This window comes from Hemicordylus capensis, chromosome 2, assembly GCF_027244095.1.
Source record: "Hemicordylus capensis ecotype Gifberg chromosome 2, rHemCap1.1.pri, whole genome shotgun sequence".
Classification (NCBI taxonomy): Eukaryota; Metazoa; Chordata; class Lepidosauria; order Squamata; family Cordylidae; genus Hemicordylus; species Hemicordylus capensis.
In genome coordinates this window covers 89715092-89774252 of record NC_069658.1, presented here as the reverse complement: position 1 = coordinate 89774252, position 59161 = coordinate 89715092, and the positions used below count along the sequence as shown (strand labels likewise).

At 43.7% G+C, this 59161-nt stretch overlaps 1 long non-coding RNA gene across 1 annotated transcript; it reads left to right on the top strand.

The window, feature by feature from the left end:
* Positions 1-28326: 28326 nt before the first annotated feature.
* Positions 28327-57301, top strand: LOC128347369 (uncharacterized). The gene is made up of 2 exons (XR_008317532.1): positions 28327-28393; positions 56970-57301. It is a non-coding gene; the product is annotated as an uncharacterized LOC128347369 (long non-coding RNA).
* The last annotated feature ends 1860 nt before the right edge of the window (positions 57302-59161 follow it).

Here is a 59161-nt window from a genome sequence, read left to right as displayed (position 1 = left end):
ACCTTTGAGCATTTTGAATGACATATTCTTGATGGATTTGATGACTGACGGTGGAATGAAATACAATACTTAGGTACTTATAATGGAGGGTTAGGGTGGATGTTGGCCACTAAAAATAACAATAATAAGTAGGTGTAGAACTGCAGTGTTAATGTTATATATCTAGGATTCTGGGCACTAACTTCAAGCTTCCCAAGAGGTAGAATTTTTTAATTATTGAATGGAGACTAAAGAGAACACTTTTAAAAGTGCCATGTCAGCTACTGTATGTTGAGTTAATTGGGAAAGAACTTTTTCATCATGGACATAAACCAATTGGGAAGAGTTACTCTGCTAAATTTATACATATCAGGATGTTGCAACATCCTTATATATATAAAACAAAAGAGCAGGACCAGTAAAAGTGGTGGTGACCTGATCTACATTTCCTGTATAGAAAATGCCCATTTTCAGAATGAGTGAGAAATAAGAGTCTTCCAGGTTAAAGACCACTTTAATGCAGGAGGTTGATTGTGTGAGCTTTCTTCTGCTAAGTAATTCAGAATTAATGGTACGCAATGACCTGTGCTCCTTTCTTTATTCAGATAAGTTAAAAGAACATGGATAGAGGTGCATTTGAGCTCATTAGCCTATCGGTCCTCATTACATTAAGCTATCTTTTCAGAATGTAGATTGGGGAAGGAGCAATGTTTAAGCTCCTGATGGGCTGCATGCTGTATTCATTTATGTTAGGTTGTGTTTGGAACTGTTCATGTGATACACAAATGTAACTGCTTTTACTCTCCTTTTCCCCCAGTCTCTGACACTTTTTATAACTGATTAGGATATAGCTGGAAGCTCATGGCTTTGCCAATACTTGCGTCTCTTTTAAATATTCTCTATTTATTTTAAGTTATACATTAATTTTTTAAATGCAACCACGTAATGGATGGAGAGGGAAGTTAACAGAGGTGAGGAGGACTTGATTATTCCAGTGAATGCTCTAGTTTCTAATCTCATAGGTAAAAGGAATTATGATATTTCTATGATAGGAAGAGCATAAGTGATCTGATAGGACAGTGGCCTTATTTAGTTTGCATGATAAGAGCTTCCTGAAGCGTAACACTAGAAGAAATCAAGACTGAAAGCTTATTCTTTTGTCATGTCTCAAAATGCAAAGAGTTTCCTTTATGCAGTAAGAATGTTATTACTATATGGTTGTCTAGTACACTCTATTTATGAGATTCAAGGTGGGTAACAAGCTTTCCATAGCTGATTTGTCCTTATAACAATGCATGAGGTAAGTCATTATTATTCAACAGATTGAAATTCAAGATTGATAGATGATAGCTCACCCCAAAGCTCCTCAATGATCCCACAGCTGATGAACAAGACTTACATTACATCTCCACATTCACATATGTATGTATTGTGCTGCACAAGAATGGTCATTTCAGTGTATTTTTTCATTGCACTATGCACAATCAAGGAGTCAAACTCTCCCTATTTTCTCCTGATTCATATACTGGGATTAAGTTTGCCAACCTTTTAATTTCAGATTCCGGTACCAAGGAGAGGCGAAGGGATGGGACATTCCAGCAGCAGCAAAATTAGTAGGAAAAGATTTCCTTTTAATCTTGTGGCTAAAGCTGGAATGTGGTCCCCACTTCTCCAAGTGGAGTGGTGAGATGGTCCAGAGATGGTGCCATTTTGCTCTTTAACTGCTCACACTACCTGCCTCTCCTCAACAGGGTCTGTGGGAGGCAGGTACAGAGGAAGACACCCATGAACTCTGAAGTCTCTCTTTTGTAGCATGTGAAATGGTGAACCACTGAGCTCTACAGCCTAGCTGTGACATCGTCCTGTACATCAAGTGAAAGTGCTGCTGGCTACTTATACTCAATTGATTCTGGCTTTGCAAGATAACTGTGGCAGCCAGATAAATATTCTGACTTCTGCTCATGCAAATCAGGCAATTGGTCCATGCTTAACTGGAAATTCTAAACAGGAAGCAAAAAATACACTGGTGCAGCCATTCCATCTTACAAAATCCATCATCTTCATACACATGAACTTTTTAAAAGGCTAATGCCTGCCATTCACTGTTCAATCCACTGGATCATTGTAGCTTTCATGATAACATCTTTATTATTTTGGCTGTAGCTTCTGATCCCTGAGAAACCAAAAAACATTTAAAGTGAGAATGATTAACATTAATATATGCCCCCCTCTCTCTCTCTCTCTCTCTCTCTCTCTCTCTCACACACACACACACACACACACACACACACACACACACACACTTCAGCAAGCTGAAGACAAATTAATGATTTAATTATTGAAGAACTTTGGAATGTAATGAGACATCTGGGAGCTCCAGTTCAACATTGCTCAATGCATTAGACACAGAAAACTGGTCAGCTATTCAGGAGGGCCTGTTCCAGAAATTTGAGCCTACATTCCCTCTATGAAGCAAAGAGAAACATCAAATTTCATGTAGATGGTTCTATTCATTTCATAGAATGGCTATAGGCTCAAACCTCTTTAGATGAAATTGGACTGTCGTTTATATGTTACAATAAATATATTAGTCTTTAAGATGCCACAGAATTCTTTGTTATTTTCTCTGAATAGGGCTCCTGAAGAGTTTCTCACACCTTATTCTGTTCTCTTGTCCAGCATTTATAAACACAAACCTACCAGTTGGTAACACAACAACTTGGCAGGCTCTTCAGATTTGTTTTCATCCAGTTCAACATAAATTCTAAGCACATGGCATACCTTTGAAAGCATATCCAGAATGACAAGGATTTAATTTGTTCTTTTTAGTTTTTCCTTTGTTTACTGATTTCTTTTTACTGTTGAATTGTTTTTATTTGTTGTTGTATGCATTGAAATGCAGCAACAAATGGTTTTAATAAATACACAATACATAATTTCTGATGACTCCTAAGCAATAGAGAACATCCTGTATTTTGACTCAGTGTAGGCTGAGGTCTGCCAGACATGAACGATGCTACAATGAGCTGTTCAGAAAGACCTCCCAGTGCACGATCCACCTGGTATATCCACTTACTAGCTGTAGAAGGCCTTCTCTGGGCCAGTCAGAACATAATGTGGTCATAAGGAATTATAAGGCTATCAATTATATTTCCCTCTTGGACTTCCTCTAATAAAACCTTGCATTCTGTCCTATCCTATTTCCTACTCAATTGGGAATAATTTAGGGCTGGTTTGGATTATTGTAACCCAACTGGCCACCATCTATGTAATGAATACAGTGAATATGAATATGACAAATATTTATATGCCACTTTTCAACAAAAGTTCCCAAAGCGGTTGAGAGAGAGAGAGAAAGAGAGAGAGAGAAGATGGTCCCCTGTCCCCAAAGGGCTCACAATCTAAAAAAAAAAAAAAAAAAAAGGTAGACACCAGCAACAGCCACTGGAGGTATGCAGTGCACTCCACTGCTAAATAAAGAAAATCAGCACTTTTAAAAGGTGCCTCTTTGCTCAGTTAGCAGGGGATAACCCGTCTGAGTCAACACAGGAGGAGCAAATGTGTGCTTGTCTCCTCATCCATCTGATGTTTCACTTTCTCTCCTACACAGTCTTGTGTGGGGTGGCATATCCAAATGTTTCCCCAGATTGGTGAGAATAGAGAGATGGGAGATAATTATGTAGGGGTCGGATGCTGAGTGTCTGTGGGAGAGGACTCACGGCGAATTGCACATTGGGTCATTCAAGCCACCACCATCAAAACTGGCTCACAGACCAATTCTTTCCTTCACTATCATGTAGTTAATTATCACATGGAAGTACATTCTCTGAAGAAACACATCATGTGATAGATATTAAAGCCATTACTTTCCAGTAATGCACTTTGCACTTTGGCAGCATGCTGGAATTTATTTATTTATTTATTTATTCATTCATTCATTCAATTTCTAGACTGCCCTTCCAAAAATGGCTCTGGGCGGTTTACACAGTGCTAGGAAGTGAATGGACAATGGAGTCCATCGTATGTTGGGTCATTTCAGAGACCTTAATTCCACATGGAGTTTGCTGCCCAGTGACTGCAAAACTCACTGTGCGGTAGGAAATGGGGGGTCATATCATATTACCCCCTTTCTATTCTCAGCAATCTGGGAAACTAAATTAATGCACACCGAATAATTGCAGTCATAACTATGCTCGGAAGAGGGATGAGGACTTAAGTACACAAAATACAAAGTATATGCTCCTCAGCAAATATGATGCTGCAAACTCCTATAGCAGCAGGCAGGCAATACAGATTACAAGTGGATTATTTCTTCTGCTTAAAAGCACCACTCAATAGCCAGATAGCCAAAAGCTAATTTTGGAATAATTTTAAAAGGCTATATTCTCATTTTCAGGGTGTGATACTTTATGCTCAGATAGCATCCCAGTTCTATCCTACTACAATTTGGCAATACGTTCTTCCCAGATGGCAGAATGTCAGTAAGTTGGCAATCAACACTGTAAGCTAATGTGTTGTTAAGTCAAGAGGAAATGAATGAAAAAGCAATGAAGTGCTCTTCTTCATTCCCACTTCCTTTAGAATGCATGGTGTCATACCAGGAGAATTTTTTCCAAATGGCATTGGCAGTCTTGGCAATTGCTTAAAATGTTATACAATATTCATATTGTATCAATTTGTGAAGGAAATCATTTGTTGTTATCTTCTATTTTGTTGTTGTTATTCTTGGCCTGAAGTGACCAGTGTGAAAGTTATTGTACAATTATTGTTTTAACAGGCTATCATCTCCCTCTCTGCTTTAAATATTTTATTGGTTTGCAATTACAACACAGACAATACATGTCTAGGAACCTTGCAGATTTTTAAAAAATTGATATTATGGTATTTGACAGCTTGTTCCCAGGTCTCCACTGAGATTATAAAGGTACATGTCTTCCCCCACCCCAATCCCTTTTAAATTTGTATTCCTCCTCCTCCTCCTCACAGTGCTATGGGGTATTCAAAGCATATGACAGCCTAGTAATCATTACAACAATCTTCTAATAGTGCATGGACCAGATTTTGCTATTCATTTTGAGCTCAAAACAAATAGCAAAATCCTCTAATCAATTCATCGAAACAGTGGCCATTGCTGGCTTTCTGAAAGGGAAATCCATTGCATCTGTGTTGGACTTCCTTGGCAATGTTCCACTCACATATAAGCTGAACTGGATCATGTTAAGGTCACTGTTCCCCAATGGTACTTCATCTCTCACCAGTTCCTGGGCACCACTCAGGGTTAGGTCCATGGTCACCTTCTCTCTGGTTGGTTCGATGACCAACTGTTCCAAGGCACAGATGTTTAGTATGTCTAGAAATGTGGCCTATCTGTCAATACCAGCACATGAATTTGCCCAGTCTATGTGAGGGCAAGTTACTTTACTGGTAGACTGCACAGAATGTAGCATCATGATGATAATGATGATGGCGACAATGATTATTGATGGTAGGGTTGCCAGGTCCAGATGGTGAAAAAATTGATATCCATTACCAAAAAAGTAGAAACAGAGGATGCTTTTCACACACAAAATGTCTCCCAAAAGTCTCCACCTTGCATAAAATTTGAATATACTTATTGGTATTATACATATATGCGTTTTTTGATAAAAAGTGGATAATTTGAGAATAAATACAGCTCATCATTGTGAAGCCAATGACCAGGTGGGTTGTATGTCTGCTCCGTCTACTGTCTAGGTACTGAATTCTCAAGCCCCCTGCTTCTTAAACTGTAAATTCATCTTCGGGTTAGGTTTTGTCATGGGTTCGTCCATCCAAGGCTTGGCCCAAGGTCACCATCGAAGAAGCTGGTAGCTCAGGGAGCTTCCTGTGTCTTAAACAAAGCACAAGAGAAACAAATCACTAGCAAGTGTCAAGCTCACCCTGTCTACCCCGTACCTAGGTCGCTCACCAGATTCCAAGAGTCCTGAGCCCAAGGTCCACGACATCACCAAGGGAGGTCTTAAGGCAAGGTGAAGCAGCCTGATGTCTGGCTCAGGAATCAGTTCTCAAGTAGCATGTGTCAGGGTCTCCAAGATCCAAGCAGCCAAAAGCAACAAGCCCAAGTGATGCATTGCTTTCCAGCAGCTTGGATGTTGTCTGGTGGCTAATTTATAGTGCTTGGCTAATGGCTCTCCTCCCCCAGCCAGCTGTTGGAGATTTCAGCATTTATCTTGTCTGTTAAAAAGACTCTGACTTTGCCTCAATGGCTGCAGCTGTTGCCAGCATTTGGCACGCCTTTGCTCTTGAGGAGTAAATGGTTGTTCTTTTTCCAGCTCAGGATCTGATTTTTCACCCCCCATTACTTCTGCTTCCGACGGCCCTGCTGGAGCTGAAGCTTCATCTTGGCCTGTCTCAGCTGTCTCCTGCAGCCCAACTGTTGAGCTCTCCCCTTTGGGTGCCTCCTCCTCTGCTGGAGGGTTGCCAACTTTCCCTTCCTCTTCGCTGTCTGTGGGTGAGGGCATGACAGGTTTACCACACACACAGTCCTCTGCTCTGCTCCCCCATGGCTCCCCCAGCCTGCTTTCCCCAGCCAGGCCAGCAACTTCACCTCTTAGCTCAAGGCAGGGTTGCCAGTTGACTGCTGAGCCAGCCTCTTTGCATGGTGGCACAGTGGTGCATGCACAATCTCCCACTCGCTTGCTGTTCTCTACAGCTACAATCATTTATATACTGCTTGTCAACACAAGGCTTCACAGTGGCTTTCAGAGAAAAATAAAGAAGAAGAAGCTTCCCTGACCCTGTGTCTTAACATGTGACCCTGACCCTGTGTCTGTCCCTAAAGGGCTCACAATCTAAAAAGAAATGCAAGGTAACACCAGCATTAGCCACTGGAGGGATGCTGCGCGGGGTTGGATAGGGCCAGTTGCTCTACCCATGAGAATAAAAGAGATTCACCACTTTAAAAAGTGCCTTTTTACTCAGTTAGCAGGGGTAATTACTGAGTAAAGTTAGTTAGCTAACTGTTAACTTCTCACCACCACCACCACATGAAAGAAGGGAGCTGCACCTGCTGGGCCCACCTATCTGTGCTCCTGCATCACATGGCTCTGCAACCTGCCACTGAAGCAGAACCTCCACTCTGGCTTCCCCATTGGATGGACGGTCAATAGGAAGGGGGAGGAGACAGAGGAATGAAAAGCTTCCTCATGAGAGCAAAGTGTTCTGATCAAACTAAATGTTCCAGCTGCTCCCCAGAACTCCGGACACCACAACAAATGCAAAAAAGAAAAGAAAAAGTAAAAGTCATTTGTTCCCCCAAATAGTCCCATGCTCTATTTTGGTCCCCCAAATTGTTGCATGTCATCACTACCATCATCTAGCTGGCAACCCTAGATGATGATGATGATGATGATGATGATGATGATGATGATGATGATGATACTCTGTAGTGCAGAAGCAACTAGAGTGATATAAAGCAAGTACTTGTTTACTACACATGCCTGCTTCATCTCCACTATTCTGTGACCCTGACACTCTCTCCGAAAGCCACCAGGGATGATGCAGAGTGAGCCTCCCCAGGCAGCTTCTTAACCTCACTTCCACTGTCAACGATGTCCTATCTGAACTCATCATCACTCAAATGGTGGGTGAAACAAAACTTCTGAGGAAGGTCTTAATATGCAGGAAAAGACACATGGGACAAGCCATCCCTTGTTAAAGGCCGAAAAAAGCACTTGGGCCTGGAAACTAATCAGAAGCCTGTGAAATTGTGAAGATGTCATAGTACAGGACTATTAGGATGTCCTATGCTTACCCGGCTTGGGGAGAGTTGGCTCCTGCCTTCCTTCACATGATTCAAGCCACTCTTGGGCTTGCCAGCCCAGCGCTGTGGGCCCACACGACTGGCATGTGATTGCTCAGAGAGCGCCCAGGGAGTGGGAAGAAAGCAGGCTGTGGCTTCCTGCATCTCTCAATGCACCCGAGCAGACAAACCAGGTACCTAGGTAGAAGGGCATGCTCATACCTTTCTACCTAGGTAATTGCCTGGGGGAAACCTCGAGCTACCTAGCAAGGTAGCGCTGAGATTGGGCCTGATCTTGGCTCTCCACATGAGCAACCCTACCTGGGTAGGGCTGTGCAAGCCTGGGTAAGGCTGTTTGTGAACAGCCTCTATACGTTTGATGTTGTCTTCTCTGGGTAACACCCTGGCAAACTAGTTTCAATTTCCAACAATTTGGTCCATATGTTGGGCTGCCAGTCTCCTGCAGTTGGTGTTGCCTGTCCCTTGCAGCCTTTTGGTAAATGGAGATGCCACAGGATAGCAACACTCGGACTAAGTATCATGGGTGTAGGCTTTAGACAGTCTCTTCCATACATGGTGCCCATGTGATAGAGTTTTGAGTGGCTTCCATATGCTATCATCATTGAACAAACCCCTAAAATGGTAATGGACAAATTTTTGCTTCTAGACATCACCACCACCCACACTTATCCCTTGGGGCTTAAAAAGTAAAGTGTGCCATCGAGTCGGTGTTGACTCCTGGCAACCACAGAACCCTGTGGGTTTACCACTGCCATCTCCCGTTCAGTAGGAGATGATGCCTTTCAGCCTCTCCTATATCGCTGCTGCCCGATATAGGTGTTTCCCATAGTCTGGGAAACATACCAGCGGGGATTCGAACCGGCAACCTCTGGCTTGCTAGTCAAGTCATTTCCCCACTGTGCCATTAGGTGGCTCTTGGGGCTTAGGTTGATCATATATCTACAAATTGCTTGTAACTGGGCCTATGTTAGTAATAGTGATAATGGCTGACATGACGTGCAGACTAATGGAGCTGTAACACTTCATGGTAGGACTACAGTGAAGTGGGAAGGCAGCCCTGATGCTTTTCAGTACCAGCAGCTGTGCAAGCAGTGCTACAGCATCCATCTTCATCCACAACAATTGGGTTAAATATGGTAATGCTTGGCAAGTGTTTGGGCAGTTGCTGGTCTAAAAGCATTGGGAATGCCTTAAAAGTGTTTGGGCTGCCTTCCAGCTCCCCTGCAGCCCCACCACAGAGCATTACAGCTCAGTTAGCCTGCACAACATGTCAACCAATGTATATTATGTTGTTTTGATGGAAGAATCAGTCCTAGATTATGTAGCTAGGTGGTTCTTGAGGATGATTTCACTATACATGCATCCTTCTAAAATGCTCTTTATTCATCAGTTGGTTTAGCAAAGAGCATTTAAGGAAACTGTTACTACAAGATGACACTAATAAATGCTAAGCTGCAGTCTGAATAAAGTGGAAACCTGGAGAGAAATTAGGCTAAACACACAACCTGCTGAGCAAATGAGGCTTTAAACCATTTTAAAGCTTCCTTTGTAGCTCAGTGGTTCTGGGAAACCTCAGATAATCCTATACAAAGGTGACTTAGATAGCCTTAGGGTCTGCAAAATAACATTTTGCACACTTCAAGATCCACACTGATTTTATAGGGTTTAGACTGATGTGAACTAGACTGATCTGAAGACTGGATGTGAACTCCATTTGGGAAAAACTAGTAAAAGGGATAATTTTTTATTAGTATCTAGTCTGAAAAAAGACAGCTTTTTTTTTAAACTGTAAAAGGTATTTGGAGCATTTCACATGTTACAGAAAAAAATTAATTAATGTCTGTAAATTGCTTGTAGTTGTGGTGTTTCCTATAAAATGTGATAGGCAAATCCATCTGTTTAAACACATTGATTTAAGCACATCTGGTGGGCCACTGTGGGAAACAGGATGCTGGACTAGAAGGACCTTGGGCCTCATTGAGCAAGGCTGTGCTTGCCTTTTTACATGTGTGTATTTGGGCACCAGATTGTGACAGTTAAAAACATGAATTATGGATCCCACATGTTTTTCTCGCTTATTTATTTGTTTGAAACTAATGTATCCTGCCTCTCAATAGATTGAAGTGGTTTACCTCTCTCTCTCTCTCTCTCTCTCTCTCTCTCTCATATATATATATTCATACACACTGTGACATATGTTATGTTATGTGTGAATTGGCTTTGGCCAGTATTAAAGCATACTAGAAATGGGCAAACTACTGAATTTAACCTCTGATCCAGTCTAATGGGCACTACCCCTCCCCCAAAAGTATGCCTGCTTTTTCTTTCTCTTTTTGACATTGTATTGAGACTGAAACTGAAACCAGAGCCTGAAAAGTTGAGAAGCAAAACTTCTAACCAAAATAATAAAAATAATAAAAATAAAACAATCAGACCCCTCCCCCGCCCCCCCCAAACAGGTGATAGAATAGCTGCCTTGAAAGTGTTGCTGGAAAACCAAAAGTTCATAGCAGAAAACATGGATACCTAACACCTCTGGGTGTTAGCATGTGATTAAATGGGCAGGCTGGGAATGCAGCATCATGACATTGGATCCCTCGGCATGAATTGTTCCCTTTGCTAAGCAGGTGCACCCTGGTTTGCATTTGAATGGGAGACTATATGCCCCTTAGGAACATAGGAACATAGGAAACTGCCATATACTGAGTCAGACCATTGGTCTATCTAGCTCAGTATTGTCTTCACAGACTGGCAACGGCTTCTCCAAGGTTGCAGGCAGGAATCTCTCTCAGCCCTATCTTGGAGAAGCCAGGGAGGGAACTTGAAACCTTCTGCTCTTCCCAGAGCGGCTTCATCCCTGAGGGGAATATCTTGCGGTGCTCACACATCAAGTCTCTCATTCATATGCAACTAGGGCAGACCCTGCTTAGCTATGGGGACAAGTCATATTTGCTACCACAAGACCAGCTCTCCTCTCCTAGATCCATCCCCTTAGGAGATGGGGCTTTCTATGTCCCTAACCTGAAGACAAAAGCAAGCTGTTAAAAGTGAGGTTTCTGCTTCTAAACCTGCTCCCCAACAAGAGACACAGCTTTGAGGAGTGGGGTTGTAGCTCAGTGGGCAAACACTGACTTTGCATGCAAAAGGTCCCACTTCGAGCCTTGACATCTCCAGGTAGAGATGCTATGCAGAGTCCAGCTCTGAAGAGCTGCTCAGTGAAAACAGTCCTGTGCTAGATGGACCAATGGTCTGACTCTGATTCAGTAGAGGGCAGCATATTATGCCCAGCATCCCATATAGGTTCTTGCACAAACAGCAGTGCAATAAAGCAATAAAATACAAAATGAGCAACTGTTCTCAACTGTTCTATTCAGGTGGCATAATTAAGGAACCTGTATAACCTTTTTTGCCTCTTCAGTGCCTCATTTCATTCCTATCAATTATTTACTTCCATTTATATTTTTTGCTTACATCAGTGTAACTCTACAGAGAGGGAAGGTATCTCAGGCTGCTCTCTTTATTCTATTGTCCCCCAATTAATTTCCTTGAGAACCTTGAGCACTTAACGTTTGCTTGGCCTTACTTCACACCAATAATGTGGTACCCAGAATGCAGGCAGGGTTTGGGCCTTCCGCCATTCACCTGGTGCCAACATGACTGATTCTTCCTCTTGTTTGTTTGGTCTCCATTTACTTTGGGACTAGTTACTGGGCAACCATAAACAAATGCAAACACTTCTCTTTTCTTTGTTGTTGAGAGAGATGGGGGGGGGGCAAAAGAGTGCAAAAAGGAGGACATGTCTATGGCAAATGACTGTTCAGTGAACTTTGGATAATACCAAAGGTACATTGCAGACAGAGACTCTGTATAAAACTATGGAGGTTTTTCTTTTTAACCAGGAAATCCACATGTTGGCACCAGGCAAACGACAGAAGGCCCAAACACTGCTTGCATGCTGGGTTTTGGTTTTTTTAAATTGCAGTGGATAGGTGTCACTTAATAAAGAAAGATCATTTGTCTCAAATGAAATTTTCAGTCAAAACATTGGCTGGCATACTGCACAACAGTATGGCTGCATTTGTATGTAACATGGAACTGTGGGTCCGATGGACCTGCGGTTCTGCTTTCCTCTCACTGTCCTGTTTGCATTCACATGAAATGAACAGGTGGCTCTCTGCAGCCCTGGGGACAGCAGAGAGGAGGGGGAACTGGCTGCATGGGCTTCCTTCTTGACTGAAGGACTGCCCCAGCAGCTGATCTCAGCCGGAAGGCGTGGGGAGTTTCTTCCCTCAAATCCGGTTGCAGCAGAGTGGGACTGTGGTGCAGTGTCACCAATAACCAATAACACTGTCACCACCAAACCATGTGTAGGGGCAGCGGAACCCACTACAAACTGAAGGTTGAAACTGGAGTCTTGGAAAAGGAACCTTGGGTCTTTTGGGGGTCCAAACTGCAGTTGCACACATTCGGATGATCAAAAACCTGAGGCCTCTTTAATTTACATGTTGAACAAGTTGCACAAATTCAAACTTTGTGCAATTTATTTATTTAAAACATTTGTACGCTGCCCCTCCCTTACAGTACTGCTTGGGATGGCTCACAAAGACAATCAAACAATACAACTTTAATACAATTCAGTTAAAAACTAGACCCAGTTAAAATAAGGTTTACAAATTACAAATGTAATGGAACAAAGAATTAAAAAAAAAAAAAACCCTCTCTAAAAAGATGGGCTTTCAATAGTTTCTTTAAAACCCCAAAATGTACTCTTGTGTAACACAATCTGTGCAAATTTTGCATTTGTGTAATGTCAGCCATTTATGCCAGAAATGTTTGTACAGAAGCACATGTTTGGTTTTATTCAGATAAATAGTTCCAGAGGCTTAAATAAAAACTACAAAGATGCTTTAAAACATAGCACATGACAATACTGTATCACCCAATCTGGCATTCACACTTGTAATTTTTAGGACTGAGATGCATAGATACCAAAAACCTTTCACATCGCATGGAACTGCTCATTTCTCCATATTTAATACAGCCTAAAAGATTGGGCTGCATTTTTAATGTTCTGCATCACTTATGGGTTAACACAGGAAACGAAAATACTACAAATCTGGAGGGCCATGCTAAACCCCAGTAGTAATGAAGTAAAATACTGCATTTTCCTATCAGCCATGACTGGTTCTTTACATGGCTTCCTCTTTGCAATTCTAATCTCACTTTTAATCTTTTGAGGTTTCTGTCACCTTGAGAAAGGAGTGAATAAACATTTGTCTTTTTCGCATGATCACTTGCAATGCACTGAAGAATCATTAGTCACTTAGGGTGATATTTATGAGGACTTTCCCTGCTTGTTCTAGGAATATTTATGTAGCTGCTGTGAATTCAGTGAAATACTTACCAGGAAATATTGCAATGGTCAAAACTATACTCATTATGATACTGGGGGAAGGGGTGTTCCCCCCCACTGAACTCTTAGCCTATCAGCAGAATTCATTACATAGTTCTTGGCATTGGAATACATTGATTATGCATGGTGCAATGCCGAGGGTTCTCGATGCTCTAGTGCTCTGAAATGGCTTTCCTGAAAGAATCATTACATAGGAGATTGTATAGGTCAGGGATGGCCAACTTGAGGCCAGCACTGGTGGTTGTTGATAGTCCAACAACAGCAGGAGAGCCTCAGGTTAGCCACTCATGGGACAAGTATGGAGGGAAAAAGTGAAACAAGACCCCTGGTGCAAGGAAGCTTGGCAAGCAAATGTTATGAATGAATTTAGAACCCATGAAAACAAACCTTTTTACAAGCATTCTTCAATACCCTGCATAATTGTCAAACCCATTCCAAACTGAGCCAAGAGAAGGTCACCCATGACTAAAGGAGTTCCAGTATGTTTGAGTTCTAAGAACTTATAATGTGGTGCCAAGACAACTTATCCCAGTGACAGAAGCATGAAACAGAAAGTGCCAGAAAATGTATTTGTAGGAAGAGATAGCTAGTAGCGATGTGCACTGAACTGGTTTTGCCAGTTCGGCTTGAATCCAGTATGTATTTGAGCTGGCCCGGCCGGGTCTGGGCTCGGCTGAACTGGGTCTGGTCCGGTTCAGCTATTGAGCTGGGTCAGGCTGACTCGCGGACAGGCTCGGGGGATATACTTATAAAAGGGAATCCAGTGAGGATTCCCTTTACAAGTAAAAGGCATTACCTACATGGGGCAAGAGAAAAGATTTATTTATTTGATTGATTGATTGATTGATTGATTGATATACCGCCCCTCCAAAAATGGCTCAGGGTGGTTTACAACAAATAAAAACAATTAAAATCAATTAACAGTTAAAATCAAAACTAAATCAATTAAAAATTAAAATCATTTAAACATAAAAAACATTAACATTAACATCATTTAAAACCAGCATTAAAAATTTAAACCATAAATCTAATTAAAAGCCTGGGTGAATAAATGTGTCTTCAGTGCCTTTTTAAAAAGCTGCCAGAGATGGGGAGGCTCTTATTTCAACAGGGAGTGCATTCCAAAGTCCAAATTCCAAAGTGTAAAATTAAGGCATGAGGATGGTGATCATGGAGGTGGTGGAGACATCGAGGTCATGGCAGATGCTCCTCCAGCTCCCTCTGGCTCCCAAAAGGCAGCCAGTGCTGACTACAGCCTGATTTGGGCCTCTGTGCATGTGCGGAGATCATTAGAGTGACTGCCGTGCATGTGCAGAGGCTATTTGCATAATGCAAATGGCCTCAGAAGCTTGAACCAGGCTGCAGCCATCTCGGACTCTCATTTTGGAGACCAATGGTGGGGGGTGTTGGAGGAGCCCCCGGTGCTGCCTATGATGTCTCCATTACTGCTGCAACCACTGCCACTGCCTGTACCGCATCCGGTGCCTTAATTTTAAAGGTAAATACTACATTTTCTGTCAGACCGCCCCCACCCCCCGCCATTTACTGTAGGGAATGCCCTTTACTGGTAAAGGGGAATCCTTGCTGGATTCCCCTTTACAAGCATATCCCCTACCAGCTCGCACATCCCTAATAGCTAGTGTAGGAATCAATGCTACAGTCACTGCCTTGGTTTGCACCATCCACTGATATTGCTAGTTTTAAAGCAGCAATCAATAAAGGGATCAATATACTCCATGTGTGGCTTGCAAGTTTCAGATGTAATAAGTGTTTCATTTCCACATTATATAGGTAGCCTAGTTTCCACCAGGAACATAAACCCATGTGGGCTCCAAAGCGTATGGTCATCCTTATGTGAAGGGGTTTCTCCACTTAGTTTGGGTGATTTTAATCATTTTAACACAATCTCCCACAACCTCTCTGCCTCCACCATATTTGGAAGTGTCTGAAATCTATGCCTGTACTGATTCTACTTTGGGACTACCAGTGGCTCCTTCTCAGTCTAAAGATCAACAAGATTTTTTACAGAAGCTCCTATGGGAGACCAGAAGAAAATGGAAGAATGGTTGCTATAGTGGCAAAACAACCTGATCTAAAAGCATTTTCATGGCAATACCGTGTATACATGTGAGGCTCTTCAGCAGCTACCATGGGTACTTACAGTATTGTAGGAGCACTGGGGGAAAATACCCTCATGTGATATTCCTGTGATATTTCTGCCGGTTAGTCACAGTGCCTCACTGGAATGGTATGGTTGCTGTATTGTTATTGCTATTATTGTATACATATTCATTACTGTTTTTCAGTCCCAAAAGATCTCAAAGTGGTTTACATAGCAAAGGAATAAGAAAATGATTCCCTGTCTCAAAGGGGCTCAGAGTCTAAAAAGAGATGCAAAGGCAACACCAACAACAGCCACTAGAGAGAAGCTATGCTGGGCAGAATAGGGACAGTTACTCTCCCCCTGCTAAATTGTTTTAAAGTGTTTTTAATTGGTCTTAAATGGCTCTGAACTATTTTAAATTTGATTTTATATGGTTTTAACCTGTTTGTTTTAAATTGTGTTTGTTTTTGCATTTTACTTGTTGTGCACCACCCAGAGCCTTTGGATGGGGTGGTATAGAAATGTAATAAATAAATGAATAAATAAATTTAATTATTTAGCACATTTTATACCGCCCTAACCCAAGGTCTCGGGGGGGTTCACAATAAATACTAAAAAACAGTTTAAAACAAATAATAAACAAATAAATGAATAAGCAAGTAAGTAAGTATAAGAGAGACATCACTTTTCAAAGGTAGCTCTTTGCTCAATTAACAGGAGTCATGTTGTAAGAATAGTAGGAACCAAAGTGCATAAATGGGTGCATGGAGGGAAACAGTTCTGGGGAACACCAGCAGACAACTGAAAACTAGGGTCACAACATTTTGAGTTCAGTTGTTATGGGGAGAGCTGTAAGTATTGGGTAAAGTTTGTGTGTGTTCCACATTTCAGTCTCCTGTAGAATCATGTTATGTTTGCAGCAGCAAGTATGATGTGTTGTCAGAAGAGAACTTGAAAAGTGAAGCAATAAGGTAGGGAAATGGACCAGCTAAAGCCTCTAGAAATGTTGGTGTTTAATGCAAGTGTGGATAACAGGAGATGTGGATATCAGGAGAAGGTAGCAACAAGGATTCATGGGTGATGTACTGCAAATGGAACAGATATGAAACTGAAACAGGAATTACTCATTTTTTAAAATGAAATTTGTTACAACAGAATAATATCACAACCACAACAAAATCTAAGGAATGAAATACTGAGGCTGTTCTCACATGCACCCTAACCCAGGCTAGGGAAGTGCAGCCTGGGTTAGGCTGCATGCAAGAACTGCCAAGATTGGGCCTGATCCCGGTGAGGCAGTGCCACCTAGACCCACTTTGAAACCCAGCTGCTAGCCGGGGTTAAGGGCTCGAGTGAGCCCTTAATCTGGGCTCTGGGATCATGTGTTCGCTGGGGCTACGTTCAGCCCCAGTGGATTCAGAGATGGGTGCCTAGAGCTTCTATCTCCTGGGCAAATCTCCCAATGCATTGTACATGTCATGTGGTGCATGGTGTGATATCCAGAGCCTGAAGAGCTCCATGCTGCGCCACACAGCATGGATGATCTGGGAGCACAAACTACACTCCCAGCAACAGGCAAGCACTTGTCTGGGGAGCGGGTGATTTAAAGCAGCCTTCCCACCCACCCACCACCCAGTCATGAGAACGGCCTCACTGAATTCCATACATAAGATGCATCTGTGAATTAACCTATGCAAAAATAAATGCTTGAGAAGCAATTTATTGGCTAGGCATGTTTGCTCAAACTGACGACTTGAGACAGTCATGTACCGGATATCAAATCTTCAGAAATAACAAGTTCTCCTAGTAAGAACTAATCTGTCTACTTTCACTGTCCCTACAACTGGTCTAAATTTGGTTCAAATTGGTTAGGTGGTTCACAGTAGGCTTGTGCCCGAAACGTTTCGGTGCTGGGGCAGGATTCGGTGCTTTGGCACTGGTGGGGGTACTACTTTAAGGGCGGGGGAAGGTGTACTAAACCCCCCGCTGCGTTTCCCCTGCCGGCGCTCTCCAAATTTCAAGCCCCTTGGGGCGGCAGCGTTCCTCCCTGCCGCCCCGTTCCCCCCGTCGGCTGGAAGTCGCCGGAAGTCGCGAGCGCGCGTGCACCCGCGTGCACGATGGGCGCACGCGCGCTCGCGACTTCCAGCCACTTCCGGCCGACAGGGAGAACGGGGCGGCAGGGAGGAACGCTGCCGCCCCGAGGGGCTTGAAATTTGGAGAGCGCTGGCAGGGGAAACGCAGCGGGGGGGGGGGTGAGTACACCCTCCCCCGCCCTTAAAGTAGTACCCCTGCCGGTGCCGAAGCCTATTCGGGCATATCCCTAGTTCACAGGTTAGACCACTTGCACCTCAAATTTTATGTGGCCGCCATCTTGAACTGGGGTGCATGACATCATCACTAACTACACCACTGAGGTGTCCCTATGTGCCCCTAGAGCTGTAGCAAATTTGGTTCAAATTGGTTAGGCGGTTCACAGGTTAGCCCACCTCTACCTCAAATGTTTACGCATCTGCCATATTGAATTGGTGTGGATGACATCATCACAAACTATGCTGGTGAGGTTTCACTATGTGTCCCTACAACTCTACCTGATTTGGTTAATATTGGTTCAGGCATTGTGAAGTTGATAGGGCGGGGACACACACACGGACACCCCAAATGTCAGGTGATCTCATAAGCCTACTGGAAAGTAGGCTAAAAACCAAGAAGAACCATCTGGCCCATCAAAATGGAAGATGGGAATTTGCAAAACTGACAAAGCAACAAATGACTTCAATGTTATATTTGGTCCAGACTGAGACTGACGATGTGGCTGACTACAGTAGGAACAGAAAGATCTGCAGAGCACTAAAAGTATTGAGTCGATGAGAAAGGAAACAATGGAGAATGCAGATGTACCTCTATCAGAAACAAACAAGATAGAGCAAATGAAGCTTCTTATATCATAAAGTTCCAGTTTGCCTTCAGAGATCATTTGAGACCCTGAGATCCCCATAGTTGCATCAAGAGACAGCATGATAAGAAAACCTATTAAGGCTTAACATATACAGGATGTGGACTATGGGGAATTCTGTTATTTGTATCAGTATACCACATATATCCTATTACATTTAAACACATGTAGCATGTGCACTGGCCTGTCCCATGTAGTGTTAGCATGACAGCAACATAACCTTACCCGCCTGGGTCATTGACTGTTACTGTGTTAGAGTAACTCATGAGCCAATGCACAGAGTACATATGATGCACATACAAGGGGAAGTAAGAGCTTTATCCATGGCAGGACTATTGAACATTAGTTATGGTCCTTATACTGTTAAAATCCAGCCTAATATTTTCTTTTTTAAAAGGAGGAGGTGTGATTTAGTGATAGTTGTTGGTTTGGGGGGCCCTGGATCTCTGAAGGCTTCCAAGAGTTTCTGCCTGCCCAACAAGGTCATCAAGGAGTAAAGCGGACTTAGCTCCACTTTGAGAGAGGCTAAATTGTTGTGAATGTGGAACAGGGCCTTCTCTGTTGTTGCCTCTAGACTCTGGAATGCTCTTGCAGTGAGGGTCCACACCTTGACATCTGTAGCTGCTTTTAAAAAACCACCAAATACCTTTTTATTTGTTCAGGCTTCTACCCCTTAGGGGCTGCCAGGTTGCTTAGCTCCTCTGCTAGTCTGTCTCTTTTCTATGGGTTTTTTTTAGTGTTTTATGTTTTTTATTGTTTTAATTGACTTTAGTGTTTTAATGTACTATCTATCTATCTATCTATCTATCTATCTAATTTGTACACCGCCCCAAACTTTCGTCTCTGGGTAGTTAAAAATAGCATAAAACAGGTTAAATACATATACAAAAAACTTAAAACAATTTAACAATTTAAAAATAAACCAGAGATTAAAACCTAAAAAATTTAGGAAGCTGAGAAAGCTTGGATGAAAAGGTGGGTTTTCAGGTGTTTTTTGAAAACTGCCAGAGATGGGGAGGATCGTATCTCAGCAGGAAGCACATTCCTCAATCTTGGGGCAGTGACCAAGAAGGCCCGTCTCTGTGTAGCCACCAAACGGGTTGGTGGTAACTGGAGACGGATCTCCTCAGATGACCTCAGTGGGTGGTGGGGCTTGTAGTGAAGAAGACGCTCTCTTAAATACCCAGGGCCTAAGCCGATTAGGGCTTTGTAAGTTATAACTAGCACTTTGCATTTTGCCCATAAACCTATTGGCAGTTTTAATGTATTTTAATGTATTTTAATTTTTGTAAACTGCCTTGGGATGGCTCATGAAGGGCGGTATAAAAACTGAATAAACAACAACAACAACAAAATATTTATATACTGCTTTTCAACAAAAAATGTTTCCAAAGCAGTTTACATAGATAAATAATAAATAAATAAATAAATAAGTAAGTAAGATGGATCCCTGTTTCCAAAGGCCTCACAGTCTAAAAAGAAATATAAGATAGACACCAGAAATGGTCACTGTAGGTACTGTGCTGGGGGTGGATAGGGCCAGATACTTCCCCCCTGCTAAATAAAAAGAATCACCACATTTAAAAGGTGCCTCTTTGCCCAGTTAGCAGGGGTCATGAATGAATGAATGAATGAATATGTAGGCAGACCTGGTAGATGAGGGGGGGGGGGGAGAGAGAGAGAGAGAGAGAGAGAGAGAGAGAGAATATATCTTATCCAAAGCTTTCCATGCATGGGTGCAGAGAGTGAATTTCTGGGCAATACCAACAACAGCATAGTGAAACTAGCGACTAGTTTTTACAAACTAGTTTGAGGGAGTGAAAGAGTGGTGAAGACTATTATCAGGAGATCAAATATTTGATGGCAACAGGTACAGCAACCAGCCTCAGAATTGACAATGAAGGCACTGAAGTGGTGGATAGCTTCTGCCTTTTAGGATTGACCATCAACAGAAAAGGATCCAGCAGTCAAGAAATATGCTGTAGACTAGTACTTGGTAGGGTTGCAATGAAGGCCTTGGAAAGGATATTTAGATACCATGATATGTCTACACCTACAAAGATTAGAATCGTCCGGACAATGGTTTTCCCCATGACACTCTATGGATGCAAAAGCTGGACTTTGAAGAAGCAAGATAGAAAAAGCATTGACGCTTTTGAACTTTGGTGCTGGAGAAGACTTTTGAGGATACTATGGACAGCCAGGAAAACAAACAAATGGATCATAGAACAAATCAATGCAAAATTTTCACTCGGGGCACAAATGACCAGGCTCAAACTATCACACTTTGGACACATTATGCGAAAACCCAGCTCCCTTGAGAAGTCCATAATGCTGGGGAAAGTTGAAGGAAAGAGAATAGGATGACCAGCAGCAGGGTGGATGGACTCTATTACAACAGCAATGAATGCACCACTGAGAGACCTTAAAGGCCAGGTTGAAGACAGATCATCCTGGAGAGAATCTACAGGTATCTATGTGGTCACTAAGAGTCGACACCGACTTGACAGCACTTAATCAATCAATCAATCAATCACTCAGTCAATCAAGGATTTTGCACTACACAATCCATACTGTAAGGAACTGAGACAAATAATAGTGGCTGCCATGATGTGCAGTCTAATGGAGTCATAGGGCTCCATGCAGAGTTGCATCAAAGCTGTAAGAGAAGGTCGGATGTTTCTAAAACCAGGCATCTGCAGAAGCAGCGTTATTGCGTTTATCCCCTATAAATAAAGAGATAAATAAGGTAATGCTGCTTCTGCCACCACTGGGTGTCAAAAGCACCTGGCACTGTCTTCACTGCAGCCCTGCACAAAGCCTTATGGCTCTTTTAGACTGTGCATCATAGCACCCATGGTCAACAATGTATCTACCTTCTTAATAATGCTACATGCTGCTGCTGTTGTAGAATGAACACATCTATCTACAACTCTTCTCAGATCAAGAGATGCCCACAACTGTGGTTCAGTTGCCATGCCAATCAAGAACTTTTACCTGCTGAAGAAGGTATGAGAATGTTCTTTCAGAAGCGACATTCAACATAGGAATACTCACATCAGTCATACATCATTTTTGTAGCTCATGGATGGCAAGCGGTGTGTGTTTAATAAAAAGCAAGCAGCTGCAGCAAACTGTCAGCCATGGGCTTCTGCTCTTCTTCATTGTATTTAATTGCTTCTCACAAGAGTTTCACCTCAGTCTCCAGACTGTCACATTCATGATGTTCTGCAAGTGATTTTAATTTTAAAAAGCTAAGGAGGTTCTCACACCTTGGGTTAAGGCAATTGACACCAGCGAGACAGATTCCTTTTCACAACATCTTCTTTAAAGTTCTCCAGTTATTCTATCAAATTCTAGCAAAAAATCCAAACAAACAAAAAACCAAGGAAAAAGTTGTCTTAAAGAGACTGTTCTTCACTTGACTTTTCTTGAGTTAAAATGTGTTCCTGAAGTTTCAGAGGCAGATTTTCATACATGATTGTGAACTTCTTGCTGAACTTCAGGATTCAACCCATTCCCTAAAACTATTGGCGGCATATTTCAACAAAAGCCTCTTCTGAATCTTTCAGCTTCAGAAATGCATTGGTTCATCTGGACAAGCATGCTTGAGACAAGCCACACACAACTTGCTTGCAAACAGGACAACTCTTGTTGGATTTTGGAGTATTTGCTGTTGTTCTTTCCTAAAAAGCAGTGAAATTGTCAACAATCATTTGCTTGAGACCCTCACTTGACACAGTCCTCGATATTTAAATCTCTTATATACAACACTGTTATTGGATTCAGCCTAGTAGTACAGTCTGGGCTGGCCAGGCTAGTTTCCTCTTCAAAATGATGTGGTAGAAGAGGTCAGTGCAAGTGCAAATTTCTAGAGGGAGATCATTGCAAAAAACCCCAACCCATTTCTGCTGCACTTCCCAATCCCAGCACACGGATGGACTAACTCCACCATGCTCCTGGTCAGACAGAGGCTGCTATGGGGTTGATCTGGCCTGGCTGGAGGATCAATGCCTTTTGCTTGCTGCTGAAATGAAGAACAGGAGCGTGTGAATGAAGGTTTTTCTTTTAAATCATCTTCACCCGTTCTAAAATTTTAATCCAGTCTATAGGACCTTAATATATTACACATGAACATGGGAAGCTGCCTTATACTGAGTCAGACCACTGGTCTGTCTAGTTCAGTATTGTCTACACAGACTGGCATTGGCTTTTCCAAGGTGACAGGCAAGAGTCTCTCTCGGCCCTATCTGGAGATGCCAGGGAGGGAACTTGGAACCTTCTGCATGCAAGCATGCAGGTGCTCTCCCCAGAGTGGCTCATCCCCTAAGAGATGCTCAAATGTAGTCTCCCATTCAAATGCAAACCAGGGCAGATCCTGCTTAGCAAAGGGGACAATCCATGCTTGCTACCACAAGACCAGCTCTTGTCCTATTATGACCCTTTCACAGGAGAGTTAAAGCAGTAATGGGGAATCCTTGTGAGGGTTGCAAGCACCATTTCCCCTTGCTGCTCCCTGTTGGTGTCATCTATCATTGAAAACTAGGATAGCGGTCATTTTGAGCATTGCGTGTCATGAAATATTTCCATGCGTCATTGTCCCATGGCATAATTTTATAAATGCTACTTGGAGCTGAGCCATAGAATAAACAGCAAAAATGAATTACTGATGGAAAAGCTCCGCCAGTCTCAAATTGGATTAACTCCTATTAAGCTAAACTTCCCCCACCAATACTTTGGTCATTATGTGAGCCAGTCTGAATCAATTTGGACCCCATCTAGTACCTAAATGGAAGTTCTTCAGGGATCAATCACCCTCCCATCTCCCGCAGTCCCATTATACTGCAGATGTCAACAGTCCTTGAAAAAACTACATTTTCTAGGTCTGCTTTGAACAGGGCATGTTTCATAGCAGCACACCATGTGGTGGGGAAGAAGGGAAAGATATTTTTTTCCTTTGTTTCTCCTTCTTGCCACTGCTGCCTAAGTAGCAATAACCAGGTAGGTGCATGTGAATGAAGAGGGTGGTGATTTGAAGGTACAATGTCAAGTGAGTAGGGGCCTGAATATGAGAGGAGAAGAAGTTGAATTCTTTTCCAATTAAAATTCAAACTGGAGAAGTCAGCAGGCATAAATTATAATGTTCACCTCACTTTTGGGATGAGCACTACAAGCTCCTGAGATTCATGTCTGGAATCTTTCAGTGGGGGGAAGTGGCTGTAGGGGTGGGGATGGAATTCATGTCTGAGGAAGAGTGGGGAAGAAAGGGTTAAGTTTGTTTCCACTGACATGTCCGCTGTTTCTCCAAGCTGCCTCCTGCCAAGCTGGGATGGTTCTACTAGTACTATTAGTACTACTAAAAACCTCTGTTTGTGTTTGTTATATACAACACATTTGTGTGGCTAACATTATGCCCTGTTGTTGCTTATGAATGGAGAATTGGAGATGTTATATGGTGGCATTTTCTACCTGGTAACTGAAAAGTAATGCTCCAGATGTCACCTTACTGATACACATATATTTATTTTTAAAAAAACCTATGGAGTAACTAAATTGCTTTTTTGCTAATTTATAGTTCAACATAAAGTTGTATGTGGATGCTAGAAAAGGCAGTCACTGGAGCTTGGTGAGAAGAGCTCCAGGGCTTTCTGTGAGGAAGGAGGGTTTTCTGTACCTCTCTGCAGACGATCTTCGATGAATCCCTGAGCAGGTGGATCACCCGACCAGACGACTGGAGGCTTGCCCAGCAGCTCCCGGGGTTGGGGTGCTGGGACATGCCTCCACATGTTGCCCTCCCCCCCCCCCCACAGCCCCAATAATGCACCACATGAATGTGCAGTGCATTACTGGGATTTCCCTCCCCCCCAGAGTGTGCCCGCTGTGGCTGCAACCAGCCATGGTGGACACACAATCAGGGCTGCCTCAAGGGGTTGTGACACCCTTGGCCAATTTTGCTCTGGCGCCCCTCCCCCATTTTAAATATAGATTTTCTTTTTTTGTTAAAAAACCTAAACTATTATGTCTATTGTTTACTTCATGCAGTACACTTTACTAAAATAACTTTAATATTTAAAAAACTTAAATTCACAAACAACATTCTAGAATATTGAAAAGCGGTATATAAATATTAATCGTATACACACACGCACAGAGCTCTCTCTCGACACACAGACACACACATGTAATCTCTGTAGTGCTAAAATAAAGATTTGCCACTTGAAGCACAGACTTCTTCCAGTGAGAAGCGTAACTGCTCTTCTAAGAGTTATACGAACACTTTGCATTAAATATTTTGTAGTGAGGAAGAAAACTGGAGTTTCTGAACATGTTATAACAAATGTTTTTTCCATTTGTAAACATAAAGAAAACAACAATATTTAAATTACCATATTATATTACAAATTAATTTCTGATTTTGATCCTTAAGAAGAATCCTAAGTGGGGGAAGGGATAGTTTGCTGCCCCACCCACCCACCATCCCCGGTTGTTGCAAACTAACCTGACATGAGCACTGTAATAACATATCCTCTCCCCTAATATAAAATTGAAAAGAAAAAAAAAGTTTTTTAAAAAAACATTTAAGACTGTTGGGGAGGAAACCAATTATCTTCTAGACCCATTTCAAACTGGCTTTAGAGAGGGCTATAGGACTGAGACGGCCTTGGCCTGATGGATGACTTTTACCAAGAAATTGACAGAGGGAGTGTGACTTTGTTGGTTATTTTGGATCTCTTGGTGGCTTTCAAAACCATTGACCATGGTACCCTTTTGGATTGCCTGGGGGAGCTGGAGATAGGAGGCACTGCTTTGTAGTGGTTCCACTCCTATCTCTCAGGCAGATTCCAGATGGTGGAGCTTGGTGATGGTTGCTCTTTAAAATGGGAGCTATTATGTGGAGTCCCTCAGGGCTCCATTCTGTCACCAATGCTTTTTAACTCTACATGAAACCTCTAGGTGAGGTCATCAGGAGATGTGGTGCAGGGTGTTATCAGTATGCTGATGACACCCAAATCTATTTCTCCTTATCATCATCAATCATCATCAATCATCAAATGGCATTCACTCCTTAAACGCCTGTCTACAGTCAATAATGGGCTGGACAAGGGACAACAAATTGAAGCTGAATCCAAGCAAGGCAGAGGTGCTCATTGTGGGAGTTCAGAATTTGAGAGATGAGCTAGAAATTCCTGTGCTGGATGGGGTTACACTCCCCCAGAAGGAACAGGTACTCAGCCTGGGTGTGCTCTTGGATCCAGCCCTCTCCCTGGTATCCCAGGTGGAGGCTATGGCCAGGAGCACTTTCTATCAACTTTGGTTGATTTGACAGCTGCACCCATTCCTTAAAGAGATCTCAAAACAATGAGCTCATTGCAATGAGCTCTACATGGGGCTGCCTTTGTACATATTTATTTAGTTTATTTATTTAGTTAGTTAGATTTATATGTCGCCCTACTCCCATAGGACTCAGTTTGGAAACTTCAGTTAGTCCAAAATGCAGTAACCAGATTGGTCTGTGGGGTAACCCAGAGAGACCATATTATGCCTGTTCTCAAGCAGTTGCATTGGCTGCCAGTATGTTTCCAAGCAAAATACAAAGTGCTGGTTATTACTTTTAAAGCCCTGAACAGGTTAGGTCCAGGTTACTTTAGAGAGCACCTTCTTTTGTATGACCTCCATGTAGCCACCGGGATTGATCCCAATTCTTGTGGTTCACACAAGTGTGCAAAACCAGGCTAGGCTCCCTTAGCCCAGTTTTGCACACTCATGAGAATAGCCTCATTATATAGCATATTGTATGTCAGATAAGAATAGGGTTTGTGGTCAAGATTTAATCTATGTGATTTGTTCACATCTGGGTGGCTTGTTAAAAGAATCATGAATAGCTGGCAAATTGAATAATCTACCATCACTAACCTATGTAGTGCATGATGTGGTCTTCTCTATAAGATACTTCAAATTAACTTCTGCTTTTAATTAATAGTCCAAATAATAGTTGGTCTGGAATATCTGAATTTACTTATAACCATTGTATCAACTTTCCCTTTTCTCTCAATAGACCCTTGAGTTATCAACAAGTTGTTCTTTAAGAACTAATCTGCCTACTTTCCTTTCACTATCCCTACAACTGGACTAAATTTGGCCCAGTTTGGTTAGGCAGTTCACAAGTTAGCCCACTTGCTCAATGTTCATGCGTCCACCATCTTGATCACAAACCACACTGTTGAGCTGTCTCTGTGTTTCACTCACTACAACTATGCCAAATTTGGTTCAAATTGATTAGCTGGTCCACCAGTGAGCCCTTTTGCACCTCATTCATGCATTTGCCATCTTGGATCAGGGATGGATGACATCATTACAAACTACTCCATTGAGGTGTCCCTATGCACTGCAACTATACCAAAATTGGTTCAAATCAGTTAGACAGTCCACAAGTTAACCCACCTGTGCCTCAAACATGTATGCTTCCGCCATCTTGGATCAGGATGCATGACATCATCACAAACCGTAGCATTGAGATGTCCCTATTTGTCCCTACAGCTGAACCAAATTTGGCTCAAATTGGTTAGATGGTCCACAGGTTAGCCCTCTTGTGCCTCAAACATTTATGTGCCCACCATCTTGAATCAGGGTGGGATGACATCAACACATACTATATTGTTGAGGTGTCCCTATGTGTCTGCACCACTATACCGGATTTGGTTCATATTGGTCCAGGCACTGCGAAGTTGATTGAAGCGGGGGGGGGGGGGCACACACATGCACGGACAGAAACATGGAATGCCAGGCAATCTCATAAGCCTACTAGAAAGTAGGCTGGAAATGTCTGATTTGGTGGAACTGGCAGCTTCCATTGTTCTGTTGCACTATTCTTACCACTCAGTTTACCTAGCTTTTACTAGACATGTGATGTGACTGAGATATTATGACGGTGAGATACCAATGGCTGGGTGCCAGGGAAGTTTCCAAATTATGTAATTTCTACTTGCATAAATGATATCACTGCATGGTGCAATCCAAGAGTAATAATGTCACAGCATAATGCAATCATATAGTAATCGGTTTATAGATGAACTTTGTACTGATTTTGCAGGGAAGCTCATGTGACCCAAGAAGGCAATATGCCAACATATTCATTGCTCTGGTTCTGTAGGAAATATTTTTCTCCTTCATGCTTGTTTAATTAAATTCCTTCAAGAGAAAGGACTGCATTTTAATTGTAGTAGAATGATAGCATCTCTGAGAGCCCTCCAATGATGTAAGACCACCAGCTGCTTACAGATCAGTCCATGGTTTGTAGATCATTCAGTGCCAAAAGGAGAGAGCAGAGGCACAGTAGAAAAGGGATTTTCTCTCTCTTTCTCTCATTCATTACTGGTTGTTGCATGACCTAAAGGAACATTCATGTGGGCAATAAACAATGCAACAAGTTAACAGTCAGGGCCAAAGAAAGAATGGGGGGGGGGAAACACCCCAACACACTTCCCTGTGTATATGGAATTCCCCCACAATGTGCATGCAAAGGAATGCCACTCAGAGGAGAGAACAAAGACACTTCTCTGTGCATGAAGTTCCATGTGTGCATAGGAGCTGCTGAGTTGCAGTATGAAGTTTTCCATGAACCCAGATCATCCTGGGGCTCTTGTGAATAAACTGTTCTTCCATGTGCATCAACTATCCCTATTCAGCAGGGAGAGGTTCTGGCATCTGATTCTGAGAAATCACTAACTGACATCCTAACTAAAGCTATATGCATGCAAGCAAAAGAAACATACATGCAGTGGCTGCATACCCACCTCTGAAGCATAGGGGCTTGTGTGCTGAAGCATGGGGGCAGCAGCGGCTGGTGGCATTGGAGCAGGAGGGGCAGGGGAGAATCTGGTCACTGAGGCAGAAGCCTACCCAGGAAGAAGGGGAAAATGTATTTAAAATATATTCCCCAAAGCAACCAGGAAGTGCATTTTTTAAAACTCCTTATTTTAGTTCTTCCTAGGGGAAGTGCCAGGAGAAGCCCCCTAGGAATCAGATTGGCTGGAGCCGTTTGAGTAGCAGCTGTCCCAGCCAGTAAGACCAAAAGAGGAAGTTGCAGGCAGGGGAGAAGGGGCTGGAAGAAGCTCCCTGCTCTGAAGGTTTCCTTGGCTAATGGTAAGTCTGATCTTTTATTAGCTTGTTTATTTTTGTTGGTAGGGGGGGGGGCACTGCCCCTCCTGACCAGCCCCCACTGGTGCAGGGGAATAATTTTTGCTGGTCTCCTCTTTTTCCGGAAGTGCTTTTTGCAACCTGCAATTATGTCCTTGAGGGTTACTCAGCCAGGGGAAGGGGAGATTCATGGAAATTGCCCACCGCCCGTGTGACCCCTGTGCTTTTGAAGCAGGAGCTGTAGCCACTGCTTGTATATACAGAGCTTTAGTCAGGATGTCAGCCCTGTTAAACATTAAAACAATTTAAAATGTAAAACAATGTTAAATTCTAGACCAAGCCTAGTTGGGGGAGAAGGGGCATTCATTCGTTGTCCCCACTGCAGATTGGAACTCTCAATCTGGCCCCCATGCCTATTTGCCAAAGGAGAGAAGTTACCATCAATGGCAGCTCCCCCCCCCACCCCGAGGACAAATAGGAACTGTCAGCTGCCTTGATCCAGATTTGTCCACAGCAGGGACAAAGGTCTAAAGCTGCTCACTCTCCATGCCATGGTCCTGATCTGGATCAGCCCCTCCACTACCACAGCTATTTACATGCAGAACGAATGAACAAACAGACAAGCAAGGCCGAATGACGTGATGAACATAGCGAGGCCATGCACACGAGCAGCCATCCCCAGGCTTGCACAGCCCTACCTGGGTTGCTTGTGTGGAGTGCTGGGATGGCTCCTGATCGCAGCGCTCTTCGCTGGGGTATCCCCAAGTGTACTACCCAGGCTTATCCTGAGGTAGAAGGGTGTGATTTAGGACAGGTTATCAGAATTCGGTGTATTGGTTTTAAATAGGAGTAACCTTGATTTTTATTTTTATTTTTTTGAATTTTTAAAAAATTACTTCAAAGAAGTCCTATAAGTGGCTTGTTTCATGAAAACGACAAAACGTTCTGGAACTGAAGTCCTCCCCTGACCTCTGGATCATCATTCCATACCCATGTGAATGATTCTGCCCTTTGCCTTCATAAAAAAAAGTGCAACATACCCCCCCACCTACACACACACACCTTGTCCAACGCTTTACATTCCCAAACAGGTGGCTTGTTTCATGAAAATTACAAAAAATTCTGGAACTGAAGGGCCCCCCCCCCCACTCTTTGGACCACATTCCACCTCCATGTGGAGGAATCTTCCCATTGCATTCATAAAAAGGGGTAAACATCACCCCCTTTTCACCCCCCCTTTATACTTCCAGAATGGTTTGGCCTAGAGTTCTGAATAGATCTTATTGATCTTATTGATCTTACGTATTGATCTTGAGGCAGATTGGTCAATCTCTTGATTTTTAATGATGTTCTGAATTTTTTAAAATCACAAAAATATAAGTGGCTTGTTTCATGGTAGAAAATTACAAAAACTTCTGGAACTGAAGTATCCTGGACCCTCATCCCATCATCTCCATGTGAAGGAGTATGGCTTTTGCCTTCATAAAAAAAGTGCAACATGCCCCCCTTCTGCCCAACCCTTTACATTTCCAGAATGGCTGGGCTTAGAGTTCTGAAATTGGGCACACATGTAGGACTGTGTGTGATTTTATTTCAATGAAATCAGTCAATCCTGTGATTTTTAATGATTCCCCCCCCCCCATTGCAGTAAACCTGCAAGAAAGAGTTATCTCTATTAATAGTGTGAGTGGAACTGCTACATCTGAATAAACAAACTTTTTTTAAAAACAACAACACAAATGCACTATGCTCAAGTTGGTTTGTGAACCAAAAAGTCTGCTTGGGAACTGTGAAACAAATGACATGTGTTGTGGTTTTAATTCATTTTCCTGTATGTCCAAGTGGGTTTTGTCTTTGAACTATGGAGCAAGGGACACATGTTGTGTTCCAGTTGATTTAAAAAGCTGTGTGAATCCATTGGGGCTTGCGTGGTCTTTTTGTTTTTGGCAAATTCATTCTGGCCCAGATCTGTGGGTTTGTGGTGAAATGTATATATGAAAAAATGATGCTTATTTTCCAGCCAGGGTGTGTGGAGCATAAGCTCATTAGCTCCAGGATCCAAAATAATCTGAATGCACCTCTGCTGGCAGTGGCTTCTCCAGGGTTACAGGCAGGAGTCTCTCTCAGCTCTATCTGGAGATGCCAGGGAGGCCCCATCCCCTAAGGCATGGCTGCACAACTTCGGCCCTCTTGCAGATGTTAGACTACAACTCCCATCATCCTTGACTAGTGACCACTGTGGTTGGGTATGATGGGAGTTGTAGTCTGCAAACACCTGGAGGGCTGTAGTTGTGCAGCCCTGTCCTAAGGGGAATATCTTACAGTGCTCACATGTAGTCTCCCATTCAAATACAAACAAGGACTGACCCTGTTTAGTAAAGGTTAGTTTCATACCTTCTACCACAAGACCAGCTCTCCTCCCTTGCAGGAGGAGAACAGGTGATACCAGCTCATGTTGGATTTGGGTGTCACTCTCACTGTGCTATGATACTGATGGTTCCAGAACAACTGACAGCAAACAGCAGCAAATTGAGTTGCAAACATGCAGAAAACATGGGGAAGCACCATTTCAGATCCCTCTACTTCTGCCCAGGCAATTTGTACCTGGATGTACCTGTGAAATGCCAGTGTTTTTGCTATTAGTCAAAACATAGGAATGTGATATCCTTTTTGGATGCATAGCACTGGGTTTGTCCAGTTATCAGTGATGAAAACATCCAAACATGAACAATCATTTTATGTGCCTTTAAAAAAACTCAACCCAAATGTTAATGCATTAAAGTCCATGAAAGAAGAAACCTGGGTTTTGTTTTGTTTTGTTCTTACATCAAGTGGCATCAGACTTTAGTTTGATGTAACATCATGAAAAGCAGTGCTGCTGATACAGGCTGATGCAATAAGATGCACACTCCAGAAACAGGATTGAAGGGAAACTCATGTTTATGACAAAAGTGAAACTCCTGTTTTTATTTCATGTTTTTTAAGCCTACTTTCCAGTAAGCTTATGAGATCACCCAGCATTCCAATAAGCTTATGAAATCACCCAGCATGAAATCACTCATGCCATTGAGGTGTCCTCATGCCATTGAGGTGTCCGTGTGTGTGTCCTCCCCATCAACTTCGCAACGCCTGGACCAATATGAACCAAATCGGGTACAGTTGTAGGGACACATAGGAACACCTCAACGGCATAGTTTGTGATGATGTCACCCACCCTGATTCAAGATGGCGGAACCATAAACTTTTGAGGCGCAAGTGAGCTAACTTGTGAACTGCTTGACAGGTTTGAACCAAATTTGCTACAGCTGTAGGTACACATAGGGACACCTCAATAGTGAAGTTTGTAACAATGTCATCCACCCCAATTCAAGATGGCGGCCACGTGAACATCTGAGGTGCAAGCAAGCTAATTTGTGGACTGTCCAACCAATTTAAACCAAATTAGGTACAGTTGCAGTGAGTGACACACAGGGACACCTCAATGGCTTAGTTTGTGATGATGTCATCCACTCCAATCCAAGATGGTGGATGTGTAAATTTTTGAGGCTCAAGTGAGCTAACTTGTGAATTGCTTGACTGACGTGAACCAAATTTGCTACAGATGTAGGGACACATTGGGATGCCCAAATGGTGTGGTGTGTGATGATGTCATCCAGTCCAGTTAATGATGGCAGCCATGTGAACATCTGAGGCACAAACGGGCAAATTTGTGGACTGTCTAACCAATTTAAACCAAATTAGGGATAGTTGCAGTGACACATATGGACACTTCAACGGTGTAGTTTGTGTTGATGTCATCCACCCTGAACCAAGGTAGTTGACGCATAAACGTTTGAGGCACAAGTGGGCTAACTTGTGAACCACCTAACCAATTTGAACCAAATTTGCCACAGCTGTAGGTACACATAGGGATGCACAAATGGCATGGTGTGTGATGATGTCATCCACTGCAATTCAAGATGGCGGACATGTAAACATTTGAGGTGCAAATGAGCTAACTTGTGAACTGCTTGACCGATTTGAACCAAATTTGCTACAGCTGTAGGTACACATAGGAACATCTCAATGGCAAAGTTTGTGACGATGTCATCCACCCCAGTTCAAGATGGGGGACACATACACTTTGGAGGTGCAAGTGCACTAACTTGTGGATAGTCTAACTGATTTGAACCAAATTTGCAACAGTTGAATGGACACATAGGGATGTCCCAATGGTGTAGTTTGTGATGATGTCACCTACCCCACTCCAAGATAGTGGATGCATAAATGTTTGAGGCACAAGTGCACTAACTTGAGGACTGTCTAACTGATTAGAACCAAATTTGGAACAGCTGTAGTGTGTGACACCTCAGTGGTGCTGTTTGTAATGATGACATCCACCCCGATCCAAGATGGAGGACACATGAACATTTGAGGCACAAGAGATCTAACTTGTGTTCCTCGATTTGCCAGTTGTAGAAACAGTGAAAGGAAAGTAGGCTGATTAGTTCTTACTAGAACAATTTGGTTTTTTTCTGCCCTGCTACTAGAAAGTGGAAAACTATGCAAATATTCAAAAAGTTTTAGCTCAGGCATTTGAAACTGGTGAAGTGAATGTTAGTAGCTGAAACTCCAGGAAGGAAATTCCATTGACAGTAATGAGAAGTTGCTGCCTTGCCTTTCAGTCTTATCATGGGAGTGGTTTGATTGCAGTTGCCACCAGCCCATCTGGTAGCTACTCAGGGATGGGCCTTCTTTGTGCTGCCCTGAGACTCTGGAATGTGTTCCCTGTTGAAATAAGAGCCTCCCAATCTCTGACAACTTTTTAAAAGTCTCTAAGGACATTTTTTCAACCAAGCTTTTTTAACTGGACTGTGGTTTTAAATGGTTTTAAAGTGGTTTAAGATAGTTTAAAGGTTTTTATTTTTTAATCTGTTTATGTTGTTTTAAACCACCCAGAGACAGAGGTTTTGGGTAGCCTACACATTTGAAAAACAAACAAATAAAATAAATACACAACCAAAAGGTTATACAAGTTGACTAAATAAAACCACTGGCTGCTTCTGATTCTGAAAGCATTGTTCCTAGATGGCTTGCTGTTTCAATCTTCACATGACTACCAGTGTCACATGCATATACTCAGCAGTGTTGACCTTCTGATGTTACTGTTCACATTTGCTAAATTTGCTCTTAGGGAGATTGTCAACTGCCTTTTTTTGACCCTTTTATTTACATTGGCTGACATCCAGCCCAAATTACTCAAGAGTAAAGGTAAAATGTGGCATCAAGTTGGTGTTGTCGACTCCTGGTGACCACAGAGCCCTGTGGTTGTCTTTGGTAGAATACAAGAGGGGTTTACCATTGCCATTTCCCACGCAGAATGAGATGATGTCTTTCAGTATCTTCCTATATTGCTGCTGCCCGATATAGGTGTTTCCCATAGTCTGGGAAACATAACAGGGGGGATTCAAACTGGCAACCTCTGGCTTGCTAGTCAAGTCATTTCCCCACTGCGCCATTAGTAGTTCCACTGAAATTAATGGGACAAGTCAGCCATCCTAATTTCAGTGGTGCTACTCATAAGTAACTTAGGTTAGATGCAGTAACTTAGATGCAGCCACTGTTAAGAAAAGCAGTACTATTTTTTTTTTTTAAAAGCTCTTCATTTTACAGACTGCATAAAACATAGGCCACATCCAGACATAACAGCAAACAAGTTAAACGTAGCCGAGGACTCAGTGCATAACTCCAGTTGCAACCCTAACATTCCCCAAAGTGCGGCCCACCAAACTCCAGTTGCAGGAGAGGGGAGCCCTTCCTTTCTGCTTAGCCTCCGAGGCAGATCCCAGTAAGCCAGACTGTGGGCAAAGCATCACCACATCAGCGGGGTGGCTGCGATTGGCCACGATCTCAAAAGGGGCGTGCTCCGTCCACCCTTGTATGCAAAGGGCATTTAAACTCACTTCAATGCCCTGCCCTGCCAGTGCTTCTTGTGTCAGCAATGACACCCCCCCCAAGTAGCCCCATACCCCAATAGTCCCACACAAACATGTGTTCTTGAGGGCTTTTGAGTCCAAGGTGTGTGTGTTGGTTTTCCACTTTAATTAAGGGAGGGGAACACAGAAACTTCCTAGTAGGGGATATGTAGATGAGAGAGGGCAAAGGATGCTGCTGGGGGATGCAGCAGGCTGTGTCCCTCCATAACCTTGGATGATGTCATGAGGGGTGACCCTAGCAAAGCAGTCCATGCAGACCCAACTGAAATCTACTGTCTGGCAGCTTGCTGCAGAGTGGGCTAGCCCTCTCATAAAAGGGCCAGTGTACTGGAGAAGGCTGTGCCCATCCAAGGGTGGTGTCCCAGGCATGGACTGGGAGTTCACTAGTTGAGCCAGCCCACCCACCCACCAACGTACTCAAGGCAGCCGTACTCGTGTGGGGAACCCAGCTCTCAATGGTAAAAAATAGAAAAGATTCTCTGCAACCTTCACATCCCCTGCAACCCCCCTGAAACCTTGCACACACCCAGAGGACATCTAGAGGCTCCATGTGCCATGGCCCAGAGACATGTGCGGAAGGTCGGGGGGAGAAACGGGGATGGATCTTTAAAACCATTCAGAAGCCAAGGTCCCGGTCTGGCATTGTGCTGTATGCAGATCTGCAGGTGCTGGGAATCATGGGAGAGGAAAGCCCCTATTCCCCAGCTACACTGGGACAGCAGGGTGGCCATTCTGGGGCACTGGCAAGGGTGCACATGCCAACATGGGCAGACAGGCTGGCAGGGGGCACATTTCTGCAGCAGTTTGGACCCAGACTCCAAGACGAGGAAAGCAGTCTCAAGGGGTTGCCCAGCCCACGGCTTCCCTCCACACAGCAACCTTGCTCTATTTAGAGTCCCCATGGCCTGACACTCTTGTGAGGGAGGTGTCCATGGGAGAAGGGGATGTTTTGCCATCAGGCATCATGTCTGAATTTGCTCAGCAATTCTCTCCCCTCTCCTCTGATGGTCCATCTCATGAATTGTGTGGGGGTGTCCCCATGGCCTCGCCCTCTCATGCCTGGACAGTGTGCTCCGGGTTGGGTGGCTGTATCTTCGAAGAAGGATTTAGGTTTACCCATAGTGCCCACGATGACCAGCCTTGATCATGAGTAAGCCTAGGGAGCAAGAACACCCAATGGAGAAGGGGCTGGGCCCCCTTTTCCCAACATTTGTGTGAGAGGAATAGAACCTGGCTGCTCAGGAATCCCTTCTGGGGCTGCCTTTTAAACAGAGTCCCCCCCGCCTCAACAAACTTAACCATTTATGTGGACGGGGGAGACAGCGGGTTCAGGCACAGACCTTTAAACCCATTCAAAGTTCCTGGATCTGGTTCGGCATAGTGCCGCATGCAGATCTGCGGGTGCAGGGATTCATGGGAGAAGAGAGCCCCAATTTCCAGCTGCCCCAGGATGGCAGCATTGTTCTGAGAGTAGATTATCTGGTAGCAAATGAGAGTGGATGGTTGAATCCACTCTCATTTGCTAGCAGAGAATCTACTCTCAGACCACCTCAGAAACAACAAAACCCAGTGCCCCATGGGCTTGTGGGTTTGGGGGTAGTTGGCACCCTATGTGTACTACACCACCACTCACTCTGGGCCATGCTGGTGCCCCCCCCAAGTGGAGTTATGGGGCTGCTGAAATCCCCATTATTCCCTATGGAGGGAAATCTTAAAGACGCACAGACTTCAGAAGTTCTTTAAAAAATCACCCCTTTCACCACTTTCTTTGAAATCTGGGTAGTAGCAGGCACCCATTGGGGCACTACCATCTGACCCACTCTTCTGCCCCTGAAACCTGCTTTCTGCCCCAAATCTGCCCCCAAAACATGACAACTACAAAAATTATTTAAAAATCACCCCTTTGCCCAATTCCTTTGAAATCTGGGTGGTAGCTTCCTTGCAGCCATTGGGCACTACCACCCATCACAACCCACTCTGGGCCACCCTGGTGCCATCCTCCTGGGGAGTTATAACTAAGGCTGCTGAAATCCCCATTATTCCCTGTAGGGAAAAGCTTAAAGACACATAAACTTCAAAAATCATTTTAAAACCACCCCTTTGCCCAATTCCTTTAAAATATGAGTGGTAGCTTCCTTGCACCCATTGGGCACTACTACCCACCACAACCCACTCTGGGCCACCCTGGTGCCCCCCCACATGGGGCTGTAAGGCTGCTGAAATCCCCATTATTCCCTATGGCATAAAGCTCAAAGATGCACCAAATCAAAAAATTCTTTAAAAATCACCCCTTTGCACAATTTCTTTGAAATTTGGGTGGTAGCTTCCACTTGTTGGGCACTACCACCCACCCCACTCTTTTGGCCCTGGGACCCTTTTTTGAACCAAATCCATTTGGATTTGGAAAATTCAGGTTCAAATTGAATCTGGGGTGATGGGGGGGGGTGTCAGATTCCAACCCAAAACAAATCAGGGGTGTTTCAATTCAGGTACAAATCGAAACAAAAAATTAATTCGTGCACACCCCTATATTGCACTCAGTTTTTGAGCTGCCACAATTGTGCAAATTACTCCTCTCCCACATGAAGGCGCAGTAATTACAAACAGCACTTTTATGTGATCCAGGCACCAGGTGGATGCTACTTCATCCATTGGCTTGGCATATATAAAATGGATGTGTGGACGCTGTAAGTGCATATATACTTCCCTAATCTGGTGTGTGGGACACCTTTCCTTAATCACATGAGTTGTGATTCATCTGAACCAAATTTCTACACAGTCTGCAAATACTAGTTTTTATGAGCTTTTTATCAACCTTTTATCAGCTTCCGCTGATACTCCAACTGCGATCTTACCTGGACAGAGATAGCTTGGCCACAGTTACTCATGCTCTGGTAACCTTTCACTTAGATTACTGCAATGCATTGTACATGGGGCTGCCTTTGAAAATGGTCCAGAAACTGCAGCTGGTACAAAATAGGACTGCAAGATTATTAATGGGGACTGGACATTTTGAGCATATTATAGCAATAGCAATAGCAATAGCACTTACATTTATATACCGCTCTATAGCTGGAAGCTCTCTAAGCGGTTTACAATGATTTAGCATATTGCCCCCCAACATTCATATTATGCCAGTGCTTCATCAGTTGCTCTGGCTCCCAGTCCATTTCCAGGCCCAATTCAAAGTGCTGGTTTTAACCTTTAAAGCCCTAAATGAATTGGGACTAGGTTACCTGAGAGAACGCTTTGCCCCATATCTCCCAACTCAAATCTTAAGATCTTCTTTGGAGGCCCTCCTCCGAGTGCCCCTGCCAAATCAAGTGAGAAGTGTGGCTACTAGGGAGAGGGCCTTTTTAGTGGTTGTACCCCATTTGTGGAATAGCCTTCCTAGAGAAGGGAATACAATGCTGACTTTTCTAAAAATAGAGGCGTCAGTGCTGGACAAGCTGGGGAGCCATTGTTCAGCAATTAGGCAAAGGTGGCACTCTCAGTATGGCCAGAGGCACTATGATTTCTTCCCTATATCTCAGAGCTCAGCCCTAGCATGGCTGAGTGTTACATGGAAAACAGGTTCCAGGAGGAAGCCCTGGCATGGAGCCCTGTATAGCTCACCATTTGCCCCATGGCTGTGACTGACTACATGAGTGGCAACATGAAGCATTTATTCTCCAGTTTGGGCATGGAATTGCATGATTATTATCTCTCTGGCTTGAAATCCTAACTAGAATAATATCATCACTTTGGATTTGACTCATCCATGCATTCAAAGAAGAGGCAAAATGGGAGAGAGTGGGGCCAAATCTACATGGGTAAAGGAAGGGAATATGAGACACAAGATCAAGATCAAGATCAAGGGGAGCTATACAAGAGACTTGTTCCTCTTCTACTCTGTGCTGCATTATTTTTGTTTTGGCTTTGAGCCAGATTCCCCCCCCCCCACCGTGACAACCTTACCTTAGCCCCAAGACTGTGTGTCCAAGATTTACAAAGCCCAGAACATCTTTAAGGGAGGAGATCTGGTCTTGTGGTAGCAAGCACGAGTTGTCCCCTTTGCTAAGCAGCACCCACCCTGGTTTCCCTTTGAATGGGAGACTACGAGGCTCTCCACATGAGCAGTGTGGAGAGCTGGAAAGGGCACATGAGCACTCCGGCCTCCCTGGGTGGCAATATCAGCAGCCCACATGATCACTGGCTCCGTCATGGAGCTGGTTGGGATGGTGGGGATCGGGGGCTGCCCAGCCCCTTAAGTCCCAAGTGCATGGGGCATTCTGGGGAGAGTCCCGTGCCAGGAGGCTTGTTGGAGCCACCACAGCATGGCACCGTGCCATGGCAACTCACAATCAGGGAAACGGGATTAGCGGAGCAGTCACTCTGCTGACCTCATTTAAAGGTGGGGGGTTTAGTGAGGTTTGCTGCGGCTCCCATTGCAGCACATGACCACTGGAAAGAGGGCTGGGGCTCCCTTAGCCTGCTTTCCAGTGGTTGTGAGAATAGGCTCTGCATACATGAGCACTGTAAGATATTCCCCTTAGGAGATGGGCTCACTCTGGGAAGAACATCTGCATGCTTGCATGTAGAAGGTTCCAAGTTCCCTCCCTGGCATCTCCAAGATAGGATTGAGAGAGATTCCTGTCTGTAACCTTGGAGAAGCTGCTGCCAGTCTGTGTAGACAATACTGAACTAGATAGACCAATGGTCTGACACGGTATAAATTAGCTTGCTATGATCTTAAAATATTCTTGTAGTTAGTATTGCCAATAATGAATCACAAGTCCACTTCAGGCTAGCCAAAGTTCAGACTCTATATTTAGCCTGTTTTCTGTGGGAACTGCCAGCAATTCCAGGATTGCATAAAGTAAAAAATAAGCAGATTACTATCCCTGCATAATACATTCAATAACTTGACTATATTGAATATGGCTGCCAAAACACACTTGCTGACTCAGTTATTCTGACAGACCACTACAGCATGCATTTCTGAAGAGCAGGCAGAATTACACACATACACACACACACTCTCTCTCTCTCTCTAATTAGCTCCTCTACATTTTCAAAGAAGGGAAATGCAGTCCTTGAACTGTATTTGGGACTTAACTGGGAACACTGACTAATTTGCTAATTGGAAGGAAAGTGTTCTGGGCAAGGCAGGAACTCTCAAACTTGGGTCCCCAGATGTTTCTGGACTACAACTCGTACACCCCCCCACCCACCCCACAATGTTTCAGCCATTGCGATCGGGGATAATGGGAGCTAGGGAGGCTATAATTTCGGCTTTAGCTCCTGAATGGCAGGTTTCTTTTTCTTTCGGTTCATAAGTGGTGCAATACCTTCCCCTTCCCTGTGGGAGTTGCAGTAAAATGTAGTGTACCACAGTGACTGTTTGCTCCACTCCAGATGGCTAGCCTTCAGTCCTGGGCGCTTTCCAGATTAGACCCTGCATCAGGGTCATGTTGAATCTCGGATGTGTGCTTTCACACTTCCTGTATTGTGACACTGCAGTCCCTGTGTAGACAGCAGGGTGCCATTCACATTTTCGATGCCTTGTCTTGAATTTAATCGCTGGAGATATAGAACTAGGATGTCGTATATCTGCCGTAAAGAAGTTGCTGGTTTTTTGGGTTGATAGTTGCTGCGAGACTGCTCCCCCTGCTGTTTACGTTTTCAATGCAACTTGCCTGAATGGAGGCATTTTGCTGCTGTTGAGCAGCTAGACTGGAAAGCACCCTGAAAAACCAAAAGTCACATAAGCATTTAGCCAGCTGTAGTAATAGTAAGAGTTATTATTATTGAGTGTTGAGCTATTGAACACGGGCCCTGTAAGAGGTATCCAGGTTGGTCTCTGGGTCATCTCGGAGAGACCATCTGATGGAGCTATACTGGCTACCAATAGGTTTCCGGACAAAATACAAAGTGCCAGTTATAACTTATAAAGCCCTAAGGGGCTTAGGCCCTGGGTATCTAAGAGAGCGGCTTCTTCACTATGAGCCCCACCGCCCATTGAGGTCATCTGAGGAGGTCCGTCTCCAGTTACCACTAACTCGTTTGGTGGCTACACAGAGACGAACCTTCTCAGTCACTGCCCCAAGATTGTGGAATGAGCTCCCTGATGAGGTACGATCCTCCCCATCTCTGGCAATTTTCAAAAACACCTGAAAACCCATCTTTTCGCCCAAGCTTTCTCAGCTTCCTAAATTTTTTGGGTTTTAATCTGTGGTTTATTTTTAAATTGTTAAATTTTTAAGTTTTTTGTATATGTTTTTAACTGGTTTTATGCTATTGTTAACCGCCCAGAGACGAAAGTTTGGGTGTGTGTGTGTACAAATTTGATAAACAAACAAATAAATAATTCTGATGGAAGGGGTGATGTACAACTGCTCTGAAGCATTTTAAAGTTGTTCTTCAGATGCCCTGCCATGCTACACCGTTGGCATTGCCTTCCACATTCTGCAGCAACCCTGGCAGGTCCTTAATGCCCATGTTCCAGTGTCTGCAATATCAGCCGCTGTACCTAAGCCACAGGACATGTACATGAAAACCCTCTTCCTTGTGTGTGTGTGTGTGTGTGTGTGGTGGGGGGGGATCTGTGATGGGGGTTTAATTATGGTCGTGTATTTCTCTTTCTTAAATTAGCACCTGGCATCTCTGCAGATGTTAAAAGCACTACTTGCTTCTCCTTCACTTCTATTTTACTTCAGTAATGCACCAGAGAATGATGTTGTGTCACTTCACAGTCCCTTTGCTGACTTTACCAATCTGCTCATTTGCTCTTGGAACTTACACATGCCTTCAAATGCTCTCCCCCGTTTTCATCCCCAAAGAAAACATTAGCAGATATTGGGAGAGGAGATTTGATCCAGCCCTACCCTACCATACCCCAATTTTATTTAAAGCATAGGATCACACCCAAATGGAGTAAGCTTAGACTTTGGTCTCTATAAAGTAAAGGTAAAATTGTGCGCTTGAGTTGGTGTTGACTCCTGGTGACCACAGAGCCCTGTGGTTGTCTTTGGTAGATTATAGGAGGGGTTTACCATTGCCTTTCTCCTGCGCAGTGTGAAATGATGCCTTTCAGCACCTTCCTATATCGCTGCTGCCCAATATAGGTACCAGTGGGGGTTCGAACCGGCAACCTCTGGCTTGCTAATCAAGTCATTTTCCTGCTACCAATTTCCCTGGGATATTAGATGGAAAGTTTACACTGGCTTCCAGACTGCGCAGCAAGCTGCCGATCCAAGTGAGAGTTGCCTTTGTTGTTTCCAAGTCAGGCTGTAACCCACTTGCGTTGTTTCCAATGGTGGGTCTGCTCCATGGTTATTATATTAAGCAGTGCGTCTTTGCCCTTGCGATGCTCCTCCTATTGGGAATGATAGGAAGAGCAATGCAAGGGTGATTCTTAATAGTCATGACTGCTCTTAGTGGCCACCTTAAGTGGCACAGCAGGGAAATGCTTGACTAACAAGCAGAAGGTTGCTGGTTCGAATTCCAGCTGCTACTATATCAGGCAGCTGTGATATAGGAAGATGCTGAAAGGCATCATCTCATACTGTGCAGGAGGAGGCAATGGTAAACCCCTCCTATATTCTACCAAAGGAAATCACAGGGATCTGTGGGAGCCAGGAGTTGAAATCGACTTGACGGCACACTTTATCTTTACTTCTTAGTAGTTATGGGGCAGCCCACTGTTGTAAGTAGCACAAGTGGGCTGCAGCGTAATTCAGAAGCAGCAAGCACAGCTCTTGCTTGGATCTGCACCTTGCTGCTCAGTATGTGGGCCACTATATTTTGCTGACAGTTATAGCATTCCAGGCAGTCCTAAAAATACTATCCTAGTATGTTTTGGTGGAATGCCATTTTAATTTTTTTTTAAAAAAAAATCCACTTGAATACAAATTTCCTACATGATGATGAAAGGCAGCAGATTAATTGCACAACCTGGGATACATGACCTCATGCTCTTCATGTGGCTCATGTGAAGAGCAGGAGTACATTCCACCTCATGTGCTGTTGTGCAAAGATCATATGCCTGTTCCGTTCTGCAAAGAGAGTGAAGTCCAGCACATGATTTCTACTGTGTAATAACTATTTCCTCTGTTTGCCACACAATAAAAACAATGACCCAATTTCCTGGACATGTGGGCAAATGCTTGCTTAGGCTGACACTTTACTACTGCAAACACCTGAGCTTTTTCACCCTTAGCTGCATCAGATTGGCAAGAGACAGCAAGAGACATATGGGTATATTTTACATATAAGGTTTTTTTTTCTTTGGTGGCAAACTGGAAGATGAACAGTCAGTCCAGCCCAAGACGTTTTGGTACCTGAAGTGGAATTCCAGTGGAATTCTCAGCATTGATGGGCAGCCCAAGCCCATCGTGTGCATATACTCAGTGTCTGAATAGGGCTTGTGTTTTAAAATCTACAGCAGCTTTAAAATTACATCATGGATTGTCTTATAATGTTAAGTAACTATCACAATAGAAAAACAGCAAAGACTTTTGCAAAATCTTACATGTTTTCTTGGAGAGGGGCTACATAACCACACAACTACTATTAAGGATAATAACTATTACAAAAATAGGCCGCTTCCTTCCTTCATTTCTGGCCGCCTTCCTTCCTGGCTGCCTTCCTGCCTTCCAGCTCCCTCCCTCCCTTTCATCTCCCCCTAAATCAAAGCCCTTCCCAGCCCCCTCTTCCTTTCTTCCATATTAAAGTACCATCCTGAGCATATTTACTCTCAAAAAGTTAAGTGAGTTAAAGAGGGCTGATTAACAAGTAAATATGCATGAGAGATAGTGAGGGAGATTGAGAGAGGGGGAAAGAGTCTGAAAGAAAGAGCAAAGACTGAAAATTTGAGTGGGTAATTTCCAGAGAGAAAGAAAGCAACACTAGGATTGTCTATTTGTGTGTGGATATGAAAGGAGAGGTGCACCTAGGTAATTCTGGGGCCTGGACCTAAAGGCCTTTGGAAGCCCCCCATGCTGCAAGCATCATTTTCTAACACGTAGGTTCTTGCGGGCACAAACTGCACCACCCAGGACAGACTAAAGGGGATTTGGGGACCCCCCCAGGGGGTGTGGAGGCCCTGGGCTTGGGCCCCAAAGTCCAGGGGTAAGAGCGCCTCTGTATGGAAGAGATGCATGTGTACGTGTGTGAGATTTGGCACGCTTGAGGAAATGATCTGCCTTGCATGGGGTTTGTGTTCTCTACTGAACTGTGTGCTTGCTTTGTGCTAGGTTATGAATAATAAGGCACCACACACTGCACATCCTCCCATTTCAAATCCTGGCAAGGGTTATTTTGAACCATTGATAACATATTGTGTGACAATAATGTTTTTCAAGTAGTATCTGTTTTGCCAAACAACCTCTTGGATTTTAAACTGGTTTGGGGCAAGCTCTTGCTGGATAAAACCAATATTGCAGGTGAAGCAGAGCCTTCAGCAATGTGTGGAGGACACAACTCACTGTGGTCCTTGGTATGGAATGGGGATGTTACAAGCATGCCCCCCCTTCATCTGTGAAATGTTGGGGGATTTAGTAATCCAAACAAATCTGGTAATCATGGTAGTAAGGTTGTTATCATTAACATTATCATGTGAATCTTGGATTTAGGAGGTTTGCAGCATATAGTTGCCTCTAATAACATTTTTTTTTTAAAAAAAAAACTTTAAACAGTTTTCCATTCATCTTAAAAAAGAAAAGAAAAAAGAAAACATTACAAATTTTCCAATAGAAATATTTCTCCAAATCCAAAAATAATTCCCACCTGCATTTCCTGGACCATTATGGCTGGGCTCCCCGCAACCCCATAGCTGCTGGCCTCTTTCCAGTCCCATCCCCCTCACCTATTTTTTAAAGACGTTTACACCTTTGTGACATCACAGATCCTGCCTCAGAATTAGCATCTGACCTGGCAAGCCTACACTTGAGGAAGCTTCCTCTCTCTGCCTCCATTGAGTCTTTCTTCCCCTGTCTAATGTCTGTCACTCTGAGTGCTGAGATTGAAATGTAGTTTTACCAGTTGATATGGGTCGGTAGCATTGGAAAAACTACATTTCCCAGCATTCCTTGCATCCATAGAAGCATGCCAGACATCTCAGTTAGCAGACAACCCCTGCTAAATGAGCAAAGAGGCACCTTTTAAAAGTGGTGATTCTCTTTATTGAGCAGGGGGAGAGCAATTGGCCTTATCCTGCCCCAGCACAGTATCCCTCTAGTGGCTGTTACTGGTGTTTATCTTATGTTTGTTTGTTTTTAGATTGTGAGCCCTTTGGGGAAAGGGAGCCTGCCATTTCATTCATCCATCCATCCATCCATATGTAAAGCGCTTTGGGAACATTTTGTTGAAAAGCGGTATATAAACATTGGTCGTATTCGTATTTGTATCAGAGGGAAGAAAGATCTCCATCCTTCCTCTGTTGTTGCAGCAGCAAAATGGATAAGGAGGTGGAAGGGAGCTTGGTGGTAGCTGGTGAGTGGAAGGCAGGGAGGATAGGAGGCAGGGGCAAAGGGAGGGCTTAAGCTTAGATTTTAATACAATCCAGAGAAGAACTTTCAAGGTAATAATGCTTGGTGCGTACTGAGCATTACAAGCTTATCAGGATTCATACTTTGAGCTGTCTGTGCTCAGATGATTTTCAGGTCATCACTGGGGAAAATATCCCATTGCTTTTTTTTTTTTTTTTAAGGCTGACATTCTGCACAGTGCAGTGCAGGCGGTTCTGAATCACCTGTGCTTCTGCTGGCATCTAAAGCAGTGTTGCGCAAAAGTGCTGTTTCTTGAATACTTTAAAAGGCACAATCACAAATGCACGATGATAGTTCAATTATTTCCAACTGCAGTATTGCCATGTAAGTGTCATTGCGCAATTTTAAGTATCAGCAGAAGAGCACAATTACACAACAATGTAGTCATTGCCAAAGATGCTTACATAGGAAGCTGCCTTATACTGAGTCAGAGCAGTGGTCTTTCTAGCTCAGTATTGTGTACATTGACTAGCAGCAGTTTTCCGAGATTTTAGGCTGGAATCTCTCTTCCAGTCCTACCTGAAGATGCCAGGGAGTTAACCCAGGACCTTCTGCATGCAAGCAGAGACTCTACCACTGAGTTATGGCCCCATCTTCTGAGGGAATATCTTACAGCAGGCAGTGGTCACAGGTAGTCACCCATCCAAATGCAAACCAGGGCAAACCCTGCATAGCAAAAGGGACAATCCATGCCCATGTTACACTGTGCAGAATATCAGCCCATGCATACAATCCCGGAGTTCACTAGCCAGTTTTTCCACTAGGCCCTTGAAGATGCTACTGGAACAAATAAGACAAGATCATTGTGCAAGATCATTATAACTCAGCAGATATACCATTTTTGAGCTTACAACAGTTATTGACCTTGCAGCAGTTTGGCTCTTCAGTTGCTTTTCAAATGGCTGAACTAACACACACATTACAACACTGGAGCTGCTATGTTGGATAGGCCACATAATGCTATGTCTATTTTTGGAACCTGCGGAGAAGAAATCATATACATTGATAGCTGGGTCCAAAGTTTAGCTTTGTGTACTGTTAAAACTGGAGCAAACCGAAGCATGGAGAGTGGGAAGGAGCCACTTGACAGTATATTTAGCAGTGATGTGTGGTTGCAGCTCCAGGTTGTTGCCACAACACAGTTCTGTTGATAAACAGCAGGCCTGAGTCTGAACAACAGCCAAAGTGGCAGTCCAGTGCTTGCATAGATTTGGAATTGCTTCATTACACAGATATGATTCTTAATGGTATCCAAAGTAAAATATATTTCAAACCACGCAACACGGGCTGCTTAAGAGGGTTCTCATGGATTTGAAGCAGTTATTCATCACAGCTGGTTGACGGGTGTCCTTATGCAACCCTCCTGCTCTGCCAGGATCATTCATCTCTAGACCCTACAGTCTGATTTCTGTCAGATGTTGTACCAGACTTTCATGTACACACCCATATTGTAAACAGCAATACGCTTTGAATATTAGAGTCAGATTACAGATGCATGCACCCATCAATGAAGCAGGCAGAGGTCTTTTTCAAAACCGTCTCTTTCTTCTGTTTTATTGAAGTACAAAGGTTTAACAAGACCCGTAACACATACTGTACAAAAGCAAGTCACAACAATCAAAAGCTAATAATAGTAAAGATAAATAAATCTAGTATATTTGTCTACTGCACTACAGGTGTGTGCAGAACCAGTTTGAATCGAACCCAATTTGATTTGAATTGGCCCAGTTCGTACTCCAGTTTGAGCTCCAACTGGACCAGCCCAGGAGGAGGCCGGTCTGAGTTTGAACTGAACTGGGCCCGGTTTGGATTGAACTGGATTGTCCCAGTTCGGGTGGCTGTTCTTGTAAAGGGGAATCTGGTGAGTAAAAGGGATGAAAGGGCAGGCGGAGGTGGGCAAGAGGACACTTGGCCGGTGGTGGTGTGGTGGCAGTGGCTCTTCAGCAGTGGTAGCTCCTCTAGGCCCCACTGGTACTCCCCCCAGCAGCAGTGCGGGCTGCTGGCAGCCTAGTTCCAGCCTGCACACATGTGTGAAGGCCATCTGTGTGTCCTCCACCCATGCACAGAGGCCATTTGTGTCACCATGCAAATTTAGAGGACCTGGGAGGAACACTGGCAGGGCCTAGAGGAGCCACCACTGCAGAGCCACCGCGTCGTGCTGCTGCAGCACCGCAGCATTGGCGGTGGCAAGGGACGCTTTTGCTTGGTCCCTCACCCACCCTTTCAGCCTCTTTAGGGTTAGGCATCCCCTTTGCTTGTAAAGGGGAATCGTCACCGGATTCCTCTTTGCCACCATAGTCACCCAAACTGGGTTGAACCGTACTTAATAGGTTCGACTGCATGAACAGAACCACTGGCTGGTTCTAATGAACTGGTTCACAGACCAGTGGTTCAGTTCCAATTTGGCTAAAACTTGACCGAATCACCGAGAACAGTTCTATGCACACCCCTACTGCCCCACACTCAGTCTCTGGGTGGTTATAATAAACATAACACAAATTAAAACAAGAATTAAGACATTGAAGAAAAGTTTAATCACAATCCAAATTCTACAATCTAGTTAAAAATTTAAGTGAATAAATGAGTCTTGATGATCTTTTTAAAAAGCTATCAGATATTCGGAGGTTCTTATTTTAACAGGCAGCACATCCCAAAGCCTTGGGATGGCCACAGAGAAGGCGACTCTGAGTAGCCACCAGATGAGCTGATGGCAACTGGAGACAGACCTCTCAACTAAATGAATGAATATATTTGCAGTGTATCCATTGTGTACAAAACATATAGATCGTTATTACATACATAGACATTTGCAGTCTTTCTATCACCACCTGTGTTCAGTGTTATTTTTCTAATGGAAATGCAGAGTATACATCTTCTAAAAACAAAACAAGATATTAATTTTCAAAGGGTCGATGCATTTAAAGAATATACATGCACATCAGCTTCATCGAGACTATTACATATCCCCAATTCCACTTCAAGCAGTGAGAAGTTCTAGGAATATAGCACTGCTTAGATTCTAGCTTCCTTCAGAGAAGAGATCATTGGAGGCTTATTTGCAAATATACAGGTTGAGTATTAGATGGAACTGAAATAATAGAGCATTCCTAGAAGCAGCATCAGGTTACATCAGTTCCCCAGAGAGTAGAGTAAACATTGTGTCCTAATGTACTTCAGCTACTTGTCCAGCCTCTGTGTTCCAACCTCCTGAAAACTCAGTGTCTCTGGGCTTCAAATGTAATGCAGCAAGCAAGGTTGCCATGAACCGTTGGTTCCCCAAGCATGCATGTGAGCCTGACTTCTTGTGTTGGAAAGGTGATGTTGACATTGGGCGGGTCCCTAAAACCAGTTCTAGCACCTGCGCTCAGTCCTGAAATTTGTGATCTAAAAGATTAATGCATCTGAGCATATGCAAAGTACACTTTTTAATACCATTATGAAATGGACTGTATTCCTCAAAAGCTTGTGCTACAGTGCACTTATTAGCCTTTAAGGTGCCACAAGACTCTAGAAACAGAAAGGTCTGGATAATCTTGCAAATACCTGCAAAGAAAATTCACAACCAAATTGGAAAGTAAATCAGGGCTGGAAATGTTGAAATGAGTTTGGGATAAGCCTGAATCTTTGGGCTTTTCAATTACTTGGAACCCAAATCTTGACTCTTGTAGAGTTGGTCTTATGCATGCAGAAATCCATGAAGAGTTTCTGGTGGACCTTGTGCTCTGTGGCTTTAATTAAAGAAAGCAGTACAAAGGAACTGATTGAGGTTGGTGGTTCTCTTCCTTGCATTTGTTTCAAAAGTAAATGACAGCAAAAGCCAACATTTCTCATTGACTTCACTTGGAGGCCTGACGTATTTATGCATCTCTTGTGCTCTGTGGCTTTAATTAAAGAAAGCAGTACAAAGGAACTGATTGAGGTTGGTGGTTCTCTTCCTTGCATTTGTTTCAAAAGTAAATGACAGCAAAAGCCAACATTTCTCATTGACTTCACTTGGAGGCCTGACGTATTTATGCATCTCTTTGCAGGGGTGGATTTCTGTTCAGTTTAATTAAAGCTTTTTGCTGAAATGTGCCTGTGATGCTTTAAATTATGGATATATTCTTTTAAAAAAATTAATGAGTTTCAGAAACAAAATTTCAGAGCGGGTGTTCTCGTAGTTGGGAAGTGAGTGCATTTGGGACATTGCTCTCTGACAATCTTCACAGTATAGGGGCTAGCTATTTCTTGCTCTCAAAAGGTCTACAACACAGGACCTATTCTGACAACAAATGCAGGGTAAGTGAACACTGGGAAGCCTTCTTTTCTAAGGTTCCTGATCACATAAAGAGAGTGATATGTGCCTACATTTGTGCACATGTAGATCCCTGCAGAGGAACATGTGCAGATTGGGGCCAGGGCTTGCACCTCAGTCCCATACCCCCAACCTGTTCATGTTCACTCCCCCTGGACATATCAGGAGAACGCAGCTAATGTTCTTGTTCATTGAATCATGCTACTCACTAAGTTCCTTTAATTTCCTCGTTATTACCGGGCTGAATGAGTTAAATAAAAATAAATGTGTACGGTTTTAGTCAACATCTGAATTCCTTTAAAAGAAGCTTAAATATTAACTAGGGATGTGCACAGACCGTTGTTTGTGGTTTGGTTTGAATTTGGACCAAATTCGAACCCAACTGCTGTTCCTTGAATCAGTTCAGTTGAACCAGCCATCCGGTCTGTTTGATCAAACTGGCTTGACCTGGTTCAACACAGTTCGACAGTCCGAGGGGCTGTACTTGTAAAGGGAAGTCCAGTGAGGATTCCCCTTTACAAGCAAAGGAGAATCCTGCCTTTAAAAGGCTTCTAAGGGTGGCTGGTGGGGGGGGGGGGGACAGTAAGAGGGCACCTTTAAAAGTAGGTGCTTACCGAATCTGGTGGCAGCGGTAGTTGCCACTCCTTGAAACCCCTGCACTCCCCTCAGCTGCCAGGTGGCATGGTTCTGGCCTCTGCAGATGCATGGAGTCTGGAACCACACTACCGGGCTCCTGGGGGGAGAGACAGGGTTTTGAGGAGTGGCTGGCTGTCGACGTCACCACTGGATTTGGTAAGCACCTAATTTTAAAGGTGCCCTCTTCCCGCCCCCACCCCCGGCCACCCGTAGACATTTTTTAAAGGCACGTTTCCCCTTTGCTTGTAAAGGGGAATCCTCTCCAGATTCCCCATTTACAAGCACAGCCCCTCCAACCATCAAACTAGGTCAAACTGATCCACAGCAGACTGGGCTCAGTCCAGTCCGATAGCGGTTCGATAGCAGTTCAATAACTGAACTGTCTCTCCTGAAGGCTGCTTCAGTTCACAGTCGAACTTTCAAATCAGCCCAGTTGGTTGTGGACCAGTTCAAAATGTTGAACAGTTTGTGCACACCCCTAATAGCAACTGCCTCTCCATGCATGTTTAGCGATACTTACCATGTGGGAATTCTCAGTGGTAAACCTGATTGTGTAAATGAAGTCATAGTTCTCTGTATCTGCTTGGCTGTTATTCATATCCACAGGCAATTTATACAGAGCTGCAGCATATAGCTTCAATTCTCTGAATAAGAACAGTGTTTTCCTTGCGTGTTCCTGGGCTGACAAGCATATGAAATAAAGAGCCCACAAGGTATCCCATGTGCTAAGATCTGTCTTCCACATGGTGCCGCAGGTGCTCAGATTTCCAGGTCAAATGAGATGAGATTAGAAGAGAGCTGCACAGTGCACACACACATGTTTGCTACATGTTTCCACCTTATTTCAGTTTCCTTGTTACTACAAATGACCTCTCTAAGAACGCCTCCACTTCCTGTTGGAAACCCCCACCCCAACAAAATTGTCATTGATTTTCATGGAACTGATTCATATCATTAAGTGCCTGGATGCTTTTAATCACAAAGAACAAAGCTGACAAGGCTAGGCATGAAGTATTTTGATGCATATTTTGAATGTGTGATCAATTAAAGGCAAACGAGACCTTTTGGATCAGCAAGGGGGAAAACTGATTCCCATAAAAGATTGGAAGCCAGATGTTATTTGAGTTGGCAAAATACACTCTGGAGACATGAGATGGAAGCAGTTCATCTCTTTGTTGAGAACTAGGAGTTCTCTAGCAGAAAAAATATCCAGTTGAGCAGCTGGACCCTATAGGGTGGACTTCGCTTAATATTCTGCCACCTCAGTCCCAGAGTTGCAGGGCAGCAGAGTGGCCAAATCTCCTGGAGGTGTTGGCTTTCCTGACACGTTAGTCAATTGATTGGTTAAGCATTTAAGATGTGCTGCCTAATACATTGGCTGAAAAGATGCCCCATGGTTTTTAACTAAAAATGATGCAGCAGTTTAAAAAAATTTATTCAAACACATTTTCTTTTTCTAAAAGCAAGATAAATTATAGCTAAAAGAGGAAAGCTGAGAGGAGAGATGGTCTTGTGGTAGCAAGCATGACTTGTCCCCTTAGCTAAGCAGGGTCCACCCTGGTTGCATATGGATGGGAGACTAGAAGTGTGAGCACTTCATCCTCGCAGGGGATGAAGCCACTCTGGGAAGAACAGAAGATTTCAAGCTCCCTCCCTGTCTTCTCCAAGATAGGGCTGAGAGAGATTCTTGCCTGAAACCTTGGAGAAGCCACTGCCAGTCTGTGAAGACAAAACTGAGCTAGATAGACCAATGGTCTGACTCAGTATATGGCAGCTTCCTATGTTCCTGTGTTCCTATGAAATATAACACACACACACACACACACACACACACACACACACACACACACACCCTGAAACATAGAAAACAACTACAAAAATAATAATTGCATAATGTATTTAAAATTATTTCTAATACAGGTACTTGTAAAAATTGCAGGTAGCAAGCACTACCTTAGAGAAGGCATTTTCTCCTGCCTCTTTGCCTTTTGCGACGTGCGTGCATCATTTAAAAGCAACAAAACTATTGTATTTAACATGCAAGATGCAGATTTAACCAATTAATCAACAAAAGATTTATTTAAATGGGAGACAGCTCTAATAATATATCACTTCCGCCTGAAGCTGCCTGTGTTAGGCAGCCTGTGTCATCTGGAGCTCTTGGAGTGGAGGGCTCCCAGCTGCTCCAGAAGAGGGTAGCTTGATTTTTGTACTCTGTGTGTGAACGATCACTCCCGGGTAAAAATGGCTTATGCCCAACCTGCCACCATTTCTGGCAGTGAGCCGGGGCGGGGGGAAGAGCGGTTACAGAGAGTGTGGCTTCTGCTCTAATGAGCAACCACAGTGCTCATGGCATGAGGCACTCTTGGCTGTGGGAGGTGGAAGTCCTCCTGCTCCCAGCTTTTGCCACACTGCTACTTGTGTGGCCACACAACAGCAAAAGCAAAATGCCACTGCTCATCTGCCAGAGAAGAAAGGTGAACTCCTACCTTCCCCCCAGACCACCCCAGCAGTGGCATAAAGTTGTGAGAATGACTTCTTTGTCTTCCATCACTTGTGGGGAGGACCCTTCTTGTTCTGCCATGAGCAGAATTATACACGAGGACTGCCCTTTGTAGGACAAATGGAGTTGTAGGTGGAAAAGAAGCAGATCCCTTGGTAAGAGCACACAAAGCCTGAGTTCAATGAGGAGGTCTCTTGGAGTGGGTTGGGACAGCAGGCATATAGAGCAGTTAACAAACTATACAAGATTAACTGCTGTCTTTGGGAACTCCTCCAGACCCCGAAACACCTGAGCCTGAACCACTTCCTGCTTGCTTTCTGCCTTGCCCAGCACTCTGGAGGCCTTTGGACCTGTTGGTACAAAAACTAGGCAGTTCAGAGGGGTAGCTTGTAAATGGGAAAGATACTGTATTCTGTCCCCTTCTGGTTCTGCCAGGCTTAGTTTATTACCTTTGCTTCAGTAGACAGGGGTTCCCTTTATTCCCTCCATAAAGATGTGTGCTGTTCAATTTTTTGGTGGGGCACTTTGTAGGTGGGTTATCAAAATGTGCTGTGATTTTGCTGAATCCAGGAATAAATTCTCATGATTATTGTGAAACTTCATAGCATCCTAGAAGAGAAAAATGAACAATGAGTAGTTGAACATAATAATGAACTAAACAAAATGACAATCTAACATACATAAAGTCAAAAAGAAGCCAGCTTTGTTTGCATTAGTCCAGTTTTTGAATTGTGAAACAGTAGCATTATATGGTGCTAAAAATAATATAAAATATAGTAGGTGCGGCCCATTGTTGACCGGACAAAGTCATTTTGTATAGATTACACTTTTAGATAATAAATATAAAAACATTTATAAGAAAGTTCAAGAACTTAAATATATATCATAGAATCTCTATATATAATTCTCTAAGGTGTACCCATGGCTAATCCCGTGTGTGGCAGCTCTCATGAGAGTTCGCAAGCAGAAGAACCATGGTGATTGGGCAGTGGGGATTCCATATGCAGATAGGGAGGAGGAGTGTGGCACAATGATGATTGGGCAGTGGGGATTCCATATGCAGATAGGGAGGAGGAGCCTGTGATGGTTAAGGTCAGTTGGAATACAACTGTTACTGGTCATGCAACTGTTACTGGTCATGTTACTCGTCTTGTTCATGCAAAATTTGGTATGTGTAGGTAATTGGGAACCACTCAAAATGGTGGTTGACATTCAGAATTTCTTCAAAAAACTGCAAAACAAAATATTTAAATTGTTGCCATGCATATTCAGGTGTAAAAAGTAGCGTATTCAGCAAATTTAAGTGGCAGAATTGTGTATGCAAAATTTGGTATCTGTAGGTCATCAGGAGGTATGACTTTATTTTGCACAGCATAAAAAGAAACAAACATACAAATTCTTCAAAATATAAAAGAGATGTTCATGACAAGTTTACCTTACTATGCAGTCTATGGAGGAGGTGTCCAGCAATCCCTCTTGCAGTATTAGATTGGATCAGTTTCAATCTGTGACTCCTGAGGTGGTGGACAAGCTGCTTGGGGCGGTGCGGCCTACCACCTGTTCTCTGGATCCTTGTACAACTTGGCTGCTTCTATCTAGCAGGGAGATTGTTGGAGGTGGTCTAGTTAATATCATAAATGCATCGCTGAGGGAGGGTAGGGTGCCCCCCTGCCCGAAGGAGGCAATGATTAGACCACTCTTAAAGAGACCTTCCCTGGACCCCTTAGCTATGGACAGCTACAGGCCAATCTCCAATCTCCCTTGGTTGGGCAAGGTGATTGAGAGGGTGGTGGCTGACCAGATCCAGGCAGTCTTGGAGGAAACTGATTATCTAGACCCATTTCAAACTGGCATTAGAGCTGGCTATGGGGTTGAGACAGCTTGGTTGGCCTGATGGATGACGTTTACCGGGGAATCGACAGAGGGAGTGTGACACTGCTGGTTCTTCTGGATTCAACAGCTGCGCCCATTCCTCGAAGAGGATGACCTCAAAACAGTGGTGCATCAGCTGGTAATCTCCCGGCTTGACTATTGCAATGCGCTCTATGTGGGGCTGCCTTTTTACGTAGTCTGGAAACTTCAGTTAGTTCAGAATGCGGCAGCCAGATTGGTTTCTGGGGCAAACCGGAGAGACCATATTATGCCTGTTTTGAAACAGTTACACTGGCTGCTGATATGTTTCCAGGCAAAATACGAAGTGCTGGTTATTACCTTTAAAGCCCTGAATGGCTTGGGTCCGAGATATCTTAGAGAGTGCCTTCTTTTACATGATCCCCACCGCATGTTAAGGTCATTTGGGGAGGTCCGTCTCCAGTTACCACTGGTTTGTTTGGTGGTGACTCAGAGGCAGGCCTTCTCTGTAGCTGCTCTTGGGCTGTGGAATGCACTCCCAGCAGAAATTCGTAATCTTAATTCTTTACTGACCTTCAAGAGAGCCCTTAAAACCCATCTGTTTGGCCTGGCCTTTCAGGGTTTTTAATCTCTATATATAATTCTCCTGGGTGTGCCAGGGAAAATGCGTCCCGGCAGCCCAGCTGATTAGCTGGTCTGCGGAGGTGCCTGATTGGCTGGCGCAGCACACCCAGGAGAATTTGACCAGCGATGGGCCAGGCTGCAGGCGGCGACGGTGGCCACAGGCCCAGCCGCGGAGGCGAGGCGGCGGGCCCAGGTGAGGCGGTGGCGGGCCCGGCTGCAGCAGCGGGACTCGGCCGTAGCAGCAGGACTCGGCCAGCAGCCTGGGCAAGAGGGCGGGGGAGAAGAGGCCGGCTGCAGAGGCCAGTAAGTGGCAGCAATGAGCCTGGCAGGCCTGGCTGCAAAGTTTGCACTCAGCCTGGTGGCGGGCCCGGCTGTGGAGGCACTGGGCCCAGCTGCGGAGGCGGCTAATGGCCAGGCAGCGGAGGAACCGGCTGCCGAGGCCAGACGCCCGCGGGAAGCTGGGATGAGAGGGAACCGGGCGGCGGGACTTCCGTGTTCGCCGCCCGGGTGGAGGTACTGTGAAATGAAATGCAGGGGGAGGGAAAGAGAGTGGGGCAGGGGGGAGGGCAAGAGAGAGTGGGGTGGGGGGGAAAAAGGAGGGGGAGGGGAGGGCAAGAGAGTGGGCGGAGGGGAGAGGGGAAGGGCAGGAGAGAGGAGCAGGGGGAGGACAGGAGAGACTGGGGCAGAAGGGTGAGAGATAAGGCTGGGAGGGGGAGGGATGGCAAGAGAGGGTGGAAGGGGGAGGGAGGACAAGAGAGGGTGGAAGGGGAGGGGGCAAGAGAGAGAGGGGAGGGGCAAGAGAATGGCAAGGGAGGGGAGGGGGCAAGAGAGAGTGTCAAGGGAGGGGAGGGGGCAAGAGAGAGTGGTGAGGGATGGGAGGGGGCAAGAGAGAGGAAGGAGGGGAGGGGGCAAGAGAGAGTGGCGAGGGTGGGGAGGGGGTGAGAGAGTGGCGAGGGAGGGAGGGAGGGAAAGAGGGGCAAGAGTGTGGGGCAGAAGGGAGGGAGGGGGATACAGCCAGCCCCAAAGAGAGCACAGATTCTCTGTGTGGGTTGGCTAGTTAGTTTTAATTGTTTTAATGTTAACCTGGTTTTCAGGGTTTTAATTGTTTTGATAGTTTGTTTTTTAAGATGTTTTTAAATTGGTGTTTATATTTGTATTTCTGTTTTAATTGTTTTTAATGATTTCTGTTTTTTAATTGTAAACCGCCCTGAGCCAGCTCGGAAGGGCGGTATAAAAATCGAATAAATAAATAAATAATATGCATCAGGATTATTGAACATGACTAGTGCTCTCAAATAAAGGGTGCCAATTGCATCCTGTAGGTTGTGATTATCAGGACATTATATTAAAAAGTTATGTCCTTTAAATTATCTAGTGACTCTATAGCTACAGAGTACGAGGATATTCACTTTTTGCCCTCCAACATTCTAAAAATCACAAATTGTGCCATTTCATGGGGCACAGCATGAAATGTATATGGCATGGTAAATGACATAGTTGTCAGTATAATAGAAATGAAATTTAATCTAAATGTAAAAACTGTATAAAATGTGGAATCTGTGAAAACTGATTTTTATAAATTTAAAAACCCAAATTGAAAATTTAAAACTCACTCAATATTGGTGTCACATGCTTGTTTTGTATATTGAAATTTGAACTTTATCACCCATGCCTTGAAATGTTTGCCCCACAACTGATCTTCAGAATTTGCACCTAGTTGTTGAACAATTTCCAAGATGAAAAATATAATTTGAAAAAATGGATCTTCATTTCAGAGCTGATAGCTCAAAATATACTTCCAAGCAATGCCAACAGGCCAAATGAATGACACAGTGTAAATTTGTTCCCTATTAGCATCCATGAGCAGATGCCACACTTTGCTTCTGCAGGAAATATGTCATAAACAGGACCACACATTCTTGGACTTCACAATCCAAGTTTTTTCATATGTAGGTATGGTCCAGAGCAGCCCTTTGATTGCACATATGATTTGCTATACTAAATGCATGAAGCAAATTATTCACTGAGTAGGGTTGGTCAAACAATTATGGAATAAATGAGAACATGATTTGGATGTGCATGCTCAGTTTATTTGGTGAAAAAAAGTGCTTTTGAATGGAATTATGGCACATGGATGAATTTTGATAGGTCACTCCCCTTTGTCTCTCAGGTCTGGCAAGGAGTGGACTTTGAGGTCCTGATCTCAAAATCGTCATGCAATTTTTTGGAATTTGTTTACTGCAGAGTTTTGATTCATTCACCTGGTGAATGACCAGTCTACATGGCTCAAGTTAAAGCTGTAGCAAGGAGACAGAGGAAGAAGCATCTGCGGTGGGTCGGGAAGGCAGAGCGAGTGAGCAATGCAGCTGTGGCTAGTTCTGCACTGGCCTGCTCCCCCAATCTCTGCCCCATGGGATTTTATAATTTGGCAGTTGGAAAAAAAAGCAACAAAACACACACATAAACAAACAAATAATAATTAAAAATGCAGCCTGAAACTTGGATCTGGTCCTCTGTGTGTGTGTGTCTATAAACACTGAACAATAAAGGTAAAGGAATTCTTTAATACCAAACCCTAAATGTAAAAGAGCAATTTGAGTGTAATAAAGGTGTTAAATGCAGTTGAATGTCTCTGCTGTTCATATTAATGAAGGCTCAATGCAATACAAGATATTCTGTGTTTTATCTGAACTCAAACAAATGAGCATGAACAATTGCCTAAACAGGAAGGAAGGATAAGAGGTCACAGCCACAATGGTTATTCAAGATGATGATGATGATGACAGGAAATATCCAGCAGTTTAGCTTGTTGAGTGCAGTAAGAAAACTGAATCGAAATCTTATTATGTAATGAGGAAAATACCTATTAAAGAAATTTGGTTAAACATTTCCTCATGCACGTTATCATTTTTGTGGTTTGTATTTTCATGCCCTGTATCATGACCCCTATTACTAGGCAAAGAGAAACGTTTCAAAGTGGTGGCTTTCCTATTATTGGAAGCAGGGGGAGAGTAGCTGTCCCTATTCACCCACAGTGCCCCTCCAGTAGTTACTGCTGCTGTCAGTCTTTTTGTTTCTTTTTAGACTGTGAGCTTGTTGGAGACAGGAGATAAGCTTTCTTTCATGCCTTTCTTTAAAATTAGAAAATATCACATTGATTCTTACCACCAAATTGCAAGTTAAAATAAGAAAACACACACACACAAACATGTTACCAATCACAATTATTACAGAATTAATAACATTAGAAAATTATTTAAAATTTGTACTTCTGGATTATAAAAGACAGAAGTTGGAGGAGACAATCCTGGCTTACTTGATTTCATTTCATTCGAAATCGATTTGATGGTACACTTTACTTTGCTGTACCAAATTTCCAAGACATTCCATGTTGTAATTATTGGGGACACTCCTGATCTCTTATTTTGATACCAAAACATTTTTTAAAAAACAGATCTTGTTCTTTTCTTGCTCTGCTTTAATTAATTTCTCTTTTAAAATCTCATTTCCTACCAGAAAATCTACTCTCAGAAGAACACCTCAGACATTGAAAAAAACAAAACCTAGTGCCCCACCCATGGGCTTGTTTTGGGGGTGGTTAGCACCCTATGTGCACTACACTACAACCCGCTCTGGGTCACCCTGGTGTCCCCCCAAGTGGAGTTATGGGGCTGCTGAAATTCCCCATTATTCCCTATGGGGGGAAAGCTTAAAGACGTGTAGAAAAAAAAATAAAAAACACTCCTTTCACCAGCTTATTTGAAATCTGGGTGCTAGCAGGCACCCATTGGGGTACTACAACCTGACCCACTCTTCTGCTCCCCAAACCCCCCTTCTGCCTCGAATCTTCCACAAAGACATGCCACCCCTTTGCCCAATTTCTTTGAAATCTGGTGGTAGCTTCCTTGCACCCATTGGGCACTACCACCCACCACAACCTGCTCTGGGCCACCCTGGTGCACCCACCCCGGGAATTATAACTAAGGCTGATGGAATCCCCATTATTCCCTATGTGAAAAAGCTTAAAGACACGTGAACTTCAAAAATCTTTTAAAGATCACCCCTTTGCCAAACCTATCTGAAATCTGGGTGGTAGCTTCCTTGCACTCATTAGGCACTACCACCCACCACAACCCACTCTGGGCCACCCTGGTGCCCCCCACATGGAGCTATAAGACTGCTGAAATCCCCATTATTCCCTTTGGAAAAAGCTTAAAGACGCGCCAACTTCAATTTTTTAAAAAATCACCTCTCTGCTCAATTTCTTTGAAATTTGGGTGGTAGCTTCCACTCATTGGGCACTACCACCCATACCACTCTTTTGCCTCTGGAACCCCTCTTTTGCCCCAAATTGTTTCAGAT